Raw genomic sequence first — 60,948 nt, 5'->3', positions numbered from 1 at the left:
ACAACTACTTCTTTTTTACAACTACAAATATAATAACTACAAATTTGTTTACAACTACTTCTTTTTTACAACTACAAATATAATAACTACAAATTTGTTTACAACTACTTCTTTTTTACAACTACAAATATAATAACTACAAATTTGTTTACAACTACTTCTTTTTTACAACTACAAATATAATAACTACAAATTTGTTTACAACTACTACTTGTTTACAACTACTTCCTTATCCAATTTGTAGACATGAAATACATACAACTGAGCAAGTTGAAAGAAAACATTATGTTTTATCTTCATTGAATGATAAAAGAAGAGTAATTGAATGTGCTGAGCCAAACAACGATTGGGTGATTCTGGCGCAAACTTTAGGTGTCGAATATAAGACAGCTTATAATTGGGCCCGCAGCGGAAATTTAAATTTTATTGGAAGAGGTGTTTTAAACCAAAAAAATTAACCGATGATCAAATCGAAGAAACACTAAAGTGAGTGTCAGTTGACATTGATGGCCATTAAAACAAGGATATTAAAGCAATTTAATATTAGCGTCAGCACAACCACAATTGCCCATTACCTCAAAGGCAGACTAATTTCATTTAAAAAAGAGGACAAGGAGCCTATTACAATAAATAGTAATGAAAACAAACAAAAAAGAACTGAATATGTTAGGAACATTAATGAACACATCACAAATGGTCATCAGATAGTTTGGTTGGATGAAACAAATTTTAATCTTTTTTGTTGAAAAACGCAAGAAAAAGAGCAATAATGAAAATACCTTCTTCAAAAGGTGCAAACATACATTTGATTGCAGCTATATCAACAACAAATGCCATCATTATGGAAACTCACATAGGATCATTTAAAGCAGATTCTTGTAACGAGTGGAAGTTGGCTTTGTTTAAACAGTGGGTTACATCCGGGAATTGTTTAGAGGATTTGGTTGTTGTAACAGGCAATGCTCCATGTCACGCTTGTTTGGAAAGAGTGTTTGAAAATTCACCAGCTCAGTTGTTACGATTAGGAACGTACAACTAGGTACGTGACATGAAATTTTTAAATTAATTAAACACTAGATTGTTATATATCATTGGAAAGGTTTTTAATTCAGTATTTTAAAGGTGAAAAAATTATCAAAATTGAACAATTCTACAAAAAGTTATTGCATTTTGAGTACCAAATTTTTGATATATGGATTTCTTGAAGAAACTGCGATCAAATTTGAGGTTTTTTTTAACTTAAAACATCATAACTTGGTCATTTCTTATTGAAATACATAAAACTTGGTATCAAAAGATAGGCCTAACAAAGGGCAGTATGTATATACAATGTGTATGAAGGGCGCTAGAGGGGCGTCTACAAAACTCTTTATTATATTGAAAAATATAAATTTTTTTAAAGAAAATATTATTATTCAATTGAAATTTATAATTTTATTTGTATTTTTTTAAATATATTCTAACAGGGTACCATCAAATATGATTTGGATACTTTAGGTTAATAGACTAGAAGCCCTTTTGGCTTCGGGGGGCACCCCCTGACCCAATATCATGGTTATTACTTTGTATCTTCATATCTAAATACATGCAATTTAGTATCAAAAGAAAGGTTTTAGGGAAAAACACTTGAAAAGGGTGCAAGAAGGTATTATTCGGAAACTCTACATTTCTCACACCTTGGGTAGGGTGGGTTAAAACTTAAATATTATTTTTTTGTAATAATAAATAGTACTTATATAAAGCACAAATTTTTTATGAAAAAATCAAACTTAACTATATACAAAAATTAATATAAAAAAAAGATTATATACAAGTATCAACTTAATAAATATATACATACACACTATACATACACCTATCAATAAGTGTATGTAGATTTAGCTAAGTGAATCTATATAAACTTATTAATAAGTATATTTATAGTTGTTAATAACTAAATTCCTGAATCCTCTGCGATCCCTTCTGCTACCAGGAGGTTTGTATTTAAAATGAGGCAGGTCTTTACCTCCATTCTGAGCTCATATGCGGAAGACCCTTTTTGATTTAGGCCCAGGGAAGCTTTGGCGCCAAACCAAGAAATCACTTCTAGACAAGTCTATATTTAAAACAAAAAAATCAAATGAGTGTTCAAAAAATTAAAATGAAAAACAAAAATTAAAACACAGTAAAAAACTTTCCAAGGAGGTCTTGGTCTTCACTCTGGATGCCGAATTGGAAGTGATGACGTGGATGAAGCTGGTAAATTTAATTTTTAAACCATTTAAAAAAACAAATTTACAACATCATTAAGATATATCTACCAAGCTCCTCCCTTTTGCGTCTCTTACCTCCTTTAGTGTTTCTGTAATAGAAAGTGAGAAATACCTTTTATATTACTGCTTCAAGACAACTTGCACAGCATCAAGACAAACATAAGTCATTTTTTTAAGCTGGTTATCAATGAAGCTTATACGAGTGTTATGAAGCTTATACGATATTGATTTTAAAATGTTATGGGCAAGAATTCCCAAAAAAATCTGTTCTTCTGCAAAACTGAGCAGCTGGATTAGATTTACAATTTGTAATTATTAGCAAAACTTTTTTCACTAACTGACTACCAGAAACATGATCAAAAGTTGCATCCTCAGCTAAAACATAAAACTTTTTCATTCAAGGCTCAGTAGAGAGTTTTCCAAACAATCCAAGTACGCACATTTCTTTTATGGCAGTTTTATTACAAAATGCCCCTCTTAGAATTGCTTGCAAACTTTTAAATTTTACTGTTCCAACAGTGAGGAAATGTTTAAACTCACTGTAATGCTTCATAAAAATGAAACAAGTATGAAAAAGATTATAAAGCCGATTTCCACCATATCTAGGAATAATACTTTGTAGTGGATCGTTTTCATCTAAAAAATTTACAAATCCTTTTGATTCACCTTTGACGTCTTTTGCTCATGGCTAAAACAATTTTATCTGCCATACAATCATTTCCAAATAATTAACAACTCTCACACTCAAGAGATTGTAATGCAGAGCGACATGAAACTGCAATTGTGTCAAGAGAGTGCAAATGGCAATTCAGCTCATTCAAATTCTTGCCCCAGGTTGCACAAACTTTGCGTATAGTAAGATGGTTGACTGCAACTCTATCTGACATTGTGTTAGATATACTTTCAATACTAGAGTTATGATATTCATCAAAGCTACTTTAGTAAAAATTCCTCCTGGTAACTGATCTAGAGCAAACACAAGACATTTTTAGATGTTAAGTTAATGGTATTAATGTGGACACTTTCTTGTGTTGAAGCATCAAACCCAAGAGTAGGATTAATATTATGCATAGCCCACTCTGCTGCTTGCAAATCTGAAATACTGCCAAGTTCACGAGCTCTTTGCTCAACTTTCTTCGATAAGGAATATTATTAAAAATAACACCCATATAATGCCCTATTTTGCTCATAAGATATGGAATGTTACCTGTTGGTATATTACACAACAACATATTATAAATTATTATTTTAATCTGTAATGAATGTTTTTTCATCTTCTAGCATAATTACATTTCTTTCCTCCTTAATCTGGAGCAAATCATTCTCCAAACTAGCGATTACCCTGTTACTTGTCAAAGCAGCAAGATTATGCTTAGTTTTGAGTTGCCTTATGCTTTTCATTTAATTTCAAAGCATTTTTTTCAGCTTTAAAGTGACGAATCTGCTCACTGTAATTTTATTTATTTGTGTGTGTTTTTTCAGATCTGGTATTTCTGCCCTTAAAGCTTTAATAATTTTTTCTTTTTGTTTAACATTTTGTCTTGGAACACGTAATTGATTTGGCATGCTGTTTAATTCAGCTTTTTAATAATCCTATCTTGTTCCAACGTTCTTTGTAAGAGTTAGCAAACCGAGAAGACAAGTAAGATAACCTTCCTTTTAGTTTTTTAGGGCCTAATTTCTCTCTAAATATATATTTAGTTACGTTTCATTCGCTATAACCTGCATATGTTGATGTTCAACTAGTTAAAGGAGATAAAACATTCATATTAGTATATGAAACATCTGAGAAGCCTGATGATAATACAATATTAGGCAAATTTGATATAGGACTTAAAAAAGGTTTATTGCAAAATTCAAAAAAACGCGTACTGTCCTCAGCCCGGTTAAAATTTCTAGACCAATTCAATGATTTATTTATGAGACTCCTACCTGATTTTTACATGTTTCATCATAAAATGTTTAGTGACTTGTTGAGATGTTTTGAGAAACGAATCACTATTTTTTGTAAATAATAAAATAAAAACATTTTTTATAAATAAAAAATAGTATATTTAAATAATGGTAAATGTAATGACATTACAATTGCTAACTACATTACAACTATTTAGTACAATTAAATAATCTATATCCAAGATCATTATTGTTATTACTCGTACACTCTACCCCTCCTCACTCAGTGACGATACACTCGCAGTGAGTCACTGCGAGTGTATCGCATTATTGAAGCTTAAAAAGTTATCTAATTGGAGTATAATGTTAAGATGTCTGAGTATGCCTTTTTTTTCAATGAAATTTGGCAGATAGTAAGAAAAAAAGTTATTAAAGGTGAGAGAATATATTAGAAAAATGAACCACCATTCCTTCGATATATACTGTTCAAAAATATGTCCAAAAAACAAGCCAATTTTTAACAACAATCAAATTCATAATAAATAAAATTTTACATCAAAAAATCCATGCAAAATTAAAGTTCCATAATTCTAGTATTCAAAAAATATCTATGTTGATACATATTTCTAAAAAATAACAGAGCAAAACAAGTTCATAGCATGCAACTTTTCAACAAACTTGAAAAAGCGTATCACAGAATATGGCCAAAAAAACAGTCCCGTAAAATCCGGATTTACGCGTACCTACTACAGCCCAATGTTAAACCCAGTGGAAGCTATCTGGTCCAAAATTAAAAAAACGTTAAAAATGTTATTTGCATTCCACCTGTATTCGGTGCTAGGATTATGGAACAACGAATTCAGCATTTAGAAAAATTGTTACTGCGGCAAAAAATACAATAATGGGAGGTGATGGTACACGCGCTGTACATCATACGACCACGCATTACGCAATGGTTTTAAATATGGAAGACGTCCAAGTTGGTGCTTAACTGAATATTGCAATGATTTTTAATGACGTTTAAATTTAGATTTTAAATTTTTATGTAAATAAATTATTTGTATTTTATTTATTACTCATCTGAAATCTCAATTAAATTTTTCACAAACATAAATAAAAAAAAGTTTTAATTGACACCCAATAGGATTTTTCCAGTTACCGCCTAAACCTCAAATGCCTTTTTCATGACTTTTTATATTTTATTAATATTATATTATTATTTCCAGCCTTAAATTACAAAGTATAATAGGACTACAAAATTTAAAATACAAAGAACTTTGTATTCTATATTTTTTTCTCAACTACAACTTTTATCTTCTTAATTACATCTTACGATTTCTTATTTACAACTTTCATGTTCTAAATTACATCTTACGTTTCTTAATGACAACTTTCAAGTTTTCAATTACAAAAGGTGTAGACTTTAAAATTCAAAATTCAAAATACAATATTATAAAAAATACTAAAAAAATAATGTAGCTATAAATCCGTTTAAATTTTGTAAAAGTATTTTGATGAGATAAGTGTTTTTTGAGCTATGTAAGATTTTTTATGTAGTGTTATAGTTTTATACAGAAATTCAGTCTTAAGTAGAACTTTAGTTCGGGAGGCTGAATAAATGCGTATTTTTACAAGTGCGAACTGGCATAAGAGCGAAGCAGTTGCAAAAACTGGCACAAATGCGAACTGGCACAAGTGCAAACTGGTATAAGCGCACTTGAAGAGTTTGCAAACATTGGCATGAGTGCGAAGCAGTTGCAAAAACTGCATAAATGTGAATCGGCATAAGTGCAAATTAGCCAGTTCGAGTTTTGACAACTGCGTCATACTTATGCTAGTTCTCACTTATGCAAGTTATATGTTTTTTGCTAGACCTAGAAAAAAATAAAAAACACCTTCCCGAACTTATCCCGGAGAGCATAACAACTCCTCCCCATTACTTATCTAACAATGTTTTTTGCAAGCATGTGCGCTGAAAAACGCACATGCTTGCAAAAAAGAAACGAAAAAGGACAGAGTTATTGGAAAATGTATTTTATTAGAACATTGAAAAAATCATTTAACTTTTATACTATTTTTCTTTAAATATTTAAAATCGTTTTTAAAAGTAGAAAAACTTTCTATTTGAGGTTTTGGGCTTTATTTAAAGTAATTTTGAGTTTTTAAACTTTTTAATTTATTTCTATGTTTTTAGTTAAAATAGTGGTACAACTAAGGGAAAATAGAATTCTTTAATGACCAACTAATTTTGTAATAAATTACAACTTAAGCGGTGTTTTAACGAGGACTAGGTTTGAACTCGTATTTCGAAGTTTTTGCAGACCTTAACATTTTCATTTAAAGCTCTGAGATAACTTTTTTGTAACTTTGCCAAAAAAGATAATCTATCGGTTTTTTATTTTTTCAAAATAATTCATTTATCCATGCTCAGTAAAGCACATACTGATGACTAAAAAAAAAAGATTTGTTAAAACAGTAATGATTAATATTCACGAACTATATGTATTTGAGCAGCCGTAGCGCACTGGTAAACGCGCTTATCTTATGTGAACTTCCTTTCACATGCTCTTCCATGGTGCTCTGTGATAAGACCGTAAGGTTTTCATGGGGCACCTAAAATAAACTAAATATATATATATATTAAAAATGAAAAACACTAAAGGAGAATATATAATAATTAGTATTTAAATCTTTTTAATCATTTTATAAGTAAATTTGAATATTGCGCAACTTTATTACAAAGTGAGGAAAAGATTACTCGATTAGTTGTCTAGACTACGCTCCAATAAACTTTTATTGTATTATGTTTCAAAATTTTACGAATTTTGTTTATTTATTTTTCTAGGATGGTTGAGTAGTTTGGGATAGCAGTGTAGTTTGGATCGAATGGTTTTTGGCAAATATTCAGTTGGTAAACTTTATTTTTGAACACGCATTTTGAATATTGGTTTTAAAAACGAAAACAATTATGTGATTTGCACTTTTGTTCCGGTTTCCTTGAAAATATAAACAATCCCGGATCTTTTCCAGAGCAGGAGAAAAAATAGACTTCCGGAAAAGACTGAGTTTTTTCGTTTTATAACAGTCAGTTCAAGAACAAAATTAAAACATATAGTTTTTAACTGTTATTTTCGTAAACAAAGTAAAAAAGATTCTTTTAAAATTGCTTACTTCGTAAACAAATTTATTTTTTAAAACAGTAATTGTAAAGTAAAGGCTGCAGAATTATTAGAGTTTGCAAAAACTTTAGAAAAAGCGGGATATGGCAATTCAAACAAACCAAGTCATTAAATATGCAATACATAATACAATATAAAATACAGTAGCAACAGCAAATTTGTTATTTTTTTAATTTGCGTGATGTAAACTACAGTAACTTAAAAAGGTCCTTGACTCAATTCAGTGATTACTATTCCAATGAGAATAGATAATGCATTCCAGGAACTAAAACCTGTTCTAAGGGAACCACTACAGTAGATGGTTTTTATTTCGTAATTTATTAATCTATAACAAAAATTTTGTTTATTATATTATCTAACTCTAAGATAATTTACAGACCACAAAACAGATCATTATTTATTTGATAAATTACAAAATATATCAACTTATAATTTAAATACTTTCAACTTTTAAGTTAAAAAATTAAGTTGTATATATAAAGAAAAATTATTTTATAAGTTAATACCAATTAATAAATGGAAAAAATAGGTTTTTATCCAAATCTTAAGTTGTAAATTCGAATCCAAGTTTATCCAAAATCCAAACTAAACTAAGTAGTAAATTGAGAAATCAAGTCATAAACTAATTTCTGTTCATACGTGAAATAATCAAGTCAAATATAAAGTCATATGATGGAAAATACAAGTCAATACGATTCACAATTTACATTCTCAAAATTCATCTTAAGCCGAATTCAAAATAAGGCGTACGATCAATCAATTAAGCTTGTTCAAAGTTAGGAAATGTTTTTTTACCTAAAACCGACAATTTCTTTATATTATTATACAATACCTTTATATTACCGCAAGTAACTTTTGTTAATTTACTTTATTTGCAGCAAGTTGAAAGATTTAACTCCCCAACCCAGTTTCCATACGTACCACAGTTTCCATGGCAGTTAATCGAGCTGCTACCAAAAAAAGATTCGCGGATATAAGTTGATGAAAAATGGAACATGTTAATAGCTCTTAAATACCCCGTGAATAATTTAAAACCTTTTGGACAAGCTCCGTTAGCTAATATGCAGTAACTTCCAGTCGGCCATTCTTCATTTTTCGACGTTTCTAATGCAGCCTTGATTTCAGACAACTGTTGTTGGCTTTGTTGAACTTTTAATTCAAGTTCTCGATTTTTTTGAAACATATAATTAAATGAGGTATTGTAAGCTACCGTACAGTTAGGCTGGTTCATAAGTTCAGTCTGTTTTTTTTCAAGTGTTTCCATTGCGTCCAAAGTCTTTTTCTTAAGCAACTCTGTTAATTCATAGTTAAACATAGTCGTTGCGTTGACAAATTTATTAAATTCGTTATGAATGGTATCTCTGCTCTCGTCAACATTATTTAACAATTCCTTTAATTGTGGGAGTTCTTTTGAAATATTTTCTATTTGACTTAACAACGTATTTACAGTTCCGTTAACCGTTCCAATTAAACTATTGATCGTTTGTCTTACTTTGGTTTCACTTCTGTTTAAATGGGTTGTTAGTTGTTGTATTTGATTGTCTTCTTGGCTTGCGTTTTTTATCTCGATGGCTGTTGTTGCATTCAAATGCAAAATATCTTGCCTTATTTTTTCCAACTGCTTTTCAATTTGCTGAAATCGTTTGTCAAGTTTTTCGTCCCTTGAATTTATATTTAAAGCAGTTTTCAACTTACAAATAAAAGGATCAATTTCACCTTCGCATTTTTCATTTGCATCAAGAATACGAAGTAAAGCACATACCAGTATAAAAAACAATGGCCACATCATTACTTTTTGAACTTAATTAAAGAACAATTCAACAAGTATAGAATAACGTGCAAACATTAACTTACGTAAATCGTTTAGAAAAAATATTGTTTTTATTTATTATAAGGTTTTAGATGGTTTGGTATGTTTACATTGCATGACATATCAAACAGCAATGTCATAAAGTCATTAAAAAGAGCTCTGCTTTCTAAGATAAACTCAAGTAAATAAAATGTTTTTAAAGGTAACAAAATAGTGTCATTTAAAACGACTCGCATAAATAAAAACAAATATTAGCGAATATTAAAGTAGCAAATATATGAAATGAAACAGCAAAAAGACAAAAAAAAAACAAAAAAATCCAGGCGCATGCGCTTTTGTTTAAAATTATTTCTTGCATAATCGTTTTTTACTCGTAAATATTAGGGTTTATTATGGTTATCAGGTGAGGTTATCGTGATTAAAAAAGTGATCAAGAAAACTGTTTTGAAATAATAAACGATTTCATAAAGGAATGTTCTCATTAAATCTTTTAATTTAATAAAAATCAAATATGTCAATAACACAGTTGTTATGATATCATAATTAAAAAGTAAACATTACGTCAAAAAGTTAAATAAAAATAAAATTTTAACTTTATGACGTATTTTTTTAAGTACCAATTATGATGTCATCCAAATATCGTAAATTCTGTTGTTGGAAAATGAAATTAAAAAGAAAAGTTTATAAAATAAAACTATAATTTATAAAAATGTATAAGTTTAAGACATCGTAAGTAATACAAAAGGTCTTAAATTCACACATCAATTATTGATGCGCTAATTTAAGAGTTAACGTCGTTTTTTTCACATGTTTTCTGTTTATATGGATATCTCAGCATAAATTTTTATTAACAACAATTCCTGAGTATTATGTAGGTTGCTTTTTTTTAAAAAAAGTCTATGTGATTCGTGCCAACTGAAATTACGATATATATATATATATATATATATATATATATATATATATATATATATATATATATATATATATATATATATATATATATATATATATTTATATATATATATATATATATATATATATATATATATATATATATATATATATATATATATATATATAAATATCAGAGTAGTTAACATCGCTATTAAAGTGACATAAGGTCATATTACAGTTAAATAAAATAAGCGCAAGACCAGCGCTATAGAAATGTGTGATACCCCCTACCCCAGTTAACTAATTTTCATACCATAAGTCGGCAAACTGCGACCTTTTTGTACCTTCATTCTATTTTTTATCAACTTTTTTTACTTATTCTTTTATTTAGCCGTTAACATAAAACTTACAAACTTCGTGTTTGTCAAAATGGATAAAGTTTGCAAGGACAAGAAGAAAAAAAAAAGCAAAATACTTCAAAAAAGTTGCAGGCTTTAAAAGTTATTTTAACAGTAATTGACAAAACTAAAAATTATTTCAAAGCAAATAAAATGAACAGATAATTTATAATGAAAAATGAAAGTTTTTAATTAATATACTTTATACATAAACACAAATGCTAATTTGTATTCATGAAAAAAATTTACTTTAATAAACTGTAATTTTAAAATAATAAAATCTATTTTACCTTTATATAAAAAAAATGTTAATAGTAATTTTGTATATCAAATAGCTGATTTATCAATAAATTGATTTATTTGATATTGATTTATCATTGAATGCTCCTAATGTAAAAATAGAGGTCTTAAACCCACAACTTAATAGATCTAGAAGTTCTTACATTCATTTTATAATATTTTTCAAAATTCATTCTACCTGCGGTAAAAAAAGCAACAACAACAACAAAAAAAGGCACAATTGCACATATCGCGTTTAATAATTTTCAAAATACTGGTAAGATTGAAGTATAGTCAGAAATCTTCGAATAGCCATCAGTGTTATATATTGAATATACATTTTAAGAACATAATGTAATATTCTTATTTTCAATAATTACGATGCATTTTATATTTATATCTTTGAATAAGTATTAATATCGACAAAATTATGAATATTGACAAAAGTATTAATTTCGAAAATAGTATTAATGTCGACACAAGTTTGTCCACTACTAAGTTTAATAACTTAGTAAAGAGATTTTTAGTATATTACAAAAAATAATTGAAAACAACAACAGCAAAAATTAACATATGAGTGGCAGGTTTAAAGGATAAAAGACAAATGTTTATTAATTGATCCAACTGGGATCAACTGATAAAAAAATAATTGTTAAATATAGAATACCCCCCCCCCATTCCTCAAAAAAAGCCCACTTTTCTTGAACTTTAAAAATTAAAATAATGAAAAATAAAAGTTATCAAGTTCAAATGACTAAAAATTTCTATTGAAAGCATTACAAAGTATTTTTATACAATAACGGACCATTCGACGCCCCTACTTTTATTATCTAAGTAGGGCGTCGAGTTGTATTATATAAGTCGTATATTACGTATATATTAAGTTATTTATTACGCTTTACTACTATAAATAGACGCCATGATTTCCAAATAAAATAAAATAAAATTCAAAATAAAGAAAGATTCAAGTTGAAAAAAAAAGGATTCAAAGTTTTAATTTAATATCTTGTCAAATAAGTTTTGGTTACGTGTGTGATATATATATTCTTAAAAAATTGAAAATATTTCTAATAACAAAATCACATATAACGTCACATTTTTAAAGACGCCAAAACAATAACATAACCAAACTAATACTTTAGATTTCTTCTTCTACCTTATTTACAATCCAAAAATGTTTACAATAACTACCAGTTTCTTTCCTAAAATAGATTTGATACAACGGTACCTGTGCATTGACTATTTTTATTAAGAAAACAATGTAGAAAAATCTAAATTAATTAGCTACATGGAATGTAAACGTAGTAGAACTAACTTAAAATCAAGAAGTGGGATCACATTGATCACCAAGTTAAAAAGGTGCATTCAGAGCTCCGTAGTTTGTTTACATAAAAAAAAATCTACGTCTTATTTCTTTACATATATATATTATATCTTTAGCTATAACTAGGGGTGATCAAAACAGGATATTCGTTCAGGTTTGTTAAAATCAGATTTTAACAAACCGGATCGAATATCCAACTGGTTTGTTAAAATCTGCGGTTGGAACTTTCAGCTATGGGTGAGCAAAACCGGGATATCCGGAATAGACTAATTGAAATCACCCCTAGTTAAAACTTCCAACTTGGAAGTTTTAACTAGGGGTGAGCAAAACTGGATATCGGATTCGGTTCGGTTAAATCCGAATCCGATTTCAACAAACAGGACCGGATATTCGGTTTTGCTCACCTTTAGCCATAACCGAATCTTAAATAAACTAACTGTTACATTTTTCCGTTTAAAAGGATCGAAATTGTTAGAGTTTTAAAAATTGGTCTTATTTTCTACTAAACATTTTTTACTTTTTAAAATTCAAATAGGCTTGCCAATAGATGATATTTGATAACATTTTTAAAAATAACTTGTATTGCATCATGTTTTTGTCTGGGAATATCAAATTACGTAATTAATATCAGCAACTATAACTTGAAAGAAAAATATGAACTAAGCTATAAATCTTAAGTAAAAGCTTAGTAAAATTTTTGTAAAACTGTCAATTGACAGTTTTATTCAATTTATACTATTCTAGCTTATTTTATTTTTTTATACTATTCAAAGCAGAAAGTTAAAAAAAAGTGCTTTTGTAAAATATTTTATTCTGATTTTAAAAAACGTAACCAATTTATTATGATGGAGGTATAAGACATACGCATTAAATATTAAATATATTAAATTAGTTATATAGTATAATGATAAATTACATAATAATTATTTAATAAGTAAATATATAGTATAATAGTAAAAATAAATATTTAAGTATATTTGAAATTTGATGCAATCTTTTTTAGATTTTCTAAAAATCTTTCCTTATAAAATAAACAAAACTTCATTAATAAATATATTAAGTAGTAAATAAGTCACGCAATAGACAGTCAGATTCAGAGCTGGTCCTAAGAAACAGGGAATCCCGGTTTCACCAATCTTTGAGGCCCTTTATTAATATAAAATCTCTAATTAGTATCAGTATTTTATAGGTACAAATAACATGACGACAATATATATATATATATATATATATATATATATATATATATATATATATATATATATATATATATATATATATATATAACATAAAAAATACAAAATTACGTAATAGTGGCTTATCTCCGTGGTTTGGCTTCTACAAACTTTTTAACCATCTCTGTTAAATTAATACCAATTTTGATAAAAATTGTAGAAAGTGTTTGCAGTCGGCCGTCACTGTAGTTTTTCAATAGATTATAAGCACAGTTTCTATAGTTTGCAAAGCCTCACACAGGTTTAAAAATACAAAAATATGTCAATGGTGTCAATTTTTATAGAAGTACAATTAAAAACATTTCATAAAACAATTATTTACCACCAATTTCAGCATGTCGTTACCATATTTTAAAAATCAAGTTGGTTTCTTTTATTTATCTTCTGATAAATTGGCCTATCGCTATAAATACATTAAATAAAAAACCAATTACTGATGCATAACCATTATTTTATTTTAATCTTGCTTTCTACGACAAAATTACACTTTCTATGACTCAACAAAAATCTGAAAGATTTCATTTTGATAGCGTTTTTCAAGAATGTGGGTAGGGTCATTTTTATTTTTGTAAAAAAATAAGCGATCTTAAGAAATGGGGGTTTGGAATCAAATCACATAACAAACTCTGGTTCGTTATATGATTTGATTCCTATATATACATATATATATATACATATACATATACATATATATATATATATATATATATATATATATATATATATATATATATATATATATATATATATATATATATATATATATATATATATATATATATATATATTACGAAGTACATGACCGGGGCAATAAGATATTGGCAGAAAAACAGTCTCTGCTATACTTTAATATATTTCTTATACCTAATAATGTAATGTTTTTGAGCATTACATCATTAGGTAAAGCACCGTTTGTGCGTGCTTCTTACTATGCGCGCAAGAGTAATTTAAGAGTTATACTTTTTGAAGCTGATTTTTAAGAAAATTTTCTTGGTAGATGCAGCAGAAGTGAGCAAAATTTGAATCAAACCGAAAAAAACAACAACATTGGATTAACTTAAAACAATAAACTTTAGATTTGGCGCATCAAATAAAACTAAAGAACATAAAAGGCTAAGAGCTTGAAACTAATTTTTTTAAATCAGTTTCAAAAAACTAAAAATTAAAACTTATATGAATTCGACGTCAGGCCAACATTGGACATTACTTCTAGCTTTTCTTCACATCGAGCGTGGACTGAGTACTAATTGAGTAGTAACTCAATTAAACTTTAATAAAATAATCACTAGTTTTGTAAAGATTCCAATCTTTAAAAAAATAGTTAACCTATCGAGACTTTAATATCGGACTAAAAGTGTATCAATGTAGTGTAACTTACTTTTAATTCTAAGTTTCTATCTTTGTGTATACCTTATAATTCATGATAAATCAAATATTACTGCGGTCTGTATTAACACAAAAGTTGCGTTTTATCATTCAATTTATTTTAAATTATTGAGTAAATTTGTAAATTAATAGATAGTCTTTTGCATTTTTGATATTTTCGTTGTATGACTATAATCACTGACAACCTACGTAATTATTGTCATAAAATAAAAAATATTCACATATATTTTTCTAGCGATTGAAAAACTTGCAAAACTGAAACTTGTCTAAGGGGTTGTTCATTGAGTCTTGATGTTGTGACGAGGGTGGGGAAGGGGTCAAAAACAGCCAAAAATCGCGTGATGTAATTGATGAACGACCCCTTTGACAAGTTTCATTTTTGCGAGTTTTTCAACTTTTTCCTCTAATCAGGAGATTATTCATTTTGTTTTGCATGTATTTACCAAGGTAAATGCACACAACATTCTTTGAATTGATTCACCTTATGTGCTCAAAAAACATTATCATATAATCCAGAAATCCAACCAATTCAAAATATTTTTATATTTTGCATTTACGCCAGTAACACATGCAGTGAGCAAGTGCAAATTTTTAAAGCATTAAAACAGCTTCTCAGACAAAAACCTCATACGTTAAGTAGTTGTAAACTTTTAAAACTATATTCTAAACAGATTTATTTTCAAATAAATATTTTTAATACTGCATTTTATCAATGTTTTCAGTTTCTAATAAATATCTTTTACTGACTAGTCAGAAAAAAAAATTCAATAAAAGAATTAGTCGAGAACTCTATCATAAGGTAATAATTTTATATCAAATCATAAAATTATTTTACAAGTTTTATGAAACTTTAAACATAATATCTGGCAATATCATTGCGTGATTATGTGGAAGTGTAAACCTTACCTTATTTTGATTTTAATAACTCAGTTTTTAAAACAAAATAACAAAAAAAAAAACACTCTGCGCATGTCTGCGCACTAATTACATTCTATTTTACAGAATAGATTTTTTAATTTTCCAGATGCTTCTTTTCATTATATACAGGTACAATAATGATTCCAAAAAAGAATTGATATCTTCCTATACAGAATTCAACCAATGAAAGTTTATCTAGTATTTCTATAGTAGCAAAACAAATTTTTTTGTTGGATGGAAATACCGGTAATATCATTTGGAAAAATTAAGTCTCATTGTTTATTGATATTATTGGCTCATCAAACTAGTTTTCAAGAATATATCTATCTATCTATCTATCTATCTATCTATCTATCTATCTATCTATCTATATATATATATATATATATATATATATATATATATATATATATATATATATATATATATATATATATATATATATATATATATATATATATATATATAACATTAGTGTTGACATCTTTTATAATTAAATAGTGAATGTTATATTATTAAGAAAACATCAAATAATACGAGTTCTCTTAATACAATTAAAAATTTATTATTAGAAATTTTTGTTGCATTATGGTTACCAGCATCATCCGCTCGTAAAACTATACAAAAAAAAAATTCTATAATTTTAGGAGCTGATATGCTGGTAACCATTAGCGAAATGTTCTAATAATAAATTATTAATTATATTTCTTAATATAATAATTCTCTTGAATTCGTATTATTTGATGTTTTCTTATATATATATATATATATATATATATATATATATATATATATATATATATATATATATATATATATATATATATATATATATATTCCTGGCTTTTTTTATTTATATTTAAATAATTACTAGTAAATGAAAAAGTCGCGAAATTTATGGAAACTGACATATAATAATTCTTTTTTTAAGATTTGTTTTTAAATTTATTTTATTTACACTTTAATAGTGCAAAAAGAAAATCAAATATCACACCATATAAGATTTAAACAAATTTATAATGATGCGCTGCCCTTGCCTAACGTAAAAAGCATTGCGTAAATTGCGAGGTAAATCGTTGGGCTGAGTGATACTTTCATCATTTTTCATGTTTTTATCTAACACATCGAGTACACTAAAAATTGAAATATTTTGACTATTTTAGAACTTACATCTAACACATTAATAATTATGAATATAAAACCGTCATCAGACGTAAAATAAAGTTAAAAATAGATCAAATTACTTACAACAAAATTGTTTCTTTCCATTCTGGTTTCATTAGTTCTTTTAGTTTTTCTAGACAAAAAAACAAACATGTTTTATCATATTTCGCTCGAGAAATATAAGAACAACGAACATCTTTGATAAAAACATCAAACGTCAACGTCAAACCGTTGCATGAGAATTATAAGGTTCTACCTGCCTTTTTTTTGTTATATAATAATTTAGCAATTAAAGTTTTAATTAATAATTAACAACAAAAACAAACAACTTAAAAATTTAATATATAATATTAAATCTTTATCATGAAACAATAACATAAACGACGTATAATTTATAATTATAAAGAATAACAGCAGTAAAACATTCTAATAATGAAATATCGATAGTAAATTTCTTAAAAAATAAAAAAAGGCAGATTGTAATTGTTATGCATAGAAACATTTTTTAATAAAGTATTTGACTAAACTTAAATTTAGCTTCAGACTTCCATAATTTCAAACATCTGGATAAAGTTTAACTTTTCATTAACTATCCGTCTTTCATTTGAATATGGTTTCTTTAACTTAAACTTTTGCTATACCCTGATTTTTTTAGTTATAACCTGAAATCCAATGTCTCCTACTATAGATGAAAATTGCTTAAGATTTGCTCAAAGTTTGAAAATAACTTTAGTAATTTGAAATTGTAATTATATAAAATTTTCGTATATTATTTTCGTCTATGCAAAACCACATAAATCTAATTGCCTCGGATAACTTCCGAGGCAATTAGATTTATGTGGTTTTGCATAGAGCTGCGCATTAAGAAAACTAACTAATTTAAGTCAAAACCTCAAAAATGAAAAATCGGACTTAGAAGGTTTCGATAGTAAGCCGACGATATATTAAATATTCAAGCAGGCATTTACTTTAAATGGCTGTTTGAATATTTAAAAACAAAATAAAAAATAAATAAATTATAAAACAAAAACTAAATATAAAAACGGTAAATGTTTAATAAAATACCATATGACAAGGAAAAAGGAAAGCTCTCTTCAACAAATTTTATGTCTTCTTCTGACTCATCTGCACTTGAATCAACATCAAAAACAGTTTGCACATGAGATAACAAATTATCTGATACATCTTTTGCGATATTGGATTCTGGTAAACTCGTAAACGGTGTAATTGAACTACTTGAGGAATTTAAGTCCATTGTGATTTGATTAGTATTTCTGTTTTCACTGCAACCATTGTCTAACAGATTTTTAGATATAGGGCGCACATTTGTTATCGTATTTTTAGCGTCAATAGAACTCATAATAAATATTTCTGAATCTTCTTTATGATCGGAATCAGCTTCGAAATGAGATAAACTAATTTGTTTATTTCCTTCACCACAACTAGACAATTCAACTTTTTCTTCATCACAACTAAACATTTCAACTTTTTTTTCACATTTTACATCGTCTGCTGCATCATTCATTTGATTTGCTGTTATATCTCCACATGTTCTCAGCAGTTTATTTTGGTCCGAATTCGAACTTGCACCACTTGAGAACAGTTCAGACTTTAAGTTAATTTGCAAATCTGAATCATTTTCGTTATTATAATTGCAACATTCATCTCCCTTTTTATTTACATTATTATCTTCATCCGATTCATCTATAATTTCAATAGTGTTTGATGTACTACTGCCAACGTCAAGTTCAATAACAGAACATTTCTTAGAATTAGAATACTGACATGACAAAGGTGAGTTTGAAAGTAAAGGTCGTTTACTGCTAAATGCATTTTCGTCAAGTTCATTTTCGTCAACATTTTTGCGCTTATTAAAATTTTCAATATCCATCTCGGTATCATCTTCCGTAATATCAATGACTGTCATTCCCAATGAGTTTTTTTCTGTTTTTTTTGACAGGCGTAACTTTCGTAATAATTTATGGTAGAAAGAATCAGGACGTTTACTTGCACGAGTTTTTAATATCTTTTCCAGTTCATGATCACTTGCATGAAATATCTGAAAATAATAGAAAAAACAGTTGTTGCACAATACATTGCATATATTATCATAAGAAACTCTATAACTATTCCCGTAAATACTTTTAAAAAAGTTAATAAATTTTCTATTATCTGATTTTTTTAATTTAATTAAATATATAATCTCATTATTGTTATTACGATTGAATATAATATATACTTTGTATATAATATATGCTATTATGTTTGTATATAATATATGCTATTATGTTTGTATATAAATATATTTTTGAATGTTAACACACAATGTCACGTTCAACAAAATATTTTTGATTTTTATTATTATCAAATTTACTTTATGTTTAACCTCTTTAGACTATTAATTTAAAATACACAGATCTATAACTATATGAGGTAGACCACCAAAATTAGTGAAACAATTTTTACACTAAAACTGCAGTAGTGGTGTAGTTGTAAGCGGTAACATTGTAAGTAAGAAGTTCCAAGTTTGGTCCTCTACATGTTAATACTGCGCAAAAATTGTTTTTCTGTGCTGTCTCCTTGTTTGTCAAGATAGGTGTTTTAACATTAAAGGGTTAAAGAGAATTTTAACAACAATTGATGATTGTAACAACAATTAAAAACAAAAACAAAAAAAGCAAAGAAAAAAATTGTAGCCTCCTCAACTATAGTGTTGTCCAAATTTAAAACTAAATTTGATTAATTATGAAGTAATGCATTATAAAATTATAAATATGATAAAATGTTATATTAAGAATAAAATCTATTTAACACTACGACAATCACCTATTTTGATGTTTAGCAGCATGATTGTTTGCGAGTTGCAACACTAATCAAATTATTGCAAACATGTATTGACAAATTAAAATAATTATTGGCAAGTTCTATATACAATAACTAGTTAGAATGAAAGTTGCAACACTAATCAAATTATTGCAAACATGTATTGACAAATTAAAATAATTATTGGCAAGTTCTATATACAATAACTAGTTAGAATGAAAGATCTATTTCTGGAAAGAAAGTAAAAAGTTTTTTTTGTTTTGTTAAAAAATGTTAGATTTATTTTAGTTTTTTTTAAGAAAAAATCAAATTTACTCTCAACAAGAATGCAATTAACCACAAATTTTGATGGAAAAACAAAACAAAAAAAATTAAGTTGGATGAAAAAAAAAAAAAATTAAAAAAGATGCAAAGCAGAGGACTCAGCAAGAGGGTAATCATTCATCAACATAGAAAAAAATAAACAACTAAGTTCTGTTTGGGTTGAAATTCACCAGCTATTCATTCATAAGCCCCAAGCTGTCACAGAAAGATATTGGATTCAAAATCAACTGCCCGCGATCAAAAGTAATAAAAAAATGATACATTTTTGTAAAGACTATTGCTTGAAGTGGAGAAAAAGCAGTAACAGGATGGTAACATGTGATAACTAAAAATCTGGACAAAATTAGAAATGGTATAACTTTTTAACGGAGTCATCTTTTTTAACAATTTAAAAAGTATAATAACAAAAAACATCTAAATAACAAAAATAAATAGATTTATAAGTTTTTCATGCTATGACGACAAACAGTGTCTACTCCTGTAAATGTGGCGATGTACGCCGATGTACACGTTCTATGTCAATTCTTTTGATTGGAAACTCTATCCGCTTTTTAAGTTTGCCAAGGTTTTCAGCTTGCCAGTTTTTGTTGTACACTTATCTCTAAGTTCAGACCAAAAATCTTCAATTGGACGTAATTCTGGCACATTAGCGGGATTATGCTTTTTTTGGTGCAATTTCAATATTTTTTGCTTTAAATAACTTTGTACTTTATGTGAATAATGCGATGAAGCTAGATCAGGCCAAAAAACAATATTGTCATTTTTATGTTGTTTTTCAATGAGTTTCTAACAAGACATTTTGAAATATACACATCTTCATTGACTGCTTGGGCTGACGGAGCAATGTACTGCTGAGATATTCCCTTTGTAGAGAATGCAATTCAAACAAATAATTTTGGCTCAAATTTGTCTTTTCTTTTTAACCTTACATCATTTGATGCTGCATTTATGTCAGAAGAGTAAAATCCAGCATTTCTAGAAATATTAGTGTTGCTCAAATAAAAATATGATTCATCATCAATAATAACAATTTTTCGAAAAAATCGAAACCAACCTGCGGCACTTTGAACAAACAGCTGCTTCTTGAGCTGGTGTTCTTTTTGGTGTTTTAGTTTTTTTACGATAACGAATGCTAGTTTTTTGGTGAATAATTTTTCATATGTACGGTTGTGATATATGAAATCGTTTTGCAAAACCACACTGTGAAATACCATCCTTTTGATCAATCGATTTTTTTAGGCGCTTAATCTTTATTGCTTTGCGACCACTTCCGACTTTTCTTTCTGGTCCTATATTGTTCTCCTTTCTTTTAAGTATATTATAAATAGTAGATTTTAATATGTTCTCCATTCGAAAATGATTTACAATAAAGTTTTTGTTGTCATCTGAGGCAAATCCAAAAATGCGTACACTCATTTTCTAAGAGTCTTCGTTATAAGCTTTTTTTTTTCATTTTTAATTATTCCTAAAAAAATTATTTTTTAATAATACATTTAAAGAATTAAATTTGCAACAAAATAGAAGTGACTGCAATTATATAAAATTTTTCCTTTGTATTTTTATATTTACACAAACTTTGTCCAGATTTTTAGTTATCACATGTTATTCAGTAAATTAAAAACACCATCCCGCCTAATCATTGTTATATAGAGAGATTTATAAAAAAGGTGGCATAATAGTTTATACTTTTTAAAAAGGTGATGAGATGGCATCCTGCTGCATCTCGCCTCATTTTAAGCACTGGTCAAGACTTAAGGATATAATTGAATCATCAGCAAATAGACACTTTAACTTTAAACTTTATAGGTAATATAATTAGAAAGATCAATAAAATAGATAAGGAAAACACAGAACCAAGGATGGAGCCTGGTGGTACCACAGAAGTTACTAAGAAATGAAGGAGAGTGTCGTTTAACAAGGACAACTTCAATATTGTAGTTAGAAAGGGATGGATTCAATAATTTTAAAAACTTTCCGAGATATACTATATAAAGCTGTAGTGGTGTAGTGATAGAGCATTTGCTTCATAAGTAAGTAGTTACAAATTCGATCCCAACCATCTCCCTGGTAGTATTGCACTCAACTTGTTTTTCTGTGCAGTGGCCTTGTTCGTCAAGTTTCGTGTTTTAGAGTTGAAAGAGGGTTGTAACCACAATAAAGCAGCCTCCTTTACTGTTGTAGCCTTCTCAGCCTTGGTGAACAACATTAATAAAAAAAAAGTAAGCTTATGAAGAAGACCAGTATACCAAATTTATTTAAAGTCATTGATATGTAAAGAGCAACAAGTTTCACCTTACTGCTTCCACCTAATTCACAATATAACCTTTCTTTTAACAAGTCAGAAGTAGAACTAAAGGATTGAAATTTGCATTGATTAACAATTGAGTAAGCTGTTTGACTCAAGATGAAATACTAGAAGTTTGTTGTTTAAAGACTTTTGGTAATGTAAGACTTGCCTTGGGTTATAACATTGTTCAAGATTTAAAAAAAAGTCTTCTGAGATTCTGAGTTCTTCTGAATCTAATTTCTGAGATAAAATATGAGGTTTAGTAATCTGAGAATGGACTTTAGTGTCAGACTTTTTCCGGTGCAAAAGTCTGACATAAAGGTAAAAAAAAAAGTGAAGGTCTGTTCTTGCATCAAATACCTTTTTGCATCAATTTCTTGAACAGAGGAATAAAAAACGCTGGCCCAAGATTCATTATAAAGAAAATCACAAAAAAATGCTGTAAGGTAGCAATAAGAAGTGCAATGATAGGGTTTGATGATATGATGATATATAGAAGTGCAATGATAGGGTTCTGAGTAAATCTGATGTAGAAATAAGTTTTAGTGAGATAAACCATATAGAGAAGAACAAAGACTTGACCTGAATCACATAAAGAAGAACTAAGACCTGTTACCTGTATACCTGAAGAAGATCAAAGAGAAACTGAGCACAAGCTAGGGTCAGAGACAAGAAACAAATTGAGTGAAGGTAAGTGATAAGGGTTGTCTGGAGGATGAGTCAAAAAAATAACTGTTTAAGTAAGAGACAGAGAAAATTTTGAGATTTAGAGCCAGCAGGGTCAGTGGTACTAGAACCAATACATTTAGTGTGATGAGCATTAAAATCATTTACAGCAACAATGTTGGCAGCAGAATTAAGAGAAAAAATTTGATAAAAATAATATCATAATGGCCATGGGAAAAAGGAGAGGAATAAAGAACAAAAAGATTATTTGTTTATACATGTTGCAGTTAAAATTTTCAAAAACAAAAAGATTATATTGTATGTACATGTTGCAGTTAAAATTTTCACAACAAAACTTACCCTGTAAAACATTTAATTCAAAAATCTGATCAATTATTGGTAATCAATGCATTAAATTACCTTTAAAAATTGAATTAAGTCAGGACCACATCGCAATCCATTTTTATCAAACATGAAAAAAGCATCTACTTCAGCAATACCCTGACACAATAAAAAAAATTAACTTAATTTTAAAAATATATTTTTGTGTTTAAATAATTACTTTAAGTAACATTATTTATTTAAACAAAATTTAAAAATATATTATAACTATTTTATTGCAACTGATAAGATACCCTACAGTACGATTTAGAAGATTGATTTTGGCAAGTAAATAAGGATCGTCATTTGCTGTTCCATTTTTTGATGTCATAATTTTATAAAAATCTTTAACAGGAAGTAATAACTATTAAAAAAGCAACTTATAATTAATGATAATAATAATAATAAACTATAATTAATAATAATAGGAAGTAAAAATTACTAAAAAATAATAATTTGTTTAAAATCACGTTTTTGTAAATTTTATTTTAATTTCATTGTATCATTTTTAACTAATGTATTTTATAAATTTTATAAGTAATTTATTACTATCTATTTTTATATTTATAATTATATCTATAATTTACAATTATATCATAAAACATAAATGAAAAAACTCACCGAATCATATTGATTTGATGGCATTTCAACATACCCATACATCTGAAGCAACTCAGTATTGCCTAGTTTGCCAAATGTATTGAAGACTTCTTCTCCCTTAAATTTAGTTTAAATTATTTTTTGGCTGCTATAAAAATATCTGAAAAATGTAAAAACAAAATGTAAAAATTAACAACTTAACTTTCAGATGATTCTACAAAAATACAAACTGGCAGTAACAAAAAAAGATTTAAGTAAGTGATTTTTTAAATAATTTTTTGTTGTTTTTTTGCTTTTATAAAAGTCCTTCATATATAAATGATACTTACTAAATCCCAAACCCTTGCACAATGTATATACTGAAGTCTTACAGCTCCTTATTTTACCTTGACAACATTATGTTATGATGTTTTATGCTCATGTGATTGCGTAATGGCAGAGCACTGGCTTTGTAAGCAAGAAGTTGTTTGTTTGTGCAGTGGCCTTGTTCGTAAAAGTTTTTAGAGTTAAAAAGTGGAGAAAGGGTTGTAACCACAATAAATTAAAAAAAAAAAAAGTAGCCTCTTCAAATATAGTGGTCCAGAAACATTTTTTGTGACTTTGTCTATTTCTCTATTACATCTCTAATATTTTTAAATATTAGAGTATATATTACACTGTATTACACAGTATATAATAATAAAACTGATATTCAATGTTTTGCTTCAAAGTCAACAGAAAAATAACTATAGATAAAAAAAATATTGAAAAAAAAAACAACCTTTTTGATCCTTCGTATACTAATCATTTGTAAATTGGACTTGTGAAACACTAAGTGTGCATTATTGTTACTATGATGGTTCAAGATATCTGCCATGGGGACCATAGATGGTGACTCCTCATCCTCTGTAAAACTGTAGGCCATCACAAAAGCAACCATACGTTTGAAAAACTCAAGGTTGTAATTCTCTAGACTATGTTAAACATAATCTTAATTTTTTATCTTATATTCCAAAAAATATTTTAATGCTATCTAAAAATGTTTGCAGCATATTGAAACTGTTTAACTATATATTAGGTATATATTGTATCTATATTTCACTTTATTAAAATCCTAACATCTTTTTTTTTTTACTTATTGAACATGCTTAACTTTATATTAGGTATATATTGTCTCTATATCTCTCCTTATTCAATTCTCTACATCGTTGTTTTTACTTATTGAACATGTTTAACTTTATATTAGCTATATATTGTGTCATATATCTCCTTATTGATATCCTCTTTTTTGTTTTTTTTTGTAGCAAAAACAAATTAAAAAACTGCAATAAATTACCTTCCAAATAAATCCTTGTTTCTTCTGAGAAACAAAAGAACAAATTCTGCATACTCTGTCTCAATATTTTCCCGGTCAACAATTATGTCATTTAACAAAGGCATACCTATTTGAAAATATTTTAAATTTTAAACAGATCAGTTTTTGTAAAAGTAAAAGAAAACAGTATTACCAAAAGAAACATACCTTGGAACTCTAAATTATACTCTTCTTCCTTCCAAAAAAGAGGATGCCCGAATTCACTGATTTCAGGTACTAAAAGCAAATATGATGCCCAAAATGAGTCTTTTTGGTTAAACTCCCACATTAATGTAATCAATAGAGGTAACCAACCACTGCTATCATTCAGACTAAAAAACCAACAACTGTTTTAAAACCAAAAAAATCAATTTTTCTATGATAGAGATCTATAACAATTTGCAAATATAATTTATTATGAAGATATTTTGAAAAAATTAAGTCAGATGTATAAAAGTCTAACCAGACAACTAAGTCTACATAAACATAATAACTTATAAATTGCTCTAAGTTTTAAAGTTACAAATTAAACAGAAAGGTTTTTATATAGAATATTTACTACTTAATAAGTTTCAATATTAAATTTCTTTATTGGTCAATTATTTCAGAGTTTTCCGATTCAAAGGCGAGTTGACTTGGCTAAGTATTTTAGAAGATTCTTGTCAACTTTTTTGAGACAGGAATTTATCCTATTATGAAATTGTTTTAGATTTCTTGCCTGCCAGTTTTTAACATTAGTAAGGGACCGGGGTTAAAATATGACTGGGGCCAGGTTTGATAAAAATAGCTAAGACAGGGTTTGTAACCAGGGCTGCATTAACATTGATACATCCTAAAGTATTTTTTTTATTATTCAAAATTCATGTTATATTTTATATATATATATACATATGAATGCATATTTATAAACAAACATTATCATGATCAACACGATCATCAATATAAACACCTCAAGCATTTTATTTTTTAACCTTAAACTCATTCATACAATAATGCACTCTCTCCAAGTTTTCTTACTTCTACCACTACCATTTTCTCCTGAAGCTGCTACCTCTCTACGTGCTGATACCCAAATTGCTTTATTCTTATTTGACATAGATTGTTTGATACAATGTTTTTTCTAACCTCTGCCTAAGATTATGGCTCTTTTTCTTGTCTTGATACCACACATCCATCTGATCATCATCTTCTCTTTTGACAAATACTACATCTTTTAAATACTAAAGTTTATATAAAAATGTAAGGATACTGTATGCCAGCATCAAAATAAACACGTATATAAACATGTTTATATCCATGTTTATTATAAGGAAAACTTTCAAGAGTGTTATTAACTAAAGTAAGTCTAAGATTTAATATCAAATTCATGAGTTTGATCTTATTATTTCTCTCCAGAATAAGACAGAGTTATTTGAAAAGAACTTTTCCTCTAAAGTTAAACAGATTAACCAATTGTTTGACATCCAAATCACTCAGGCTTCGAATGCTTAAGTTAATTCTCAATTAATCACTTCTACAGCTGGTGGTTCAGACAAGATTTCTATCATACTCTTACAAAAGTGTTCGTTATTATAAGTGCTAAATAAGTAGTCCCTAGTTTTAAAAACTCTTTGAAAACAATTTGACCTTTTTAACTATCCTACAATTAGTCTTCTATCTGTTATTAGTTTCTTTATATAAAGGTTTTGAGATTATCCAATCATTTCTTTCTAACTGCAGTTTCAAAGTTGATCTTGAACCTACACTTTTATTTAATTCCAGTAACTTAAAGGGTACTGTAAGGTATCTGTGCTTCTGTATTGTTTATCTACAATAACAATCTACCTGAAAATCTTACATTTAAAGTGACTCCATTTGCTGACAACTCAACTTTTTTCTTGACGAAAAGTCTTCACTTTTTGATTGCTTAGAACAAGCAGCTGATTTTTGACCTGATCTCTCCTCTGTAACAGCTTGGGGCTTGCAGTGGTTTGTGGGTTTTAACTTCTACAAAACTCAGTTATTTACTGCTAACAACTGTCACAATATTGTTGACACTCCTATAGTGACAAATAACAACCCTATCACTTTCAGACAAGGTCAAAAAGCACATTATAAATGTAGTTAAACCTACTTTATTTGCGGAGCCATCTTTTTCATTTTTCTACAAATACTATCATGGTCACTGCTCAAACAAGTTACTATCTCTAGTTTGATCAACCAAAACTCATTCTTGCTTGGCTTCTTATTCAGAAAGTCGTATCTTTTTACTGTATCTGTTCCTTCATACTATAAAAACTGTTATTAATCCAGATTTATTCCTTGCACATCAACAAAAAACTCTCACCTATCTTTACATTTTCCTGACTCTTACAACCTTCAACTTTTAAAGTCTGTTAAATGTTTTCTGACTCTTTAACCATATCCTCTATTTTCTAGTAACTTAGAATTTAATAGTGGTTGCTAGAAACCTTGTTGCAAGTGAAAAAATATCAATTTGAAGCAAATTAATTCTTTTTAAACAACTTTAAATTTTCAGCAGAAAAGTAAACCAGGATTGTGTTTACAATTAGAATTATATCTTTCATGTAAATACTTTCATTTATGAAAGTGTTGTATGGAAGTAGATGATGTAAGTAGATGCTAGATGACATGCTACAAGTGTTGTATGGAAGTAGATGATGTAAGTAGATGCTAGATGACATGCTAGAAGTGTTGTATGGAAGTAGATGATGTAAGTAGATGCTAGATGACATGCTAGAAGTGTTGTATGGAAGTAGATGATGTAAGTAGATGCTAGATGACATGCTAGAAGTGTTGTATGGAAGTAGATGATGTAAGTAGATGCTAGATGACATGCTAGAAGTGTTGTATGGAAGTAGATGATGTAAGTAGATGCTAGATGACATGCTAGAAGTGTTGTATGGAAGTAGATGATGTAAGTAGATGCTAGATGACATGCTAGAAGTGTTGTATGGAAGTAGATGATGTAAGTAGATGCTAGATGACATGCTAGAAGTGTTGTATGGAAGTAGATGATGTAAGTAGATGCTAGATGACATGCTAGAAGTGTTGTATGGAAGTAGATGATGTAAGTAGATGCTAGATGACATGCTAGAAGTGTTGTATGGAAGTAGATGATGTAAGTAGATGCTAGATGACATGCTACAAGTGTTATATTGTATGGAAGTAATGTAAGGACATGCTAGAAATGTTGTTTATATATATATATATATATATATATATATATATATATATATATATATATATATATATATATATATATATATATATATATATATATATATATATATATATATATATATATATATATATATATATATATTAGGGGTAGTCAATTTGAGGAAATTTTCAAATCTAAAATACCATACACTAAAGATTTGGGTTTTTCAGGTAAGTTATTTAGTAATTTCTATAAGGTGGAGATTTGACGAGACCCAGCTTTAGTAGCTCAAAGAACAATTGAACTGTTCCATTTGTTGTAGTAGTAAATTATTTTAAGTTTGATTTTTTAGGTCAGTAAAAATTAAATAGATTAATCTAAATATGTATAAAGAAGAAGAGTGTGGTCAGAAAATAAATATGTATAAAGAAGAAGAGTGTGGTCAGAAAATAAATATGTATAAAGAAGAAGAGTGTGGTCAGAAAATAAATATGTATAAAGAAGAAGAGTGTGGTCAGAAAATAAATATGTATAAAGAAGAAGAGTGTGGTCAGAAAATAAATATGTATAAAGAAGAAGAGTGTGGTCAGAAAATAAATATGTATAAAGAAGAAGAGTGTGGTCAGAAAATAGGAAGTAAAAGAACACTCAGGTCTAAAATTCATTATCGAAGAAGCAAAGCCAGTCATTAAAGGTAATAACTAGTTTTAGAATGAATCCCTTAAGCTAAAAAATTTAGCTAAACTTTTTATTTCTTGTTTTTTGTAAATAAGGCTGTTAGCTTACAACAAGGATGGAAATACTGCAGCACTTAGCTTACAACCAATCATTCTTCCCAAGAACATCAAAAAAAGCCACTATTCTTGCTTGTCCTCCTCAGAAAAACTTTGAAAGATGTGCAATGAAAAGTAAATGTGATTGTATTTTGGCCAAGGTAAAAGAGCCATGGTTTAAAGCTAGATTTTTTGCACTAAACGATCAAAGTCTAGTAAAAAATCTTTCAAATCTGGACAATGAATATTTAAAACTTAAGAAGCAAGAAAAAAGGGGATCCGCTGCAGATTTGGCAAAGCAACAAGATTTTAAAGTTTACCTGAACAAAATTTTCTGGGCTGGCATTCCTGATCTTAGGAATACAATAAAAAATGACAAAAAAAGATCTGATTCAGACAAGCTTGACGATTTGGAGTTTCTGGAGGACCAAGAAGGGGAAAGAAGACTTATGCTTGGATACAGAAAAATAGTATGTATTTCTTTTTAACCAAAAAACAAAAAAGATTGCTAGGCTTTCTAACCAACTTACTTATAATTTACATGCCACTTAAGACAGTTTAAAATAAAAATAGCTTAACAAAAAAACAATGTTTACTCACTATTTCAATCTCTCGTATAATTAAATTAATTTAATAAGTAGTAAATTTTTTGTTACATTTTTAGGCAATGGAGAGTAGCAGAAAGAGAAAGCAGCAAGTGAAACAACGATATAAAGAATTAGAGGGTACAACTAATGTTGAGATTAATAAAGATACTAGTGGGGACTCCTCGAGTGATACTGATTTTGATCCTGGAGAGTGGTTTTAAAGAAATGTAATAAATAGAAATAAGAAAAATGAAACATGCAAATCATAATATATGCATGGTATCAAAAGAAGATGTTCAACAAGCAATGAATGAATCCCCATACTCATGCATAGTGCATTTTGATGGCAAAACATTAACTGATAGACTGGCTGTACTTGTAAATATTGAAGGTGAGACATACTCACTTGGAGTACTTCCTTTACCATCATCCTCTGGTGAAGATCAGTGCAATCGTGTAATGGACCTTCTTAAGGAGTACAACCATGAATCCAAAGTAGGAGGAATATGTTTTGATACTACTGGAAGGAACACTAGGTTAAAGAAAGGTTCTTTAATTAGAATATCCAGCAATATAGACAAATATCTTTTACTTATTGCATGCAGACATCATGTATGTGAATTAAGAATGGTTCATTTTTGTAATTCAGTTTCAGATGAACATTCCACAGGACCAGATAATCCCATTTTAAAAAAAACTAAAAACAAATTTTGAAAATCCTGATTTTAATTACAATCAAACAGAACTGATAAAGTTTGATTGGAAAGTAGTAAAGGGAACCATTCTTGAGAAAGCTGCGCAAGAGTCTTTGAACTTTTGCCAAGAATACATTACAAATGGAAAAGAAAATAAAGATTTTATCAGAGATGATAGAAAGGAGCTTGCAGAACTTGTTGTAATTTACCTTTTTTCATCTTCAGTAACACTAAGAAAACCTGTAGCAGTTCATCTTGCTAGGTTCTTATCCAAAGCACTTTACTACCTAAGGCTACAGCTTCTTTCCAGCCATCTTGAGTTTGTAAACTAGAACAATAAACTCAAGACAGAAATCTAATAAGTGAATTTACAGTTTGCTTTTATGCCAAATGGTATTTACAGGCTAATGACGCTATTAGAGCTCCCTTTCTTGATATAAAAGCAATACACCTAATGCAACAGTACCAAAAACTTTGCGTCAAACCAGATGCTGTCGATGCAATTTTAAACTTTCTTTACAAACATGGTTGGTATTTAGATTCAACAATGATTCCTCTGGCTCTGTTGGACAATAATGTCATTTGAGGAGAAAGTAGATCTTGCAAAAGCAATTCTATTTTTTTAAATGCCAATTTCAGCATGGTGCAATACTAAAAACAAATCAAAAATAGATATAAAAGATAAAAAAAAAAAAGGGAGACAAAATTAGTGAACATCCTTCTTCACTTGCTCTGTTGGTTGATGAATTTTCATAACTTATGTTTGATAGAATTGGATTAGAGGAACAAAGGATAAAAGATTGGCTTTCGCTTCCCCCTGAGTTTTGGTTTACTCAATCTGCTTTTAAAAGCTTTCAGAATTAAGCTAAATCTTTAACTGTAGTAAATGATCGTTAATAAAAATCTGTTGGAATGATGCAGCAATTTATTCACCAATACAATAATGAGGAAGATAAACAGAACACATTACTAACTGTTGAAAAAGTTCGTTGTGCTTTCAGAACACCTGGAAGAACAAATAAACTTTCTAAAAGTAAACTTACAGAAAGCTTATCTTCACTTGATAAAAGGAAGAAAAGTGGTGAAAATGAACATAAACACAACTGAATTTCTTTGCTTTTGAAACTTAATCCAATAATATAAAACTATTATCAAATATTGTAATTTTTTTAAATATAAATATAAAAAAAAAATTTTTTTTTTAAAAATTACGAAACCATATATTTATACAGGTAAATAAATATATAGGTAAAAATAAACATCCCAGAAAAATAAGAATTTCAAATTTTTTTGAAATTCTTTTTTTTTTAAATTGAAAAATGTAATGCATTAAATAAGAAAATTGAAGCAATGACTTAAGATGGATGGAGTAATGTGCATATAATGAACCCATAATTTGTGTCTATGTAATAGCAAATAATATTAACAATTTAGTAGAAACAATTAGTATTTATGGTCATTCCGATACTGGTGAATATCTTACACAATTGGCAAGAAAAGCAATAGAATCTGTAATACACAAATTTGGATGTACAGTAAAATTGTGACTGACAATGCAGCTAATATGAAATCAATGCGAAATGCAGAATATTTTCAAACTTGCAAAAAGGTAAAAAAAAAAAAACAAGTAACGCTGCTGAAATTTTTAAAGAGCTGATAAAAATGGTATCATCTTTATCAACTGAAAAAAATATATATATTGGAAACTAGATATCCTCAGACTGTCAGTAATGCTCATTTCCTTGCAAACACACTAGATCCTAGATGTTTGGACTTAATCTTTCTGAAGATGAAAATGAAGCTATGATAACCTTTGCATATAAAGAATTCAGGAACTTGTTACCATTAATAAACAAGTTGAAAGCCAAATCTACTCTATTCAATTAAAACTATTTGTATAGTGAATCTGTTTAAAAAAATCACAGAATGATGGAAATCTCTAAAATTTTTAGACTGCAACATTATCATGGATATTGAAGGTTTGTTAAACGCACTTTTGGGCTTGTTCATTTCAAGTTAAGAAACAAGATAGAAGTAGAAAATGCAGTAAAGCTTGTTTTTAAATACAGAACATTAAATAATGTATTGGTTGATGAATTACAGCAGTAATGTTGATAGAAAATATAATTTACTCAAGTAAAATGACTAATTCTTTTTTTTAATTGAAAAAGTTGGCCAAACATGGCTTTTTTTAAAACAAAAGAGTTTAAACCAAAAAAATCACGGTTTTTTTGCAACCCTGAAGTGAATTAGTTTAATATATATATATATATATATATATATATATATATATATATATATATATATATATATATATATATATATATATATATATATATATATATATATATATATATATATATATATATATATATATATATATATGCCAGTATTTAATAAATAGTAAATGTATGCATAAATTTGTAATATATAAAGTATTACAAGTTTTTTTCTAGCCCTGGCTATAAACTCCTGCTGAATACTATAATTTTGCCAGGGTCAGGTTTGCAAAAAGTCTCATTTTTAACCAGGGCCTGGTCCTAGTCACTTATGACTTTACATAGACCATTCTTTTTGGAATACTCTAAAAATCTTCCAATGGTTGACATTCTGGTATGTCATTAACTGGGTTATCAATTTTGACCAAATAATTTATGGAACTCTTGACTGTTTTGGCATAATGGGATGAAACCAGGTCAGGTTAAAATAAGTATTGGTTAGTAAGCAATGGGGGTTGAAATTTGACTGGGACCAGGTTTGATAAAATATAGCTTGGGCAGGATTTGTGACCGGAGCTGTATAAACATTTATACATCCTAAAGTATGTATTTTTTATTCAAAATTCATGTTATATTTTGTATATATATGCATATATAAACATCATTATAATCAACATGATCATCATAATCATCATTAACGACATCATTAATAATCTAGAGCATTTTCTTCTCATAACTAAAGCTCATTCATATTATATGTAAGGCACTCTCTTTACTCTCTCAGAACTTGTAGCATATTGATTATATTTGTTGCAAAACATCTAATTTTATAAGTTTGAACTAAAAAAACTCAAGCAAAATACAATCAGTAACAAATAGAATATAAAAGCAGAAATTTACAAGAATGAACTTTATAAAGGTAAAATAAAAAGATCTGCAATGTAATTTTTCAAGAACAACAAAATAGTGAGTTAATTGAACTTGCTTACAAACTTCAAGAAAAATTATTACACATATTGAAAATTTAACGTGTAACTTCAAAAACTCTGAAACTTTTTTTCTCTAAGAATTCAAAAGTTTTTTATTAGAAAGAAATTAATAATACTTTTCATACAAACTATAATATTTATAAATAAATTTCTTAAGAAAATGAAAATTGAAAAAAACCTAAAGCATTTCTCTACTCATAAAGAAACAGCAGTTTCATTTTCAAACCACAGTGTTTTTAGGAAAGAGAAAAATACCAAACCATAATGTCTTTAAGAAGAAGAAAAATACCAGAATGTAGTATCTAGAAGAACGAAAAATATACCGAACCACAGGGTCTTTAAAAAAGAGAAAATGGCAGTGCCTTTAAGACAGAGAAAAATACCAAACTGAAGTGTGTTTAAGAAAAGGTTTCTTTGGTAAAAATACAAAATTGCAGTCTCTTTAAGAAATAGAAAAACTAAACTGCAGTGTCTTTAAGAAAGAGAAAAATGTCAAACTGTAGTGTCTTTAAGAAAGAAAAAAAAATACATTCAAGAAACCATTGCCACTGAATTACTGATTAAAACTGAAAATTAAATAATAAAATGCGTATTAATAAGTAATAGGAAATTAAAAGTAATAAAACAAAATTAATTAAAACAACAATGATTTTGAAAATTTTTAAATTGATATTAATAATCATAATAATTGATTGAAAAAAATTAACATATTTATAATTCAATAAGACTGTAAAATTTTTGACAGCTTTACAGAAAACATAAGTTGATTTTAATGTGAGAACAAACTTGCTATAATAGTAATAAAAAGTCTAATAAAAGTTAGTAAAGCATTTATACCTTTTCCCATGAGTATCAAGCCATTTTTCAAATTCATTCAATCGATTTTTAAGTGTTGCTGTATTTTGGTTAAGTAGAAGTTGACGTGGCACAGTGAAAAGCACTTCACCTTTTTTTATATCTTCTGTAGCTAACATGCCATATCGATGACTGGTACCATTGAAATCAACTTTAACCTGAAAAATATAAATCAAAAGCTACATTATTTTATTATTTAATAAAAGTTATTATTTAAGTTTGTGATGTAAATGTAATTATTAATATCCTATTTTAATACATATATTAATATATGTATAAAAATTGATATATATCAATTATAAATATCCTTATTTAGAAATATTTCTATATAATACAAGACACAAATTTATTAAATTTCATCACAAATTTTTCAATTCTTGTAACAATTTGCATCAATTAAGTCACATGTTGATATTTTACTATTGCTAGGTTTTATAAATAAAGATTACTGTATAGTTGCTAGTTGTTAAGTCAAAAGATGTATATTGAATTGCTATTGTTATGTTTAATATTTATATTGAACAATTTTTGTAACAGTGGTTAAAAGTGGTAAATGAATAGTAATAACAGCTTTTATATTAGAGGAGCTACTCAAGAGGAAAAGCAGCTGAAACCGTGCTTAAAAAAAAGAAACAGAAAAAAAAAAAGTTATAAACCATAGTAGAATAGAAGTTTTGATGAAAACTAGAAAACTAGAAAATAAAGAATTAATTGAGAATTTTAAAATTATAAAAAAATAATAAATAAGAATTGTAAAACAATTTTTTAAATTGAAAATAAATTTAAAAAAATTAATTTCCTTTAATAAATTTTTTAACATTTTTCTTGTGTTTTAACTAACTTATTTAATAAATAAGGTTTAATTAAATGCAGATTTAACTGTACATGAAAGTCACTAATGATTTCATAATGAAAAAGTTATATGCGGTGGCTTTAGTAGACATGTATAAGAATGTATTTACGTGAAACGTATTAAGAACGTATGTATAAGAACGTATTTACGTGAAACGTAATAAGAACATATGTATAAGAACGTATCTACGTGAAACGTATTAAGAATGTATGTATAAGAACGTATTTACGTGAAACGTATTAAGAACGTATGTATAAAAATGTATTTACGTGAAACGTATTAAAAACGTATGTATAAGAACGTATTTACGTGAAACGTATTAAGAACGTATGTATAAGAACGTATTTACGTGAAACGTATTAAGAACGTATGTATAAGAACGTATTTATGTGAAACGTATTAAGAACGTATGTATAAGAACATCATTTTTGAGCTTTTTTGCTTTGAGGTTTTTGCATAAGTTATCTGTTTATTTCTATGAAAATTATATAAAAAACTTGGTTTTATACTTGTTACAAGCATATGTTTATAACGTTAATGTTACAATAATATATACATAACAAGCGTCAATTTTTTTTTTGCAAAAACATTGCAGTTTATTATCCAATTAATAAATTATTTTTTTATAATGATTTTGTGTTTTTCTTTTTAGTTACAATGATAATTATACTTTTGAGAGAAACAATTATACTTTTGCGACAGATGTAAATTGTTCCCATAAACCGTTTAAGGGCAGTGTGGGTGAAAAGGAATATATACTTCTGCATTTATTGCATAAAATATGTATTAACAAAGTCTGCAGAATTTAGAATTAACAAAGTCTGCAGAATTTAGAACTAACAAAGTCTGCAGAATTTAGTATAAGCAAAGAATTTAGTATTAAAAAAAGAATGGAGCATTAACAAAGTCTGCATTATTTAGTATTAACTATGTCTGCAGAATTTCACTGGCTTTAGAATAAAACTGTTTAATGATTAATGAATTATGCCTAAAATATTTTACACACTATGTGTTAAAATAAAAACTTATATCAATACATCTAACTTATATCAAATATATGAGGCTGCATTATTGAAAAAACCATTAGTGAAAGATTGAGTATATATCTTGAGCAAAGTTTAGAAGTTATGTTAATTTCAGAACTTGTAAAATTTGCTTTCCTTGATTCTAGAAAAAACAAAGAGATAGATGTTTTTAATAAATAAATTGAACAATGAGGACTACTTTGTTTAGAAATTTTTTCTATCCCATCGTGTGTGGGGAGGTATTAAATATTATTTTTTTAACAAAAAAACATCATTGGATAGTGTTAAATCTTAAAAAAACAAACAAAATCTAAACTAAAAACTGTTTTTCCTTATTGTTCTGTTGCCAGAACCATTTATATAACAGCATTTAAAGGGTTATGTAAATAATATTACTTAATATTTATTATTATAATTTATATTATATAATAATTATTAACCAAAGTACTTAACAAAACAATGTAATTGCTGTGATGCAAGGATAATTTATGTGTCTAAGTGTAAATTACTATTGGTAAGTTTGTAGCAGCATTCATATTTTTTATTTTACATTGTTGTTAAAAATAAAAGGTATAATTTATCTATTTAATAGTAATCATTTCAGTATGATAATTGTCTAAAATGATAATTGCTGATTAAGGAATTTAATATAAGTGAATAAAATTGTTTATTTTCAAATGGCTTTTTTATAATCTTATATGATTTGTTTATTTGTAGGTAATTAAATTACCTATTACAATATAATTTGATAAAGCTTAATACCAATACAGGCAAAAATAGTATTCCTTCTAAAATATGTAAAAAAATATATAGGAACTGAATTATTTAGGTTTAAAGTAGCCAAAAACAAAAGTTGATTAAACAAAAAGTCACTCAAGATAATAATGTAACCAAACAGTGATAAAAAAGAAAATTTTCAAAAGAAAAGTAAAACAAGATTTTAGCATTAAATCTGATAATTTAATAAAACGACAACAAAGCTAAATAAATTTAATAAAATGTGACAGCAAAAAAAAAAAAAAGATCAGCACATACACTGTATATGATACCATATGCAAAACTCTTACAATTAAAGGAATTTTCAACTTTAAGTCTAATTAAAGGAGAAAAATTTAAACAACATTTTATTAAATTTCTAAAACACAAAAATGGAAACACTTCGATAGTAAGTAATAAAATAGATTATCGGGCTGTGGTTCTAAAAAATGAAACAACGTAAACAGTGAAACAATATTCAATGCAATAAAGATTATGCTTGATGAATATAAGCTCTAGCTTATATTTAGTATAAATATAAGTTATACCAATAAAGTTTCTGGCACAACTAATACAAATACATAAAATTTTTGTGGTGCAGTCACAAAATGACAGATCTGACAATAAATATAAATGACTACAAAAATTGTTAAACATGGATGAAACAAACTTTATATTGGATTCTAGCATGTTTTTGATGAATACTATAACATGCAATAAATGATTATATTGATGGAGCAACAATCTTGCTTAGGCAAACAACTAAACGCATTTTTAAATAATTCTGTATACGATATAAAGAAATTAAAAAAGGAAATATGCTAGAGAGAAATGTTTTTCCTTCATCACTGGATTGGTTGTTACAGACAATGTAATAATATAGGACAACTTCTTAAACTAATTTTCAAAACTTCGCAAAATATGTACATAGCAATTTTTTCAAAGCTGAGCAGTTTATGCTTTGCTAGCTTATACTTTACTTCGAAAGTTTTAGCAGTCAGCCTAAGATCATGCAATTTGACTTTAATAAATATGCATGAGGTGACAGTTAATTAGCTATAATAATCTGGTGATGGGTAAAAATATATGAAATCATCCAGACCATGACACCTTTACGCCTCAGAATTTGTTTATTTTTACACCACTTGCAGTCCATATCAAAAAAATAATAACTGCGAAAATTTTAGTTAAAAATACCAATGGGTTCCAGGGATATCGTCACTTGAAATAATGCTGACTCAGCATTTTAGTGATTTTCTGAAGTGACTACAAAGCAACTTTGACATACAGTATCTTCATAATGGCTTGGGGAAGTTTCCTAAAATTTGGTACTCTAATAGATTTTAACTTGAGAAATCCAAAAATAGCACTCTTAAGACTCGATTATCTCAAGAAATGCCTTAATTATCCAATTTTGTTCAAAATTATTGACTTGTAAATTAGTGATTTTTGGAGGTAAAATGAAGACTGTGGCGCAAAATCCCGAGTAAATAGTTGAATTGTATATCATTATTTCATCTTAGGTCTACTGAAAAAAATTAGATTCATCAATTGTCTCAGTTTTTATAATACGTGGTCAAAATTTGCATTTAAAAATGGTGTCTTTTTAGAAAAATATAAATTTTGTAACAAAAGCAATTAAAATATTTTGTAAAACATTTATTTGAATAAAACATCAAATAGTGTCCCCTCCCACGGGAGGCCCCTACGCCCCCCAATCTCCCTAGATTTTTTTTTTTGCATAAAATGAATAAATAATGCAAAAACATACAATTTAATTTTAATTTTGAAAAAAAAAAATTTTCATTATTTCAAATTGGTGACTTAAAACCTCCTTTTATATAAAAAACAAACATAAATTTTGTTTTGTTCTTTTTAAAGGTATTTACTTGTTTGTATTTTCTTAAAGAATTACTTTTAATTTTATAGTTTTTATATTATTTTGTTAGGTAATAAATAATAAAAATAATTAATATGGAGAAATGTGACATTGGAAAAAGTCTTAACATTCATTGCCACAAAACTGGATTTTCAAGAAAACAAGGTTTTGTTCAATTTAAAGATCTTCCTTGTGAAAAACAAGAAGAAATAATATGGCGAGCAAATTTAAAGGAAAAATATAGTTCAATATGAATTATATGTTGTTATCATGAGCAATTCTATGGAAAATATTTTGAGAGAAAAATTACAAAGTGTTGCAATCCTTTTGGAACACACAAGGAAAGTAAAAAAATTGCTATAAAAGGTAATCTTACCTTATTTACAACAGAATTGATATGGAAATTAAAAGAAAACAATTTATTATTTATAAAATGTTTGATAATTTCAGTTATTTTAACCACGTAAAACTAAATTTGTTTTTTAGGTAATATAAAGATTTCCATAGACATGGCAAACTATTTGCAAAAAAATAATGTTTATGTAACCCCAGGTTGGAAATTCTGCAGTAAATGTTACAAAAAAGCAATAGAAACTAATGAAGATTTAAATTCACAGGAGGAATGGGAATCCAAAAGTGAGAAAAAAATTAAGTTAGATACCACTATAGAATTGCTTGGAATTTCACCAGTCAAACTAAAAAGTCTTTCAAAACACAGCAAATTGCCTGTAGCAAAACAAAAGTTTGAGAACACTATTGACAGAGTTGCAAAAATGGTCTCATTAGCATATAATATTAAAGAAACTTTTTTAACAACAGAAATAAAAAGCCCCATTTTAAACAACAACATTAACAATGACCATGATCTAGACATTTTAATGTATGAAATAAAAAATAAAATTTCAGAGACTGACTCTTATTGCCATAAGGTGCAAATGTTAACACTCGCACCAAAATCATGGACACGTAAAAAGATATCAAGCTACTTTGAAGTGTCTGAGTATCTTGTTCGAACAGCAAGAAAAGTTAAAAATGAGAATGGAATTCTATCATTACCCGGAAAAAAAACTGGAAACCCACTTTCACCAGAAACAGTTAATTTAGTGATTAACTTTTATCAAAGTGATGAATTTTCAAGAATGTTGCCAGGAAAAAAAGATTATGTAAGTATTAAGAAAAACCAACATGTTCAAAAAAAATTATTGCTACTCAATCTTAATGAATTACATGTTGCATTTAAAAAAGACTACCCTAACGTCAAAGTCAGTTTGTCAAAATTTTGTACTCTTACCACTCATTCATATATTGCAAAAACACAAAGTAGATACTTAAAAAACTGTAAAGAAAATCATAACCAAAACGAATGCTTAATTTTAGGAGATTTTGCTGAAAACTATCAATATGTTGTTCAGGATGAGGTTCAAAGTTATCACTGGAGCAAAAGTCAATGCTCACTTTATACAATTGTACTTTATTTTATAGAGAACAAACTTCTCAAACATAAATCTTTTTGTTACCTTTCAGAAGATGTTGATCATGACACAGGATTTATTTACAAGACTCAGAAAGATATAACTAGATATATCAAAGAAAGTCTACCTGATGTATCAAGTGTGAAATACTTTTCCGATGGTTGTGCAGCACAATTTAAAAATTTTAAAAATTTTATCAATCTTTGTCATCACAGTAAAGACTTTGATTTAAATGCTGAATGGGTATTTTTTGCTACCAGTCATGGTAAATCCCCCTGTGATGGTATTGGTGGGACTGTTAAAAGAGTAGTATGTCAAGAAAGTCTAAAACAAATAACTACTGAGCAGATTTTAGATGTTAATTTAATGTACTCCTTTTGTAAAGCCAAAATAAATGGAATTTATTTTAAGTTATTTTCAAAAGAAGAAATTGATCAAACATGAGCACAATTAGAAAAAAGATATTTAGGTGGAAAAACAGTTCCTGGCACAAGGATGTATCATCATTTTATTCCAATTGCTCCAAACACTATAAGTTATAAAAAAATAAGTACTGATGCATGCACTGAAATATTTGATATCATTCCAAAAAGCAAACATTATGTCGATATTTCATTAAATATTAAAAAAATGGATTATATTACATGTTTTTATGATGGATTTTGGTGGGTAGGGATTGCTGAAGATGTAAGTGAGCTTGATATAAAAGTCAGATTCATGCATCCACATGGACCAGGTAAAAACTTCTTTTGGCCAATGAGAACTGATGAGTGTTGGGTGCTCAATTCTGAAGTTATATGCCTAATTTCTACACCACGAACAATATCAGGTCATACATACAACATATCTGATTTAGACTTGAAGAATATAAACTGTTGGTTACAAAAAAAAATTAATTATGTTTAAAATAATTTTGTTTTTATTTTATTTACCTATTTTGCATTTAAAATGTCTTTTATTTTTTTCAAATTTTTGAATTGTAGGCTGAGAAGGAGGGGTGGGGGTTTAAATAAATCACAAATCACTCCCATCTTATTATGTCAATGACTATATTAGTCTAAAACTACATAAAGATATTGATTGTCAAAATGTTTTAAAAACATTTTAATATCTTTGGTTTTAAAATTTATGACTTAAAATCGTAAAAAGATCTTTGAAATAAGAGGTAAGTATTTATCGATTTGAAGTAACGCAAATAAACTGTTTCTCAAACTTAAACTGAAAAAATATGTTTTTAAAATGTATTTTAACAATCAACTATTATTTATTCATTTTATGTAAAAAAAAAAAATTAAAAAAAAATCTAGCGAGATGGGGGGCGGCATGGGGGCCTCCTGTGGGAGGGGAGGGCATCTTCCTTGGCCCATGACTATAAATATCCTAAACTAGTCAATAAATAACACTATTTGATGTTTTATTCAAATAAATGTTTTACAAAATATTTTAATTGCTTTTGTTACAAAATTTAAATTTTTCTAAAAAGACACCATTTTTAAATGCAAATTTTGATCATGTATGTAGAGAGACAATTGATGAATCTAATTTTTTTCAGTAGACCTAAGATGAAATAATGATATACAATTAAACTTTTTACTCGGGATTTTGGGCCACAGTCTTCATTTTACCTCCAAAAATCACTAATTTACAAGTCAATAATTTTGAACAAAATTGGACAAATGAGGCATTTCTTGAGATAATCGAGTCTTAAGAGTGCTTTTTTTGGATTCCTCAAGTTAAAATCTATTAGAGTACCAAATTTTAGGAAACTTCCCCAAGCCATTATGAAGATACTGTATGTCAAAGTTGCTTTGTAGTCGCTTCAGAAAATCACTAAAATGCTGAGTCAGCATTATTTCAAGTGACGATATCTCTGAAACCCATTGGTATTTTTAACTAAAATTTTCGCAGTTATTATTTTTTTGATACGGACTGCAAGTGGTGTAAAAATAAACAAATTCTGAGATGTAAGGGTGTCGAAAATTATTTTTTTTTGGATGATTTCATATATTTTTACCCTGATATAAAGTTAGAAAGAAACAAAAAAGTTTCATTTTTCAAGTTTCAAAAAAGTGCCAATAACTACTTTTTATAAAACCAGTTCTTAACTTACAGGTAGGGATAAGCTGTGAACTAAAAGGTAAAGTTGGGGAAATGAGCATTGACTGACATAAAATATACGGATGGGCATAATATAATATGCATAATATAACTGGCAGGTTTTCATGGAAAAAAAGTACAATTTTGGGTACGGTTTTTATTTTTTATGTTTAAATAACAATATCTTTTGCAATTTTATATCTAAAACAACATTAAATATCAAAAAAAAGTTTAAAATGAAGATCATTTACAGACTTTTTTTGATATTTTCTAGTGTTATATCTATCCATATTATTTCAATTTAAATTTCATATTATTAACATTTTAAATTTCAGTACTGATATTTTTTTACGTTATTAGCAAACAGTAAGAGCCCTAGCTTAATATGGCTTTTTTACTAAACCTGGTCCTTATTCAAAAACAAAAAAAAATCAATCAGGAAGGGGGTTACAGGGGGTTACCGAGTCTAAAATTTTTCATAGAATTTTTTTAAAAACTATAAAAAGAATATAAATAAAATACAAATAAGAAAAAAATTCAGCGCTCGAAATAGCGGCCGATTAACAATCAATGATTGTCTACTTTTGGAAAAAATGATATTTTGATCTCCCAAAAACATTTATTTATGATCAAATTTGATTTGCAAGAATTGTTAGTCAAACTTTATATTAAAAATTCAAAAACATTCCAAAACAAACATCACAAAAACAAGACAAAAGTAAAACACAAAATTTTTAAAAGTAAAACATCGCTTAAAAAAAGAGAAATAAAGGTATAACAAAAATTATATAAACAAAAAGTTAATATCCCATTAATGAACTATTTTGAATGAATTGAATTTGTTTAATGAATCGAACTTACATTACCATTTAGAAACAATAACGTTTCTGAGAAAAATTTTGAAAAATAATAAATAATGTGAGTCTATGATTGATAGAAAGAATGTTGACTTAAAAACATCATAATGCTTTAAGCAAAATAAAATTGTTTTTGTTTAAAATTTTTAGAAAATAATTTTTAGAAGTAAAACTATATAAAAACCATAAAAATAATCATAAAATATAGCGGAAATAAAGCAAAAGAAAATTATTTCTTTTAAAAATAAATCAGGATCTGAAACACCTGCTAAGAATAAAGTAAAAGTTTACAAAAGAAAGTTACAATGACAAACAGCTAATAAATGGAAAGATTCTACACTTGTAAAATATAATACTAACAATTGGCTTGAAATAGAGAGGGTTGATGGGATAGTTACTGTGCTAAAATGCAGAGTATGTCAAGAATATGCTTCTCAAAAGTACACGGCAGAATGAAGTGGTAAAAGAAAATGCAGTTGATTGCAACACAGTTCCGTAATCATACATCCAGAAGGAATGTCACACCAGAAAGCATTTGAAATATTTATGAAAACAGGAGGTATGAGTTTGTGCGATAGAATTGAAAAACAAAATGAGTTGCTGCAGGAAATGCAGCAAACAGACATTTTATCAGGTATTCAAACCATACATAGTAAGGATCTTGATTTGACCAAAAAGAAATTCGAGGTTGCTTACATGACCCCCTTTACATCATAAAATTTCAGTTTATAAATCTAAAACTAATATTTTTACATAACACGCATAAAATTATTTAAATCTAGTGTGGCTTGCGGTAAATTGTGCACTTTCTAACAGTTTTATAACAATTTCAATAGGATTTAATATGTTGTTATAAGTTTTATACTTTGGTGAAAAATAAATTAAAAACTTATTTCCGATAAATCAAGATTTACTGGTTTTTAAAGCCTATTTACACTAAAAATTTTTGTTTTTATCAGTGACTGTAATAATAATTTTCTAATTTGTAAAGTTGATTTTTACTGATTTTTTTGTTTGCTTGATAACAAGTAAAAATTTATAAACAGGGGGGAGGGGAGGAGACTTAATAAGTTTAGGGTTAGGGTGGGGTGGGGGGGGGTGGGGTCTTAATAAGCTTAGGGTGGGTGGAAAAACTTTAAAAAATTTTCCTTTCCCCTTTTTATTAGAGACTTGAGGGAACGGTGTTAATTTAACGCATCACAGTGTTTCACAGAAAGACATGCGATCGCACGTCTTTATATGTAAACTAAATAAAAATGAAAATGAAAAACATAAACTGTAAAAAGAAAATAAAAATTAAGAGAAAATAAACGCAAAAGTAAAAAAGTAAACTATAAATCCAATTTTTATTTTTTAATGTTAAAAACATCTCGCTTAATCGACCTGCATTAAGACCTAAGTTACTAAGTTAGTTATTCCAAACTGATTTTTAAACAAAATTTTTGCTAATTTTGTTGCATTAAGTTATAGCAGGAATGAAATAGGCTGGTGTAAGGTTGAAAGCACACCATTTTATGTAAAAATACATAAAATGATGTGATATAAACCCCTTACTAAAATTTAAAATTTATATATATATTTTTTTCTTTACTGTTTTTCAGAAAATTTAAACAAAATAAAACATCTGCAACATGCAATCTATTTAAGAATTATATACGCCAATATAAAGAAAGAACAAATTTTAAAATAAAAGACCTTAAATGAAGCATAGTACCATGCAAGCCAGATTCTAGATATTTGGCAGCCCTAGGCATAGTTTATTATATAGTTATCAATAAATCATGTATAATATTATTTTTAAACCCATATTTCATTCACTCACATTTCATGAAAAATTATATTTTTTTTCATATTTTAAAAATATAAATTAAGTTATTTAACACTTTAGATTTTAAAACTTTGAATTGAATAAAAAATTTGTTCTTTCTTTATATTGGCATATATAATTCTCAAATAGATTGCATGTTGTAGATGTCTTACTTTTGTTTAAATTTTTTGAACATATAGTCTGTTTTGTTCCCTCACTTGTAACAAATTTCGTTGATGGAAATAACAGGCATCCTAAAAATAAGAAAACAAGAACAGTAAAAAAAAAAAGAATGATAAATCTTAAATTTTAGTAAGGTGTTTATATCAAACAGCATTGAACTTTTACATAAAATGGTGTGCTATAAACTCCACACCAGCTTATTCATTCCTGCTATAACTTACTGCAACAAAATTAGTAAAAATTTTGTTTATAAATCCCTTTGAAATAATTAACTTAAAAACTTTGATCTTTATGCAAGTCTATTAGGCGAAACGCTTTTAAATTTATAAGATAAAAATTTGGTTTATAGCTTACTTTTTTAAATTTGTTTATTTTCTCTTAGGTTAACATTTATTTTCTTTTTTCAATTTATGGCTTTTTTTTTCATTATTATTTAGATTACTTTTTTTAAGCGTCAATTTTAAAATGCGCGAAAATCATCAAATTATTTAAAAGCCGCGGCTGAGTCAGCTAAACAAAAATCGTACATGCATGGTCATATAAAGACATGTGATCGCACGTCTTCCTGTGAAACACTGCATCTGGAAAATATGACTAAAGATCGCACTTTTACAAATGCTAAAGAGCTAAGTTTAAAGGATACCAAAAAAAGTGGGTTCATACAAGAGTAATGTTTCACATTGCATTGTTTATTGAAATTTTAGCACTGGCAAAAATCTTTTCAAAGTGATGAGATTGATGTATTAGCTTCATCAGGGTTTATTCAACAAGCTAAAAACCAATTAAATTGTATTTAAAAGACAAAATTTATCAATTTGCCAACAGTAAAACGTTTTTTTGCCAAATTGACTGAAAAGGCTGGGAAGTTTTATTTCCAGGGTGTCGCACTTAACGATTTTGTAAATGCTAAATGTTTAGTAAAAAATACAAAGTCTATTCTTATTGAGTTAGTAACGAATTCAATCATAGAATGTTTAAAACATGTGATAATATCCCTGATATGTATAGTACAAAAACTTTAAATACAGAAGGCTGGCTTCAAAGTATTGAAAATGATACATTCTTGGATAAAGGAATAGAAAAAGTTTATGACTTTTACAAAACGCTGTTGCAACATGCGGGTTTCACCGGAAGCGTAAATGATCATTTGGATGCTAGACATAGCTTAGTAAACTACACTGTAAAGTACTTAGTACCACATAATACCGGTTATTGCAAGTTATGACACCAAATATTCTTTAGCTTGATGAAAAACTACCTCTTGTCGAACTATTATTTACTTTGCCTGCATCTAGTGCAAAAGTGAAACATTTTTTTTCAATAATGAATAGAACAAAAACGGACACACCCAACTCTCTGAAAGAAAAATGTTTGCAAAATGTAATTTAAGTAAGTTTGCAAGAAAAATATTCTAATATATTTGATTTAAGTCCTACTATAGAGTTATGGGTGAATGATGTAGTGTGAAGGCCAACACAATCAGAAAGAAAAAAATTACTCAAAAAGAGTGAAAAAAAAAACTGGTTTAAAAACATTAATTGATTTGGATTTGTTATCTGACAAATTAAATAACGAATAGTTTAAAATCATTTTCAGTATTTTTTTTGTTTTTTAAATAAATATTCTTGCGTTAAAGTTTTAATCAAAAAAAATTTTCTTAAAGGTTTCTAATATTTCTTGTATTGTTTTTGTAAAAAAAAACTATTATTTCTTTTCAGTAACCGAAACCGTAAAGGTTCGATCATTAATATTTGAATAGCTTTTTCATTGCGTAGTACGCAAGAGAAAGAAAAATTTTTGCAATTAAACTTTGAATGAATGAGCTTGATACTTTGATCTGATTTGCGTGTTTTTGTCAACTTTAAATAATGTTTTTAATAAATAATCATTTACAATGTTGCAAATAGTCATTTATTTTAAACTATAGTTTTAACTAAATGAATGGAAAATATATATTTTATATTATAAATATAATAAAAACATTTATATTATAAAAGTAATAAATATATTTTGTAATATAAATATGAAAAAATAATCATAAATGTACAAGATATTCATAACAAAAGTCTTAAAGTTAATGACAACCTAATAATGGGCTAAAAAATATCTTAAGGTGATTAGAAAATTTTTGAAGTTTTGAATGAATGGCTTTGCATAATGGAATGACGAATCAAAAGCTGACTTGATCAACCTAATCGATTTTTTATTAGTTAATTTTTATGATAAGTTAGGATAAGCCAGACAACTTATCATAAACTTTTTTGTAAAGGCTCGCTAAAGTGCCTTTACAACAAAACACTTTTAAAAAATTTATTTAAAAGGCTCGTTTGTATTTATAATGTGACACTATAAAACAAGGGCCAGTATAAGTTTTTGTTTTGATTTTTTTTATTGTTTCGGAATTTTAAACTAAGCAGGAATTCTGCAGTATAAGCAGTGCTATCAAGCATAAACATAAAAAGTGTGATGCAAAAATTGCTACACTTACAAAATTTTGATACAAACTAACAAAAAATTTGATCTTCCACAAAATTTTTTGATTGTCTACTTTTCAATTCTTATCATTTCAGCAGATCAGTGTTGATCGGCGACCCCTAAATAATTATTTCAAGTGTTAAATATTTAATGATTGCAACCTTGGAAATTTGAAATCTCAAACTTATCTTAAACTTTCACTTTTTATAGTTTTGAAAATCTAAAAATTTTATTCCGAAAACTTTTAAAATAAAAAATTTAACATTTTTATTAACATATTTTTTTTCAATTTTGAAAAATCAAAGTTAAGGAGTAAAATAAACAATTTATCATTTATACTTTTATAAATTTTATTTCCTCTCTTTTGTGTAAATCATCTAAAACATGTGAAAATTATAAAAATTACATTTCTTAACTTACATCTTGAAATCTGCACATTTCTATTTTTATTATTATGAATGTTGTAATAACTAGATGCATTAGCAATAATAAAGGGTATACTACTATATAAAAAAAAAGAAAACAATAAAATAAATCAAGTCTCCAGACAACCCTATTCCCCCAAAACCTAAAAGGAATTTGTTCTTACCTTTTGTTCAACAACAGAATTTATGAACAAAAAGAGAGAAGTAGTAGGTAAATTCAGTAGCAGTACAAAACCGGAGACAGATTGTTGTTGTAAAATGTGTGATATGCTTGTATCATTTAAATAATAGAAGCATATCACATCATCTTATTTGGTTTAAAGGTGAAGCAAAAGACACATCAAACTAGAGAAGATCAAGGTGGTACATCTATAGCTTAAAGATACCATTTATTAAGGAATATTAGGAATATTTATTTTTCTGAAAAAAAAAATTATAATTGGTACATATTGTAAAATATAAGAAAACTCTGAAATAGTACATAGTGGTGGGGCATTTCCATTTCTGTGTGTAATTTTTTATTTTTCTTTGTTTTAGCAATTAAAAGCTGGGACTTAAAGTAATATGCATACTACTATGATATTTTTTAAAAACATTTATATTGAAAATATTTTTATCATATTTTAGGCTACCTGAATAAGTTAAATATATATATTTTGATCATTTTTTTTTTTTGCATAATAATATTGCAGTTTGAAAATAAACAACAATTTTCAAAACGCTATCCTTTAGCTAGAAATATTTGATGACTGCAATTTCTCATCGAAAATATATTAAACATGAGTCATAGAAGTATAATATTTTACTTAAAATACTCACAAGCAATCAACTTTTTTTAAAATATCTGCATGAAATTAAAAAACTCGCAACTTCCATGCGTGACTTCTGAGTGATCATTCATGAACTGCATTTAAACGATTGCTCTAACTCTATGATACATAGTGCAATCCTGTAACTTAACTAAAAATATATATAACGCTGAAACTTATAATTTCAGAGGAATTAAAGCTTATTTATCTAGTAACTAAAATTTGAATTTTTCTGTTCTGTGAGTGATTCCGCTTCAAACTAAATTTATTCTCTGTTAACATTACTAATATATACTATTTTTTGTTTACAAAATATTTATATATGTTAGAATTAAATGAGAGCGAATTGGAGATCGCCAGTTTGACTATTATGAAAATAATAGACAAAACATATATGAGTTTGTATGCATGATTTTTTGGAAATGCTTAACAACATCATGAAGAGGCTGGGATTGAAATAGAGAGTAATAGAGAAAGTAGCAATATTATTATCCTTATTTAAAAAGTTAGGTAATGAAACAAGCAGCATAATTAAAGAAGTGGCATAATTGGAAACTTCCTAACTTATGCAAGTGTTGAAGAACAGATGTTAAAACTGTAATGGTGATGATAATAATGATGATTTTAATGATAAACAATTCAATTCCTCTGCAATAATTCCAAACATTTTAGTTAATCATATTTACCTAGTCTTGGCTACAAACTTGGCTTTAGTCATATTTAATTAAACCTAGCCCTGACCTCAGTAAAAATCAAGCACTAGTTAATGTTATTAAGTAGAGAATTTTTTGACATTATTCTGGTGATTCAAAAAATTTTGTTAAAACTTTAATATAATTGATGTAATAATGTATTTAAAAAACAAATATATAAAAACAAACCTTTGATGATAAATTGAGATTGTGAGTCTTACACCATTGTAAAAAATTTAACAACTTTTTTTCAACAGTCAATTGCTCAATATTTTGGTTACCGACAGACTTATCATTATTACATTTTTCATTATCTGAAAAAGTTATTACTGTGTTAGGCTGCAAAATAGGAATGTCTCTAATATTACAAAACTTCTTTGGTTTCTCATTATAGTTTTTGTCATCTATATTTTTACTATAAGAAGCAGTATCAGCAATATCAATAGGTGTTAAGTTCTCTTGCTCAACATGTGATTCTTTTTTTAAATTATCAAGGATTTCATTTCCACAATCATATTTTTTGGAAAAACATTCTTTGGACATCTTCTAACATTCAAAGCATTGTTTTATTTTTGTTCAATTCTTCAAAACATCTATTAGTAAAATTTCTCTAACAAAAATAAGCAAAACATTAAATAAAAATACACACACTTTGTTCACATATAAAGAGAAATAATTCTGGACAAATATCAGCTTATTTGGGCAATACTTAGGAGTAACTCGACAAAGTTGAAAATTTCAATGCTTTTACTTTTACCTGATAATTAATATTTATCAATCCAATTAAATAATTTTTAGATGTAGTTGTTTAGGACTACTCTATTAGGAAATCTAGGAAATCTTATTTATAGTTCTTTGTGCAGACTACAGTTTACTATTTCGCAGACATCTTTAACATATTTATTTTCCTAACATTTCAACTTTTAATATCTCAAAATAAAATTTAAAAATAAGGCTGAATGTTCAATAAAAATTAAAATTAAAACTTCAATTCAGTTAATAGGTTCTGAAGAAGTTGAGATAACTGGAAGCAATACTCCTTCAAATAAATAGGTTTTTTTCAGGCGTTTTATTTCAACCCTAAAAATCATTGAAAAAAGGCAACCATTCCAGCAACAGCTTCTGTTGGAAGGATAGCAACTATTTCCAATAAACGTCACTGTATGGGATCAGTTGATATTGCACTTATTTCAAAAGAAATTGGGACATTTAAAAGACTAAAACTAAACTCAAATAGAAAGTAAATCAATACTTAGAAGACATGAACGAGACCGCTTTTCTCAAAACATAAAGAAAGGACAAAGCATTTCCCTACTTGATGTTTTGTGTACATTAAACTATGGTATGAATGAATGTTTAGATCTCTGATGTCAAACTGAAATAACCTGCTGCTATTATTGTGTTATTAGATTTTTACTTTTTTGTGTATTCTACAAAAAAAGCGTTAAATATTCTCAAAGAACAGAGCAATAATCTAATAACACTTATCTAATTTTTTTCTTCAACAGACTGTTTCCATCAGGAAGAAATAGCCTGTTGAAGAAAAAAATTAGATTGTTTTTACTAATATATATATATATATATATATATATATATATATATATATATATATATATATATATATATATATATATATATATATATATACATATAGTACTGGATTTAATTAATTTTTTAAGTAAAGAATTTTTAGAGGTCACCTAAGACCCCTAAGACAGCTTCAAGATCTGTAAGCATAAGACAAGTCCCTAATATTAGGGATCTGTCTCATAACAAAAATGTTTTGGGTTTCTATTACCACTCAAAAATTTCTTTAAAAACAATCTGACACATGATGTCCAAATATATAAAAATATTTCAAATTAATATGATAATTATAAATAAAATTATTATTAGTAGCTATCACATTCAATGATTATGATTCTATATATTTTTTTAAAAATGATTTAATTACAGTCAACATCAAGGTAAAAGTTTGTTGTGTTAGCTACAGAAGTAAACAGAGATAAACAAATTACAAATCTGTAACTATGAGGTACAAATAAAAACAATTTTATAATTCTTTTCTAAGAACTAGTAAAAAATAAAATAAATTTAATTTAAGCAATAAAAATATAAGACATAGCGAGAACCAGTGTTCATCCAGTTGGTGTATACCTATGTTTACTTAATTAAAAGAGAGCAGGTTGTCTTTAACTTAACTTATAAGTTTTTTTCTTAGTTAAAAAATTTTTCAGATAAGAAATACATTTTTATATTGTTTATATATAGCTGTTTAAATTTTCTATTTAAAGCCTTCCAGCACAGATAACATAAGTTTAAAAAGGTTAATATTCTTTATTAGTAGGCAAACAATTGAAGTTGTATAATTGCATAAACTATTTTAATTAAGATAACAGTCATTAAAGTTCGCTGAGAAAATAGGATCATACAGTTTAAGCATTGTTTTATAGTATACTTTTTAGCAACTTATTAAATAACATAACATAAGCTACTAAAGTTAAATGCTTAAAAATATAACCTATTTTTTACAGTCTAAAATATATATTTTTTTAAATGACCTTTACAAAGTTGGGTGTAAAAAACTAATGAACTTAAACCTCCAACAGGCTAGAGGCGCATGTTGCACAACTCAGCTCAGGTTTACCATTAACTGCTTATTACCACTGTCATTAGTTTAAGTTTTATTCTGTTTTGAAAAATCTTTAAACCCTTCCCCTACTTTTTCTCTATTAAAAAAATATATCATAAAAATTAAAATTGTAAAGCTCAATCGTAATTAATTCTCTGCAAGCAAATAAGATGCCTCATTGTGGGTCTTCCATGTGGACAATTCCAAGGATGCTCTATTTCTCCCATGTGTTGAACAAGTCGTTTCATCATAAAATGATCTAAGGCAGTTCCTACCATAACTGAGGATCTGCATGCTTTACTAGCAAACATCTGTCTAACTCTAGACGGACGACACATTACACCCGGTGAATCATTTAACATAAATATCAACTCCTCAACATCAGACACACTAAAACTGCTATTCAGACTTGTTGGAACAGTAAGCAACTTAATTTTGCTATTCCCGGTCTCCTCATAATCAATTTTAAACTCAAACCCATTCTTTTTAAAAATATTGATGTTATCAATAAGTATAGATTCATTTACTAATGTCAACTCCATTGAAATTGGCTCAATCAAGCGCTGTCCTTTCAAAATATGTTTTTTTTGCAAGGTTTCAAAATTATATTTTTCATCAGTAGCATGTTGGTCAATAATAAATAAATTTTCTTCATACTTTGTGATAATGAATCCTAAATTAAATTGTCCAATTATTTCCATTTTTGCAAACATATCTTTTGAAACATGTTTTGTAAGTTCTTCTTCAGCAGCTGAATTATCTGAAGGATTAATTTTTGCATGAAATAAAGTTGAAGTATTTTGTTCACAAAATGTATGTCTTTGATAATATTCTTTTAAGATTGAAAAATCAAATGTTGCAACAATTTTGTCTTGATCAACTTTTTTTATATATTTATTTTCAATCACAGAAATGTCTAAAATATCATCTGCATTAACACTTTCATTAACTAAGGTATTTAAGGTATCTGTAACTAATATTAAATCATGGCATTTTTCATTTTTTATAATTTCATTACTGAATAATCCATTTTCATAAATGATTGGTTGCAGGATAAACTTTTCCTCAGAGAGACATTTATTATCACTTAAACATGGTGATAACAAAGCTGTATTTTTAACTAAATATTTTTCGTCAATATTTTTCAAATTTTGACTGTTTATCTCTTCAACAGATTCCAAATGTGAACCATCAAGAATTGAGTTTTCACTCAGTTTACACTTCTTACTTTCACTGTCACAAATTTGATCATTCGATTGACATCTTTTCATGCTTGATACTTTCTTAAATAAATTAGTAATAGTAGTATGACGAGTCTGAACTGTTTGACAAGTCTGTTCAACTTCTAATGTTGAACTGCTATCATATTTACATCGAAATTGTTCAAGCGGACTAAAAACTGACTGTTTATCATTTTTTACATAATGAAACTCATTTTGAGGATTTCTTAATTTAAAAACAGACATTTCACTGCTGGATTTAAAGGTAGCATTATCTTTGAAATGGTTTACTAAATTTTCAAACATATATTTTAAAGTTGATTTTACAAATGCAAGCAAGACCTTTTCTTCTTGTACCATTATCTGTCTTTTATTTGGAGTAATATTGACATCTACACAATCTTTTCTTGCTAAAATATTAAGATATATAAAAGGATACTGATGTCTATTATATGTATGATAAACTTCATTTATAAGGCGAAGTAATTTTGTAAAGTCACAAGGTCGATTATTTATAAAAATAAACTGCCTATCAGGCAAGTTCCTGCCTGATCCATGATCTGCTGCTGATATGAAACCATTAAGTGTAAAATGACCATCAAATTGGATCACAAAAGATGTAGGGAGATTGTATTCTTCTAAAACTGAGTTATCAAACTTGCTAATTTGCTCAATTTTAAGCAGTTGCTTGGTCTGTGTTTCTCCAAAAATACCACTAATAATACTTGGTACATTTTTATTTCCATCAGTTGAAAGAAGCACTTTTTTTTTACTCCCCACTTGATTTATACACGAAAAACGAACTCCATTATTTATTAAGCTGTAAGCATATAAAACTTGAATTAATTTGGAAAATTCTTTTTTTATATTAAAATGAAACTCTTTATATCTCACAGGTAAAGTGTAAAAGAGATTACTAACAGTGACAGTTGTTCCAGTGGCACGAGCTACAGATGTATTTTTAACAAGCTTGCCACTGTGATCAAATTCAAGTTTATATCCAACATTTGAAGTTTTTGAATGAGTCGATACAACCACATCAGCTAATGCAGATAAAGAACTTAGAGCTTCTCCCCGAAATCCAAACGTACTAACAAATGTTAAATCTGAAAACTCTTTAAGCTTAGATGTATAATGTTTTAAACATAGAGATTCAAAGTCGTTTTCTTCTATACCATCGCCGTTATCAGAAACCTCTATGTATTCTTTTCCATATTCTTTAAGTCTAATTTCTATAATCTTTCCATTAGCGTCAAGACTATTTTCAACTAGTTCTTTTACTGCAGTAGCTAGGTCAAGAATTACTTGTCCGGAACAAATGTGATGAATAGAACTCTGATCAATAGGCTGTATGGCAGGAGCATTGGAATCATCAACCTTCATAACTTCTTAGAAATTTTAGCTATTTACTATAAACCTATCTTAAAAACGTATACTTTATACTATATAAAAAGCAAGAAAATGAAATAAGTTGATATTATAATTATATATTATTATGCGCCGTTACTGTAGTTGATAATACGCAGCTCCACGCACACTTGGTATCGCTTACAGTTCGAGCTAATATCACGCGTACACGAAATTCTAGGAAAATAAACATTTTACCGTCAATAGGGGTTGTTACCTTAATCAAGGGTTTTTTTAAAATATTTTAAAAGCGTAAGAATAGTATATAGTACTTTTACACAATTTATCATCATAATAACTTTTATTACGTTTATCATACTAATATTTTATTAATTTAATATATAAAATGGTTGTTTCTTAAGTTATGGTCAAAAAAATTAAAATGTTTAAGTTTTTGAAGAGGGTTTTAACTACGTCATTAACTAATTCATTAACAAAGTTCATTAACTACGTCAACAAAATAGGGGGGAGGAAGACCCTAGAGATTTTTGACAATTTTTGACAAGGGGGAGGGGGGAAGTCGAGAAAAGTTGACGTCAACAACGTTTCTTTTTTAAACAAATTTAGTTACTTCGTTACTAGTTATGCATACTTACTTAGTTAGTAGTCATGCAAACTGACCAAAAAAAAGGTATCAATACAAGACTATTAATTCCAGGATCTGACGACCTGCCATTTGCAATCCAAGTTGCTCAGGTAGACAAAGATCTTGGAGTTCTTATCTCAAATGATATTACACGTAATGCTTAAGTTTTTGCAGCTGTGATGAACGCTAATCACTCCTTAGAGAGGCTGAAAAAAACTATTCGCAGCCCTAGTTTTTCACTGTGGTAAGAAGTGTAACATGTATGTTCGTCCTTACTGAGAGTACACTATCCAAGCGTAGCCACTTTACCAACAGGCAGACATAGAAGCGCCAGAAAAAGTTTAAAACCATCCTACAAAAACTATTTCTAAGATTAAGCATTGCACCGCCGAGCAGCGAAGAGTCATGTTAGATCTTACGACACTTGAAGAAAGAAGAATAAAAAGTGATTTAATTCTGATGTTCAAGTTCATGCGTGGATTTGATGAAATAAACTTTCACGTATTATTCAATCGTCCTTCGTCGTCAAAGTATATTATGCTTGGTCATAATCAAAGACTTGCACAGCAACGAGTACTCAATTGCATGTCAAGAGGGAAATTCTTCACGAACCGTGTTGTGTTGCAGTAGAATACCCTGCCAAAAATAGTAATTGATGCGACTTCCGCATCAATTACTATTTTTAGACGATAACTTGAAATAAACTCTCTCCTCATATGTTTCCAGTATTCTATTGTGTTCTTAAAGTATGGTACTTGTGTCGCAGATGTGCAAAAGTATCTTAAGACTGTTAGTATAGAGGTGTCTGATGCAGCACATCTTTGTTGGTAATTTAAACATAGCGAACATTTACAATTTTTCAAAAATCTATAAATTTATTACGGATTGTTGTAAATATTTTGAATTATCGACCACTAAAATAAATTAAACTATTTTTAAAAAAAAGAAAATTAGGCAGCGTTTGTAGTCTTGTGTTACATACTCACCCAACCTTTAGTATTTTAATGACATTTTCTATATTCTACTTTTTTTAAACCGTGTTGTGCTTTAAAAATACCTGACACATACAGAACTAAATGAGCACACGCAAGATGTTTACTCATAACACTATTATTTTTTTCAAAGTTTGTGTTTGTTGGCCTGATGTAAAAAAAAAAATAAAGATTTATGTAAGTACATAATCTACATTATATTATTTAAATACTTATACCAGAATTGGCAACCTACTGCTCGCAAGCAGGTTGCCAACTCTGGTATAAACATTTTATGCTAAAATTTAAACGTTATAATGCGACTCTCCAGCTCCATGTACAAATACTATTATAATATTGAAAATAAGATGTTAATAGCTCTTTATAAATTTTGGGTCTTCCGTCTTAAAAGATTGCTAACCCTTTTTTTATACAAATTGTCAAATGCATTATTTTGTTATGCTAGACTATTAGAATTAGTTTGCATTCAATGTGGAAGTGGATTAGGTCTAAAGTTGAAGTAAGGAGGATTAGCACATTCGCCTTTTGTGACTCTGCACTGTACATAAATTATGATAAAAATATTATGACAAATATTTAACATTATCTTGGAGTAGGTCTGTTGACGGGCACGTTAGTTACTAGTAGGTCTGTTGACGGGCACGTTAGCTACTACCGTTATCCCAAATTACCTAAATGCTAACGTTATCCATGCAAAAACATTATATATATATATATATATATATATATATATATATATATATATATATATATATATATATATATATATATATTTCATAACTTTCAGATTAATTATATACATATTTTTCAAGTTTGCAATTATTAATCGTAATACAAAGACTTAAAAATATAAACCTGTTTTGTGAAAGAAGATCTTGAAGATCAATAGTTACGATTCTTTTTTATCATAGTAAGAATTTCGGAAAACATCGAGGAATATTCTCCTCCATCAAAGTTTATATGTTTCTCTTTGTTCTTTTAATTCCATAACTGGAACAATTTTTTTATTATTGGCATAATATCGACTTGCAGTTCTTCGATAAGTTGAGTGAATTTAATTCTTTTTTTACCTTCTATCATGCACTGAAAGAAGTTTAAACTAAGAGTGTTGCATGTATTAATCACTTTTACTCCTATTCACTTTTTGTTCAGAGCAAGCCTTTGTAATTTTAAATGGCTATTTATATCTAAAAAATGTTTATAAGTTAAAAGTTGTACTAAGTTTTTTTTTCTAAATATTTTACTTTTAAACAATTATTATTGAAGTTGTAAACTACTACTATTACTACTATTTAAAAATGTTAAATTTTTTTCATATTTTTTTAATTTTACTTAAGAAAGGGGGGGGGGGGGGGTGAGGGAGTAAATTAATTGCTAACAAAATTTTATAGGAGGTCTTTGAAAATTTAACAAGTCGTTGACAAGGGGGAGGGGGGGGAGGAAATAATTGCCAAAAAATTGTTGACGTAATTAATAGACAGCCCCAGATTTTCATGGCACTTTCAGGTGTACTAAAAATGATAGAACTACTCATTTTCTATTATAAACTAAATAAATTTGCGATAGCGTACAGCTTCTTAGCAACCGCATACGAAGGTAAACATCGCGTATTGATTTTTTTTTTCTGTATAAGCTGTAATTTTCTAATATAATGCTTTTAAAAAACTTAGTAATATTTGGCTTCTTTTTTGTCGTTTTATCATTAATTATATAAACCACTTTTCTGAGTTGAAATGTAACTTAATTTCTTGCCAGTTGTGAAGTAGATTGAAAGACAATGTTATATTTTTTAGTTACTGATACTAAATATAGCCTGAGTATACCCAGAAAACATAGTTTTAGTGGATTTGCAATGGACCTATATAGACATTTTTTAGCAGTTCATTGGAGTTTTGCTCATCGGTTTCTTAGTGGACCATTAGTGGCAGCCGCTATAAATGGCAAGCTGATAATTTTTCGACATTTTAATAGTGGCTAGTCATCGGCTAGCCACTTTTAGCAACTGCCTCTAATGGTTCACTATGTAACCAATGAGCAAAACTACAGCGGTTTGCTCAAAGTGCCAATATAGGTCCATTGAAAACCCGTTATAGCATGCTTGCTGGGTAATTATTTATTGATTATTTTTAGTTTATAATAAAATAAATATATCATTTTTAATTTTAAAATAAAAATATATAGGTTTTGAGGTGAAGAAAAAATAGTGTTTCTAAGGTTTTTATGAAAGAAGCACAGTTAAAAAAAAAAGTTTTGGAGTTTCGTTACAAAAAAAAAAAAAAAGATACTTTGGTGAGTGAAGAATTGTCATTATTTGAGAAAAATCCATTAAGTTTTTTGCCAAGCTTTACAATCGCAATCAAAAATCCTATTGTTGATAATGAAGATATTCCGCAACCTCACAGTAATCAAAATAAATCCAATTATGTTTTAATTGATACAAATGTTATTATAAAAATTTTTTGCTTAAAAAACTGGTGTGAAGATAAGTACAATAACTGATGATATTAATTTTAGTGAAGCATTATCTGGTATACTAAGTGAACAACTTTAGTGAAGCATGATCTGGTATCCTAAGTAAATATTTACAACTTGGTACTACTGATAAAATAAAGCAATGTAGAAAACAAATTATACCAAAAACGGATTTAGCAACCAAAATAACAAAAAAGGGAAGAAATAACTTAGGATGCTGGAAGTTGTTTGTGTTAAATTTTTATTTTAATTTAACCTTTCAATCGATATTCTTATTTGAAAATATAAGTTCTTTTATCGTGATATTTGCTTTTTATAAAAACATATTTTTAATTTTTAATTTTTGCTAAGCATGATTATTATCTTATGTATGGAACTTGTAAAGTTAAGCAAAACTTATTAATAACTCCTAATGCATTTCCAAAATACCATGCTTAATGTTTTGAGGTACTGTTTGCAGGAAGTAGTTCTTTTAAATTATTCCAAGGATCATCACGATCATCCTGTTACTGGTATCATGTAACCCAGTATTACCTGTATCATGTCCTGTTGCCTTTTAGGGTGTGCTTATAGGCGAAAGCTAGGAGAAAGAAACTCCAATATATAACTCCCCTGCCTTGAGGCTCTTGGTTAAGTAATGGCTAGAGATGGTGTCTCGATAAAAATACTCATCTTGGACAAATATTAACTGCATCCAGCTAATATTTTCCTGCCTTTGGGCTCTTAGTTGAGTTAAGGCTAGAGATGGTGTCTTGATAAAAATACTCACCTTTGGCAGATGTTAATTGTCGGCTGGTACTAAAGTTTTCCAAAGTCTGTTGAAGCTCTCAAAGAGGCTGATTCCATCAACAGCTGCAAAATATCAGAGTATTAATAGTGCTGTGTTGCGCATAGTTGGTGTCCCTGTTTATGTTTTTGGCGCGCATTGTCGAGGCCACATATTAACATGGTTAATTAATAGGACTGAGACAATTACATTGCTCATTGCTTAGGAGGAATTGTAGGCTGTGCTCTATCTATAAATGAGTCGAGTGCTCTTTAAACTTAAGTCACGCCTAAAGCAATCCAAAATATTAAACATAAAAAACCACCTCCACCATCTAACTGTTTTAGTACATTTTTTACAAACACACGTGGTCTGCAAAGAAATCTTCCATCTGTTGAATTTTACCTCCTAAAAAATCTACCAGACTTGCTTGCTTTTTGTGAGACCGATTTAAACTCTACTAATTCCTCTTCAAATCTCAGTGTTCATGGGTATCCTAACTATCTTTTGATTCTCAAAAACTCCGATTGTCACGGGGTATACATACGCATCAGTTTACCTATTTGTCTTAAAATCAGGTTCAAATCTTTTGACTTTTCTTTTATGTGCTTTCGCTTAGCACCTCTGACTCTATCACCTTTCTCTTTGTTTTTTATTGTTCTCCTTTTTCCCAAGACTGCACTCTCTTAGATATATACCCTCTCTCTTTAATCCTCGGCAAATATTGTTGGTATTGGTGACTGTAATACTCATCACACTGAGTTGCTTAAATCTAATGCCAATGACCCTGCTGGCACGAAATCCTATAACTTCTGCATTTCTCAATCTATTACTCAGATTGTTAACTTTTGTGACTAGTTAATCATTTATCTTCACGGCTTGATTAATGACTTGTCTTTGTTCCTAGCTTGTATTCAGTTTCTCCTTTTTCTCCCTTAAGTGGTTCTGTCTATGCAATGATTTCCATAAATCTTTTATCTCGTACTTTTTTTTTGAACTCAATCATCCTATCATTGCATTATTTACTACTACCCTAAAACTGACTGGGATTCTTTTAGTAGTTTTCTTTGTGATGACCCTTGGGCTGATATCTTTTCTTTCTCAGCTGAAAAA

The 60,948-nt window shown here is 27.8% G+C and overlaps 4 protein-coding genes across 4 annotated transcripts; 1 reads left to right on the top strand and 3 right to left on the bottom strand.

Moving 5' to 3' along the window:
• Window positions 1-7,661: 7,661 nt before the first annotated feature.
• On the bottom strand, window positions 7,662-9,326 carry LOC105843846 (uncharacterized). Its single transcript, XM_065807407.1, has one exon. The coding sequence runs from the start codon at window positions 9,111-9,113 to the stop codon at window positions 8,193-8,195; it is 921 nt and encodes a 306-aa protein (XP_065663479.1). The 5' UTR covers window positions 9,114-9,326; the 3' UTR covers window positions 7,662-8,192.
• Window positions 9,327-16,492: 7,166 nt separating this feature from the next.
• LOC100209819 (uncharacterized) lies at window positions 16,493-50,383 on the bottom strand. Its single transcript, XM_065807406.1, has 11 exons — window positions 49,950-50,383; window positions 34,413-34,588; window positions 25,318-25,481; window positions 25,132-25,237; window positions 24,577-24,769; window positions 23,838-23,933; window positions 23,476-23,580; window positions 23,256-23,336; window positions 17,801-18,794; window positions 16,820-16,868; window positions 16,493-16,704 (listed from the first exon to the last, which is right to left on the bottom strand). The coding sequence occupies exons 1-11, from the start codon at window positions 50,301-50,303 to the stop codon at window positions 16,560-16,562; spliced, it is 2,463 nt and encodes an 820-aa protein (XP_065663478.1). The 5' UTR covers window positions 50,304-50,383; the 3' UTR covers window positions 16,493-16,559.
• On the top strand, window positions 38,938-41,252 carry LOC136085828 (uncharacterized). The gene is made up of 2 exons (XM_065807399.1): window positions 38,938-39,309; window positions 39,430-41,252. The coding sequence occupies exon 2, from the start codon at window positions 39,453-39,455 to the stop codon at window positions 40,857-40,859; it is 1,407 nt and encodes a 468-aa protein (XP_065663471.1). The 5' UTR covers window positions 38,938-39,309; window positions 39,430-39,452; the 3' UTR covers window positions 40,860-41,252.
• Window positions 50,384-52,162: 1,779 nt separating the features above from the next.
• On the bottom strand, window positions 52,163-55,163 carry LOC100206285 (mismatch repair endonuclease PMS2). The gene has a single exon (XM_065807405.1). The coding sequence runs from the start codon at window positions 54,993-54,995 to the stop codon at window positions 52,530-52,532; it is 2,466 nt and encodes an 821-aa protein (XP_065663477.1). The 5' UTR covers window positions 54,996-55,163; the 3' UTR covers window positions 52,163-52,529.
• Window positions 55,164-60,948: the final 5,785 nt, after the last annotated feature.

Source organism: Hydra vulgaris, chromosome 10 (genome assembly GCF_038396675.1).
Source record: "Hydra vulgaris chromosome 10, alternate assembly HydraT2T_AEP".
In the NCBI taxonomy this organism is placed as follows: domain Eukaryota; kingdom Metazoa; phylum Cnidaria; class Hydrozoa; order Anthoathecata; family Hydridae; genus Hydra; species Hydra vulgaris.
This window is presented reverse-complemented; position numbering and strand designations above follow the sequence as displayed.

What these genes read in the sequence shown, in the direction of transcription:
- LOC105843846 (XM_065807407.1), bottom strand. Translation starts at nt 9,113, where the DNA reads ATGATGTGGCCATTGTTTTTTATACTGGTATGTGCTTTACTTCGTATT.
- LOC136085828 (XM_065807399.1), top strand. Translation starts at nt 39,453, where the DNA reads ATGGCAAACTATTTGCAAAAAAATAATGTTTATGTAACCCCAGGTTGG.
- LOC100209819 (XM_065807406.1), bottom strand. Translation starts at nt 50,303, where the DNA reads ATGTCCAAAGAATGTTTTTCCAAAAAATATGATTGTGGAAATGAAATC. An exon ending in ACTTAATTCAATTTTTAAAG is followed by an intron (nt 18,795 to 23,255) that starts GTAATTTAATGC and finishes TATTATTTTCAG; the next exon opens with ATATTTCATGCAAGTGATCA. An exon ending in TGGAAAGAAACAATTTTGTT is followed by an intron (nt 16,705 to 16,819) that starts GTAAGTAATTTG and finishes TTCAATTTTTAG; the next exon opens with TGTACTCGATGTGTTAGATA.
- LOC100206285 (XM_065807405.1), bottom strand. Translation starts at nt 54,995, where the DNA reads ATGAAGGTTGATGATTCCAATGCTCCTGCCATACAGCCTATTGATCAG.